At 31.2% G+C, this 60,948-nt stretch overlaps 2 protein-coding genes and 3 long non-coding RNA genes across 6 annotated transcripts; 2 read left to right on the forward strand and 3 right to left on the reverse strand.

Annotated features, from left to right (window-relative positions):
- Positions 1-14,609: 14,609 nt before the first annotated feature.
- Positions 14,610-18,162, reverse strand: LOC136274609 (uncharacterized). The gene is made up of 2 exons (XR_010713060.1): positions 18,081-18,162; positions 14,610-14,891 (listed from the first exon to the last, which is right to left on the reverse strand). It is a non-coding gene; the product is annotated as an uncharacterized lncRNA (long non-coding RNA).
- A 5,694-nt stretch (positions 18,163-23,856) lies between these two features.
- On the reverse strand, positions 23,857-30,527 carry LOC117682177 (uncharacterized). The gene is made up of 6 exons (XM_066081887.1): positions 30,377-30,527; positions 30,077-30,146; positions 29,838-29,975; positions 28,802-28,930; positions 28,081-28,198; positions 23,857-24,138 (listed from the first exon to the last, which is right to left on the reverse strand). The coding sequence occupies exons 2-6, from the start codon at positions 30,132-30,134 to the stop codon at positions 23,910-23,912; spliced, it is 672 nt and encodes a 223-aa protein (XP_065937959.1). The 5' UTR covers positions 30,135-30,146; positions 30,377-30,527; the 3' UTR covers positions 23,857-23,909.
- A 592-nt stretch (positions 30,528-31,119) lies between these two features.
- Positions 31,120-44,269, forward strand: LOC117682176 (uncharacterized). Of its 2 annotated transcripts, XR_010713062.1 has the most exons (6): positions 31,120-31,311; positions 31,517-31,575; positions 40,663-40,735; positions 42,103-42,271; positions 43,202-43,264; positions 43,919-44,269. It is a non-coding gene; the product is annotated as an uncharacterized lncRNA (long non-coding RNA). The 2 variants fall into 2 exon arrangements; XR_010713061.1 differs by lacking the exon at positions 31,120-31,311 and having other exon boundaries at positions 31,464-31,575.
- Positions 39,977-43,264, reverse strand: LOC105349193 (uncharacterized). The gene is made up of 6 exons (XM_034449228.2): positions 43,182-43,264; positions 42,821-42,882; positions 42,096-42,233; positions 41,406-41,528; positions 40,627-40,744; positions 39,977-40,228 (listed from the first exon to the last, which is right to left on the reverse strand). Exons 1-6 carry the CDS (start codon positions 43,202-43,204, stop codon positions 39,997-39,999), a joined length of 696 nt encoding a protein of 231 aa, XP_034305119.2. The 5' UTR covers positions 43,205-43,264; the 3' UTR covers positions 39,977-39,996.
- Positions 44,270-49,410: 5,141 nt separating the features above from the next.
- LOC117682175 (uncharacterized) lies at positions 49,411-60,379 on the forward strand. The gene is made up of 3 exons (XR_010713063.1): positions 49,411-49,528; positions 50,741-50,839; positions 60,198-60,379. It is a non-coding gene; the product is annotated as an uncharacterized lncRNA (long non-coding RNA).
- The last annotated feature ends 569 nt before the right edge of the window (positions 60,380-60,948 follow it).

Raw genomic sequence — 60,948 nt, forward strand, 5'->3', positions numbered from 1 at the left:
AATGATATACCCTAAACAAACCACAAAAAAAATCATTCAATACTATCTCGGCGATTTTTATTAATGGGAGGCGACTCCATTTTGTAAAAATTTCCTAATCATGGTAATGAGGTGTTTTCCCGAGATTTGACGGAATGACTCATACAACTACGATATATCTTTTCCATTAAAATAATTGATCTTTGCTATGGTAGAAAACATCTATTTTGAATTATCTGCTACACATATGACGTCATTAGTTCATTTTGTTGAAATAGATTCCACTTGATCTCCCTGAAGGACTTGAAACGGGTTCAAACATCTTCATTTATAAATAGAAAAAATAGGCACCTTCAGAGCTTGCGGATTACGAAAAAAGTAGCAAAATCGATCGTTTTTCATAACTTTCCTAGACATTCTATTAAAACTAAAAAAATTAAATCAATAACATAGAAATTCGTTCGACAGATTATTGAATCAAGCACCTGTACTGATTAGCCCAGAACAACTGATAGACAGCTTTATCTTTTCTCTTACATAATATTTACTGTGATTTCAAAAGCAGTGCTTATAATCCAAGTCACATTTGATATTGCTTTATTAAATCATTTGTCATATGAATAATCTGGACATGCCAATCAGATTATCGACCCTGAATTAGTGTGTTTGATTTATGGTTTAGTTTGATAACATCAACAGTTTTAAAAGGAACTAAAACTGGAAAAGTTGACATGACAAAATCCATACTGCTTCACACTTTTTATCAACCAGACCTTCGATTGATTGAATTGCAAGACTCTTTTTAATATAAAAATCCGTTCACTGTGCTAGTTTACGTTGAACTTATAAACCTTCTTTCCCAACATAAACTCTAGAATTCTTTTATACATGTATCATTTAGACATGTTTAACCTATTTATAATTCATGAAACCAAAGTATCCTTGTCCTAATGTTTATTTGACGTCAGAAAGATTAATCTATTTTAAAATCGATGTTTAAAGCGTCCGGATATTTCCGTAATTATCCTAAGATTTTGTTAAGGTACCATTTGTAGCTATGATGTTATAATAAGAGCAAAACTCTTGTAAAAATGGAACCGTACTTGAACAGTTTTGAAGGCCAAATATGAATTCAAAGAGGGGAGGAATAACTTTGTCATTAGTATATAAAATTGCTTTACATTTGTAATTTGTCCTGCTGTATATATACATGTGATGTTTTATAAATCACTGCATATATTTTACTCATAAAATATGGTGTTTTGATTTTGTATGCGTTGTTAAGAAAACCACTAATTAGTCCTTCCAATGCAATTCAATGTATAATGTTAACTGAACTCCAACTTAAATTCCGTATGCGGTGCATGCTCTAATCGGAAAACGTACATTCAATCCTTTAGGCCATTCCTAGTTATAAAAATCAACATTTTATAGCATTTTAAGTTGATTTTAGACGGAGTCATGTGACCCCATCTATTAGTTTACTGTCAGCCGAAGTTTCAAACCGGAAGGCACGCGTAGAACACATCAATTGAGTCTACGCGTAAGAAAATAGTGCAGAGAGTTTTCATGCATTTCAGTAAATATATATTATAAAAACACGCATTAAATCTTTTTGAGTCCTAACGAAATTCTATTTAGAAAATAAACAAATAGTTTTATTGATCAAATTCTTCAAATGTTCAAATGTGGAATGAGTTACGTGACTGAATGCACAACGCCGTTGGCGATTCAGTTGGTGTCCAAGCTCATTAATCAATAGAAGAGGTTGAAGTTTGAATCGAAATTAAGTTCCCAAACGCAATGTGCCATTTTATAAAAGTCATGAATTTTATTTAGACAATCTTTCACCTGAATACTCCGAACTTCATGCGCAAGCCGATTAAGTTAAAATCAGGACGGATTATACACAGATGTCTGACATATTACACAGGTGTTTCGTTGGCTTGCAGTATACTTGCGGTATGACTGATGTTCGTCTCTAAAGGAATTTTGTACATAGAAAATAAAAACAAGTCTGAATATACCTTCTCGTTCGTTGGCTCTAGTTAATTAAACTGAATTTAATTTTGAACAATGCATTGTAAGCAAAATCTATATTGATTACTAGTACAGTGTATACATTTTGGGTGACCAATAGATCAAATAATATATACAATCTTATCGATTGAAGAACAAAGTTGAATGTAATGTTCATGTGTTCCGGCTTAGTTGGAATCAGGCTTGGGGTGAATTACATGGTAAAGTATTGCATTACATTACCATTACTTCATGAATTAGGGCATTAAATTATCGTTACTATTACTTAATTTTCTTAATGTAATGCATTACATTACCATTACATGAGTAAAGTAATGCATTACCATTACCATTACTTTGTGAAAAGTCAAAAAGTAATTTAAAAGCTAAATATAGAATTTGTGTAAATGTTTCATAAATAAAACATGCTTAAACATATTTACAGGTTTATGTTCACTATCAGGTTCAAATTTAATGACTTATACAAGATTGCTATTGCACTTGTAGTTCTCAAAGTAAGTTTGGCCCCGTAACATTTACACCTAATGGCGGAGTTGCCAATCTCTGTTATTTATGTCTCTGATTTTCGGAGTATGATTTTTAATGAAAGGAACGGTTGTATCGTAATTCGTATAGGTGATGCTTGAGTTTACACAAAAAGTAGTAGGTGGCGAACGGATTTATTTTTACCTATTAATTTTGCATGAATCGCTGCAAGAAAATCGTGTCAGATAAGTCGGTATAAAAAATCAAAATGGCGACCGTGACAAACCTTTTTTTATTGTTTGAGTACTTGGAATCTTATTGTAAAAAGAAATATTTCTAGTGTCAGATGCCTGTGTTTGTCATCGGTATACAAATGTTCACTTTGTTAATTGAGCAGTTTGAGAGTTTACGGGGTTTTCATAAACCTTGTATAACGGATACTGTTCGACTTGTGGATCTTCCTTTGGATCACAAAATTGAACAAATCTAATGATTTAAATTATCTACCTTGATATAGTTGTTTTGATTTTCCCGGTAAGTAGTAATTTTTAAAAATTTTCCTTGGGGTCTTATTTTACATAAAATACCGTTGGGTCAGTTTTCTACAAATATGGAGGCCGGAACTGAGTAAAATTTAGGCAAAGAATTAGACAATAGCAAAAAAGCCGAATTAAAATGGATTGAAACAACTAATTCAAACTCATAATTTGGGAAGCATATTCGAGGAAATCAAGGACAATTACAAGTTCAAAATTTCAGGACCCCGTCTTTCAGTACTCTCAGTACTTTGATTTTCTTTCGCTTTCTGTTAAACATGCTGTTTAGTAGATATATTTAAGAGCTACTGCAAAACTCATTTCTTATAATTAAAAGTTCAATTGTAGGACCCAGTCTTTCAGTACTCTCAGTACTTTGATTTTCTTCCGCTTTCTGCCAAACATGCGGTTTAGTAGATATATTTAAGAGCTACTGCAAAACTCATTTCTTATAATTAAAATTTCAATTGTATCTACAGTACATTGTAGGTTTTTAAAAACTGATACATGGAACTTTCAGTATCAGTACCCTTGAAAAATAGAGCATCTAAATGATAGATTCTTAAGTGATTCTAAATGTCAAATCAAATATCCTTTATATTTCTCTCCATTGCCACAATTTGGTGTCTTTGCTATATTTAAAGTTTGACATTCTTAACACTATCTCATTTATACTCACACACAGTCAAAATGTAATGATTGTTTATGCATACAATTATGTACACCGAAGGAATCCTAAAGATTAAAGATGCCAATGTAGCTTAAAAAAACGCATTCCATTCTGATTCAGAACGTGAATACAATATTTGTAAAAGTCTGCTGTCAGGATACGATTCGGACCGTCTGATGTGATAAAACGTAGTTTAAATGATTGGTTATTTGTAACCGAGTGATATCCGTCGTATCTCCATCTGAGTTTTCCTTCCTGATTAACTACCGGTAACTACACCAGCCTCCTAGTCAGTAACACTTTTCATGGTGTTTGTTTCTAGGAATGTATTAAGTATTATGCTCTAGAATTTATCATACAAAAGATGGTAGTTCAATATATGATAAGTGAAATAAACTTCATATATCAAAAGTATATAAACATCTGCTTAAAAGTTCAATATACGTCAAACATAAACCCTTTGATTGTCAAAGTTTCTTCGTGTCTATCTTAAGTATATGATTTCTTTAATATCGCCTTTTTTATACTCGCACACAAACAAGTTGTCATTGTTGTCCACGCATAAACCGTAAGGATCCTCCAGATCACAGTTATCAATGTAACGGAGAAACTGTACATTCTGATCAAGAATGTGGATACAATGATTTGCACAATCTGCTGTCAGGATATGACTTTGACTGTCTGTTGAAATACCATAGGGTTCAAATGGGTAAAGTTTGAATAAAGTGATATGACTGGTGTATCGATTTCGAAATTTTCCATTCTGATAAACCACCACTACTGCACCACCCTGACAATCTGCTACACAAATGTCTTGATTTCTATTCTCAGTGATGTACTTAATCATTTTACTCCCCGAAAACAGACTTTTTCCTTTATCATCAAACTGAATGGTTTGTTTCTCCGTAGATCCAGAGTAACGAACAACTTTCGATTGAGTGGTATCTTCACTGTACATGGTACATGTAACCAAGAGGTCACCAGATTCAGTGACACAAAGATTACTAGGAACCCATCCCAGTATTATGATCCACTCTTCTGCCCGTCCGTTTACAACTTTATTTACTGATCTTGTAACCGCGCTAGAATACAATAGATCTCCGTTATTGTCAACAGCAATATCATTATGCCATTCTTTCAATTTTGTTTTGATTGTTTGTTGAAGGCGTGAAGACTTAATGTGGAAGCATTTTATCTCATCGTTGTGTCCACTCGTCCATATTTGTTCCTCTTTTGATATGGCAATATTGCGAAGTTCTTTATATCCAGCATTCAAAATAGTAACATGTTCGGGATTATCTAGTAGTTTTCTGGCTGTGGTGAGTGGTTGATGTAGTGACATAACTGTCAAAGATTCTATGATATCTGCAATATCCCTTTCAAACTCTCCACTATCTATTTGATGCAGTTTGACTTTTGAGAGTAATGCTTCCACTTTTGGTATAATATGTCTGAGCAAGTCCCTATTTTCAGAGATATAATAAACAGTTGGAGATACCAGCGTTGATTCCTCAATTTGTTTTTAAGTCAATAATTTATCCTTATTATGAGACTGCGTTTGTTTAATTTCATCTAAGTGTTTCTGTAAAATACATCTTTGAGAATCTTTATCTTGTTTTGAAAACTTTGTTGTAATATTCTCATATCCTTTATCCAGGATGTTCAGTTGCTTTTCTAAGAGTTCAATATATCTTTGTAAAAGAGAGATGAGGTTTTCTAACTCTTTTCTATCATTTTTAATAACGCCTTTTTTGACTTGTATTCTTGTAGAATTTCAACAAACATATGCCCGTTGTGATAGTTTGGGACACAAGATACACAAACATAATCGTTATCACAGTCTTTGCATTGAAGCTCACAGTTTTTGTTAGGGTGTGATCCACAATTCGGATAAATCAATGTGGATCTCCGTTCATTGAAAGGAACTATTTTATGTTTGTCATATCCATTCGAGATGTGTTCTCCTATACAGGGCGTGCAAAGGTTGAAATGACAAAAGTCACAGTAGCTCTCTACTATAGTGGTCTTACAAAGATCACATCGGTGAACATCCTGGGCGGTAGAGCGTTGTTCCATAGCCGTTCTTCTAAAAATGAAATTCCATCAGAGGTATTGCTTAGAAGCCATGCAGGAATATTAGAGAAAAATTAATGTTATCAATTTCACTATCTAAACTGTGTTCGTTTGTCTCAATTTTAGGGATTTTATTGTTTGTGCCGTTATTTTATTTTTTGTTTACTTCATTTTTCATTATAAGATAAATTTATAACGTCAGGTGCCTGGGGGTTTGGTATCGTAAGTTTGAATCGTGAATCTTTCAAATCAAACAAAAAAAAAAGACATTAATTGTTCTTGCATGTTTAGTACTTCTTGAAACACTGCTGTAATAACATACCTTTGCTTCTGTAAACAGAGCTCATGTCATTTTTTTTTTACATTTTTAATGCTTACACAAATGTTAGGCCTAAAATGAATGTGACAGACGCTTGACATTGTTTTAATTATCTGTAACACGAATAAGCATAAAGAAAAATCAGCTCGATAACTTTTATTTCTATATTATTCCAATGTTAACAAAAGTATGACAAGAACCTTGTTTACACAACAACTGGTTGTTAGCTATGTTGCTGTTTAAAGCTGTACAATTGATACATATTTTAATTGATCTTTGGAAATTCATTAATTAAAAATGTACATGACATTTAAAAAAACCAAAAAACTAACATTGACCAAAATTGAACTTATGTCCGTTTAAGCTTTGTGTGTAAAATAGGTAAGTTAGTGATTAAATGGAAATGTCAAAAGTGCCAATTTTTTTTCTGTTTCAAAATCGGGATTCCTCTTTTCATTATAAGATTTAATCGGGCGTACGGTTAAATCTATAATCTCATTCAATCTGTCAAATTTTTGTCATAGATGAAAAAACCAGTGGATACATGTATATAAAACAGTTGTTAGAAAGATTATATTTTATGCATTACAAATTACAACCATATGACCATGAATTGTTTTTCATGCGCGCTTTAACACATTAACCCCCCCCCCCCCCAAAGTTACACGTAAGTTTAACTACGCAGTACAGTTAAGGCGGTCAATAAAAATATGGGCAAATTTTTGTGATGAAAACACGTATACTTTAGTTAAACTGGCATGTCCGTTTTAAAATCAATAACAGTCACTCAAATGCAATATATTTCTAATGTATATATATATATAACAGTACAATATTTTATGTTCATAGTGGTCACGTGATATGGCAGTCGCATGGTACAAGCAGATGTATTTGTGGTTTTGAGGTCATTTAAAAAATTCAATATTGCAAGGGCATAATCATGTCAAAATTCACAACTGAATTATGAAATAACTTGATGTTATATCGTAGATTTTGAAAAACGGTGCGAACGTTTTAAGATAAGAATATTTGTTAGTAGAAACCGTAATTTATAATGCATATGTTGAATAATTTTGAAGGTCACAGGGTTAATTTCATTAAAAAATAATTAATTTGTAAGATTTTACAAGGATCGTAGAAGTTTTTAAGTTACATAGCATATTTCAAATTCACATGTAAAAGTTTGTCGGGATCAGGTAAGTGTATGCCCAATTAAGTGATTTATTTAGGTACTCAGATTTTAGATATACGATATTTTATACAAAACCGAGATGGCATCTTTATACGATGCATACTTTTAACAAAATGAAAATAAGACTATATAGGTAGCATTCTACTAATAATAATTTTAAACAAAATATTCATTTATACTTTTCCGTTAATGTATGACATTTATTTTTCTTCGCTATAAAACTGCACGATAGCCTTCAATGATTTAACTTAATGCGTCATTTTGAAGCATATGACGTCATATTTTGTAGTACAACGAGAACGACATCTCGCTTATTTTTCAGTGTGTAAGATATAACGGACATCAAAATTGTAAGTAATAGCATTTGTTGCTTTTAATTAAAAGATTAGTTTAAGTTAATTTTACTAATAAATAGATTAATAAGTACTTTCGAGGTTTGTAATATACTGTGATGTCATAATGCACATTTCCCGTACTTTTTGTCTGAACGGAGTTTATTGACAGCCTTAACTGTGCTGCGTAATAATAAAAGACTGACAGAAATTTTGTTGTTGAAATGTATAAAAGTATCATTGATATTAGAATGATAGTATTGTACATGTCTATTTTACTAACATTCTTTAGTTAATGTAATGAATTGGTTAGCTGTAAAAATATGTACTGTAGCAAATGTATTCTATGTATTCTAAATTAAAACAAAAATAATATCCACAAAATGAGAGGAAAATAATTTCATCCCCCCTCCAAAAAAATCTTTTCTTAGAAAACGAATTTTATCAAATTCATGTTTGACAGCTTTTTTGCCTTAGTCTCGTCCGAAAAAGGCAAAAGACGTTCTGTATGATTAATGCTACGAGCAATTTTCTAAAGGGTTATAGTATAGAACATTAGAGGTAAAACACACATTTTGAAATGACTGATAATTAAAAAATAAAACAATTTGGCGGTTCAAAGCTTTGATTTGCAAAAATAGGAAGTCTAAATAAAAATACATACCGTGCTCAGAAGAAATAGAATGATGTTCTACCAAATCTGTCTTGTTAACGTAAATTCTACATGAAATGAGGTAATGTGAGAGCAAATCGATAACACATTGATAAGGATCTCAAATGAAATAATTTTTCTCGTTCCCTTTACATTATGTCAAATCGCGTAAAACGTCTTAAGCTTTAATGTATTGAACAGATTTAAGTTTAAATATCTGTTAGAATACATTTTTACAGAAACTAACTTTTTGCTCTTCTTGTAATATCGTCAAAAATGCAGTACAAACAATTTCGTTTAATAAAAGACAGAAAAACTTGAACTTATGATTATGTATCTGTTCTCATCTACATACAAGTATGCTTAAATTGAAGAATATGATAAAATCATACTCTAAACACCTCATTTCTATAGATAAATAGGGGTTTTTAATGTATATTTCAGAAGAATGGGAAAATTGATAAATAAGCTTATAATTAATGTCAGCAATAAATATCATTTATATAAACATTTAGAAAAGAGGATATTCAATACAATGTTTTTACTTTATAAAAAACCTGAGCTGAAAGCTCAAGTGAGCTATTCTGATCACATTTTGTCTGTCGTCCGTCCGTCCGTCTGTCTGTCCGTCTGAAAACTTTTTACATTTTGAACTTCTTCTCTAAAACCGCTTATTTCAACCAAATTTGGCACAACGCATCCTTATGGGAGGCCGAATATAAATTGCAGAAAGAAAAGTCCGATCTGTATTCAAAGCGGAGAAAACCTTGAAACTGTAGAAAAAAGGGGGATGCATTTTTAAAAATCTTCTTCTCAAGAACTACTGAATCCAATTCAACGTAGTTTAGCATAAATTATCCTTATGGGAAGGAAAATATAAATTGCAAAAATTAAGGGCTAATTCTGTTTCAAATCTGAGTGATTACGAAAAAAATAATAAAGGAAAGGCGTGTTACAATCAGTTTAATAGCTTCGGGTTCGGCATCTGGTAAAATGGGTTGGCAAGACTTAGCCTCGGCAAAACAAAAGATTGGCAGTTATTAATCTGCCAATCTCATTAAAATTTCAGGATATTTGATGGACCAGTATTTTTCTATTCGCTGTAAATATTGCTGCAAAATATTGCGTATTTGGAATTGACGATTGTCGATCTGCCACGGCTTTTATTTTGCCACGGCCCGGGTTTGCATACCCATTTTACCAAGACTCGTATTCCATACTTCTAAAACGAGGTTCTTTGTTTAAAGCAGCCATGACATTATACGAAAAAGGGTCGATCTGACTACGATGAATTTGCTTGTTGTGCAACAGTTCACGTATGAAGGGAAATTTTTGAAACATGCAAAATATATTGGTGCCGATTTTGTGAAGTAAATTGAGGCTAAATTTTTCAATGCGTTGACAGTTTTCACACATGACGTTGATTTAAGCTTGTTCTGATTTTCGTTTCGTTTTCATTATTTATGCTTTGTAACCTGGGAACTATCGTCTGTATTTCGTGATTTTTATGTATCAAACAAACAGAGACTTCGGTAAATCAAATAGTTAACTGTTTACCTGCGCAAATTAAGCAAAATCTGATGTATCAAAAAAGTACCGAAATACAATTCATTCTATCGGTAATTCGGCATTATATTTTGCGTAATGGTAGATTAATGCAATTGGTTTTGTTGAGATGCTCGGCATTGTCTCGAGTTTATTCAGTTTAAATAGAGTTTGATATCGCTGACGGAAATATGTAGGTATATACATGTATATATATGATTCATTTCGAAAAAATGTGCTCACAATTCTGTTTGTACACAGATCTTAAAAATTAAAGATTAAAAATTAAAGTAAAAACTTGAAAATATTTATTAAGAAAAGGAGTTTTTCCAGAAACCAACTTTAACAACTTATTGTATTGTAAACTTAACCTTTTTTCGTCATTATTAATCCTACTGTACATGTGATCCTTGACTGTGTTTGTGTACATTTGTATTAACTGACTTCGAACCTCAAATACCAGTGAACTGGTCTTGAGTGAATAAAAGAATTGAAAATCTTAGGCGATTCTTTTTTTCCATTTTAAATGCTGAATAGGAAATACCAAGTTAAAAATCTTAAAGCTGAATGTAATAAACTCATGTAAACAAAATATGACTCAAACCTAGGCGAACTGTGAGCTCTGAGTGTATCTTGCTTATAATTCTACGATTGACGCTGAAATTTTTGGTTGAACATTAGAAATTCTATATGAATTAGAGTATGTTAAATACTTGTACAAACAAAATAAAAGAATGCTATTCTGTATATACCTACTCTCTGGGGCCCCCTCTTTATACAATAGATAATGTGAAATCTACATCAATTTTGATAGTTTTTCAGACACGAGTAAATAAAAACGACATCTTTAAAACAGTTTCCATAGTTCTGACACATCTCTGTTGCGGGGATAAAGTAATCATCGCTATTCCTAAGAAAATATCACAGCGGAAAATTATCCTGGTTTGTACGCGAGGTAAATAACAGTCATTTAATTATAATGGAGAAGACAAATTAAATTTGTGAATGTTTTTAATTTGAGGAATTGAGCACATTGAGGTACAATTTTCTTCTTCACATCTATACATGTAGGATTTTTTAAATAAAATAAAATAACTATTTTATTTTTTTTTAAATGCGATAACTAGTAAGTGGTTGATGAAAAAAATGTACCTATATGCTCTCATATATTTTGATCGCTTTACAAAGTGTGGGGGGGGGGGGGGGGGCAGAACGAAAATATAGGGAATTGGAAGTTAACAACTTAACAGTGTACCCCTACCAAATGTTTAGTTTTATATCTTGCGTAGGATTTTCTTATTCTAGTAAAAAATAGTATTTCATGAAGGTACAATGTCAAGGATTACGTGTATGCAAAAATAAGTGTAAAATTCGAATACTTTACAATATTTATTTTTTGTTATTCTACCGAGGGACCATATGGCACAATATCTTTTGAACGCCCATTGTTGCTAAGGTGAGCGATGTGGCCCCATGGGCCTCTTGTTAGATATACAAATGTCATTAAGAATAATGTAGTTTGGCGACGAATTACGTGAATATAAATATTATACATGAATGTGTAATTTACGTGTATTTTCACTTAAGGAGGCTCGGTAGTAAACAAACAATCATCGAGCTATTTCAAATATAACGATATTCTACGTTAATATTGACAAAATGCGCTTAGGGGTGTATTCAACCACAACCATCACGTTTACAATATCTGCAGCTACTTCAACCGCCGTCACAACATCTCCACATCGACACCATTTGATACCAGATACCATAATGATTACAGTTTCCAGAAAAAGATGAGCTTGATAGATAGTGAAGTCAAATAACAAAATAAGTAATTTTTTCTTAAAGTTTGATTGCTGTTCTGACCTTTTTTTTTCTTAAAACTCATTTAATATATTTCAGGGAAAAATATTTTTGTGTTGTTTATACATTTTTGAATGTGGATTGTGTCAGTTTGTAAAGCAAACTCTATTTATAGTTTTTCACATGCTTTACTTTACAAACAACCAGAAAGAACACTTTTTAATTTTCTTAGCTTGTAGATATTCATACACTTCGAAACACGAAAAGTTATTTTGATAATTCATAGCCAGAAACCTGAAACTCTACATGTATCTCAGCTGAATATTCATGTACATTTTCGTGGTAGCTGGTGAAGAAGGTTTTGGGTAAGAGGCCTGCTCTGCACCCCATTTTGTTGTTGTTTTGTTTTGATTCTTATTTGCATATAGAAAGTGAAATTTCTAGAAGGCGAATAGCAAGCCCCTAAGCTTCTTTGACGCTGTGAAATAAATGACATTGTGTACCTAACAACATCTACCAATCAAATATATATATATATATATTAGGTAATCAATGGTTTATGTAATTCCTTAGATAATTATATAATATGATAATCCACGATGCAGGAACTGTTTACACACTACAGAAGAGTTAAACTACCATTTAAAAAATCCAGAATGCACAGTTGACGCAGATCGTTCTGTATGCCGAGTAACAGCAAACATGGTTTGCTCAAGAAACTTTGAAGTCCATCTAGTACTTTATAAATAAAGCAAACAATCAAATAATCCGATTCGTATGCGTATGGGTATGCGTTGCATTTCGTAGCATATCAACTCATGATATCGACAATCCCATAAAGTAAACTTTGTATATCTCTTAAAATGATTTTAAAAAATACATTTCCAAATATTTAGATGTCAGTGTTGTCCAAAAAGAATAGCAACAACTCAATACTTTGGATTGTTACGTTCAATTCTAAATCAATATTAACAATCTTGCACAAGATTTGATACAGAATTTTAGGTTTGTAAAAATGTACGCTGTGCACGGTAGGTTAATAGGCAAATCACAAAAACTAAATAAAGCACACTTTGTAAAATTTACAAAATTTAAAAATTTTACAGAATGCGTAGCACCATTTAATATATCTGTATGATGATAAAATTTTGTGCACTCTTTGAGAAAATCAAAGCATTCTAAACGGTAAATGTATAACCTGCAAACATCAATGATATAAAGTATCGCCAGATAAAATGTCAAACGGCACCGCATAATGGAGAACAATTACAGTGTAAGAACGATGTAGTCAACAAGTAAGAAATCGGCTATGTTTTGAATTTTTTAATATGAATTTTTAATCTGTAAACATTATTTTTTACAAATAGAAAAATCAAAATGTTTTAGCTTTAACATTCGTATATTTTCTTATATCTTCATACAGAACTCTTCTATTTTAAGAGATCAATACAGTCTAAGAATGGCCACGACTATTCAGCCTCTTAATCAAATAAAAAAAAATTATGTATGTGTCTTATGAGAAAAATACATAGTCGATATTGACTACAAGAATAGACGCAGAAATATATCAAAATAAACGGTGTTATTAATAAGAGTACAAGTATATACATTACAGATGATTGCGCAAAATTAATGTCGAAGTAAAATTATGCAATTAAAAATTAGCCATGGATGTTCATTTAGTGTAATCAGCTTTATCTAGAATCGAAAAACAAGTAGGTCCTCCGTTCAATTTTTACTTCAAGCGACACAACTGAATATTGATAACAGTTCAGTATCCACATAGTCTCCACCCCCCACCCCCCCCCCCCCCCCCCCATTTTCAATTTGCTTCCGATGCCACTGATCCAAACTCCTTTTTAGATAAAAATATAGGATTACCAATATATTTTACAATGCTCAACAACGTGTTTTTCTTTGTAGCATATGGTACATTAAAAAGCTTTCAGTCCCCTAACATTCCTACTTCCGTCATTAATGGTAATGTAAACGATTGTTTTCAAAGAGATATTGTTATGATTACATGACACAACTTCAGTTTGCTTCTACAATGCGTTACTAATCTTGATTTAAGAGGGTAATTGTAATTCGGTTCACGAGTGTTTAACCCCCTAATTAAAGGTACCTTTCCCGGAAGGTTTCAAAAATTCCAAATCATTTGTTACTACAACTATCTAAAATCGTTGTTCCATTTCTAGGTATAAGTGATTGAATGTTTTATGGGCTAGCCCTGTAGATTCTGAATAGGGACGGACATTGGTGGATTAATGAAATCAATTAAAATCTTCAACACCAACTTTTTTCTTCGATGTCTAGCCAAACATGTCTCTCTCTAAATATTTTCCGTCCAAGTTTGAGGACTTCGGCCCTTAAAATCCCTTATTATGTAATAAATGGGTTTTGCAATGATCTTTAAAAAAATATTGTTACGATCAACAACCTTCAATTTACAATGCGTTATAAAATTTTAATCGTTGTTTTAATTGAAATGGGTATTACGTGTCTAATGAATAATCCTCCTGAAAATATATATATATATATATATATATATATATATATATATATATATATATATATATATATATATATATATATATATAGCTGCGCTTTACAAAAGAACTTACGATTTGCGATCAAATTTCTAAATGCTAATCCCAAATTAACAATATTTCATTAATCTGTCTCTAAAATATAATACTGGTAAACAAAGGAGTAGTAAATTAATGGTTACTGTGAGACTAAATTTATTTACGACTTTGTCATACGTTCTTTTGTAAAACTCAGTCTAGTTCCGCACAAAATCCGTCGTAAAAATTACAAAATCAGCAATGAATTGGTACCAGTAGTGACGTTATATCTTTTTTTCACAAATAAAGTTCATAGCATGTCCAATTATTCGTGAAAAGAAAATGATTAAGATCGGTCAACAAGTATCTAAGATATCGTGTGCACAACATTTGAAAAAAAAAATGATAATGGGAAAAAAGAACAATAACAAGTAGGTTTTCCGTTTGAAATGGATCATGTTTAATAGAAACATTGTTTATTGGATTTACAATCATCGCCAGTAGTAACAGTACAGCAGAAGACGATCCTCCCTGTTTGCTCCCAATGGATAGGATCCTGAGACATAATTGCGATTTCCAATGTCTTCGTCATCAAAACGAACTATCTCCTCCCTCACATGCATTCCCTTGACCCGCTGACAGTGGGAATCGTATCTCAATAGGTAAAATGGATCAGCTGTTGGAAGTTCCTATTGCATTGTAATAATACCCATCATTTCTATCAAGTAAGAAAAACATCTTATTGTAAATTTTTCGGTAAAGGTTGAATCTGCTTTGTGAAGTTACAGAAAAATAAATATAAGAATAGCCCTTTATATAATCTGCTATTTTGAGAAAATAAAATTCATTTCAGTAATTAAATATATATGAAAATATGATATGATTGTATACAAACATGTTCGTAATATTATTTGATAATTTTTCGTAATTATTTCTAATAGAAGTGTAACACTTAAAAAAAAAATGTTTTCATGTCAAGCAAAAAATATACATCAATGTTTATATAAGTTACAAATGCCTAATTAATCAAAGTACTGAAGTACTGACGGAAGTTGATTTTATCGATTATTATTTATCTTAAAATCAACGATATGTTATTTTGCTTGGCAAGAAGTTTAATCTGTATTTGAATTACGCATATTTTTATAATATTGATTCTCGGACTTTTCCTACAAGAGTCTCGAAAAAACCTCTTATGAATCATGTTGTGTTATATTAAAAAATTGAATTGATTTCATCAAACTATGTATCGGTATTCGAAATATTTCAAAAAGTGTATGGATCCAACCAATTATGAACTCTAGTCTCCTTCAACCAGATGCTCGGCTGTCTCTGTTAATTTTCGACAAGTAAGAGATACCAGGTCACATGATAGCTTGATGAAAAGACCTCTAACTATAGACTGACTCTCTGCTTGTCGGAGATGGACGGAGACAGCCGATGGTTGAACGAGATCATATTGAACTCTGGTGTAGGAATACATACGACTGCAAAAAACTTCTAAATTGTTCGTACTATTTAAAATCTGACAATTTATTAGGTATTTATAAATAAGTTTCCTTTTTAAAAAATGCTTCAACGTAAATTACATCGAATTTATCGATTATTTTCAACTAACTCTTGTCAGCGGTGATGATTTGTGCTTAAGTTCAAACACTGTTTCAGTTTCAGTTTGCCAGAGTAACTGCATAGGAGAGTTGATTAAAATCAAATAAAAATCAAATCCAATAAAAAACACAGGGAAATTTTTGTACCATCCTTTTTCAGACCTGACATGGACATAAAATGCTGTGATTTACTTAATTTCAAATGATTTAAAAAAGTATTGCTTAAGTTAATATTTCATTTTCTCAAACTATGCATAATCTCTCATTAATTTGCGATGAACAATCGTATGTAAGAACAAAATTTTTGAATATTATATTTTTGTAATTTACCGTCACTGTACATTTCGTTCACAACATGAACCTTGGTAAAACGCAATGGATTGTTAGATATGATAAATAGAGAAACATTAATTTGAAATAAATTGTTTTCATTTTCAAAGTCTAGCGGATGAAATAAGTAAGATTATCTTCATAAAGTGGGAAAGTTTAAAGTATGCTGAAAAAAGCCATACATTTATGATAACACATTGGTAATTCTATATTTTTTTTGTTGACTTCATTTTTCATTTTAAGATAAATTTATAACGTCGGGTGCGTGGGGGTTTGGTATCTTAAGTTTGAATCATGAATCTTTCAAATCAAACAAAAACAGACATCGATTGTTCTAGTATTTTAGTACTTCTTCAAACACCCTGTAATAACATACCTTTGTTACTGTAAACAGAGTTCATGTCATTTTTTAAATGTTTAATGCTTACACAAATATTAGGCCTAAAATGAATTTGACAGACGCTAGACATTGTTTTAATTATCTGTAACACGAATAAGCATAAAGAAAAATCAGCTCGAAAACTTTTATTTGTATATTATTCCAATGTTAACAAAAGTATGACAAGAACCTTGTTTACATAACAACTGGTTGTTAGCTATGTTGCTGTTTAAAGCTCTACAATTGATACATATTAAAATTGATCTTTGGAAATTCATTAATTAAAAGTGTACATGACATTTAAAAAAACCAAAAAAAAACTAACATTGACCAAAATTGAACTTATGTCCGTTTAAGCTTTGTGTGTAAAATAGGTAAGTTAGTGATTAAATGGAAATGTCAAAAGTGTTAGTTTTTTTTTCTGTTTCAAAATCGGGATTCCTCTTTTCACTATAAGATTTAATCGGGCGTACGGTTAAATCTATAATCTCATTCAATCTGTCAAATTTTTGTCATAGATGAAAAAACCAGTGGATACTATAGCATTGAATCATGATTTTTTGAAGTATACACTCTCATAACTGCAGCGGTGTGTGCATACAAATTGAGTAACGCGCGTTAGCGCGTTATGAAAATTTGTATGCACACACCGCTGCAGTTATGAGAGTGTATACTTCAAAAAATCATGATTTAATGTTTATATTTACATTTTTTTTAACTTCTTGCCTTGTCTGCAAATGTGATTCATACCTTAAAATTCCTATCTTATCCTAAGGGTAAGTTAATATTAATGGAAGAGCCACAGTAACAGCCATAAGCGTGAACTTTGATTTTCGCTTGTGACGTTGCAGTTTACAGCGTTCAACGTTTGTGACGTCATAATAAAACTCGTCAATTTGACCTTTGACTACTTGTTGCATTTAGAGGCATTTAAACATCACGGAATTTAATGGAAAAACACAGTAGAATGTAAATATATGTATATAAAACAGTTGTTAGAAAGATTATATTTTATGCATTACAAATTAAAACTATATGACCATGAATTGTTTATCATGCGCACTTTAACACAATTACCACCCCCCCCCCCCCCAAAGTTACACGTAAGTTTAACTAATAATAAAAGACTGACTGAAATTTTGTTGTTGAAATGTATCATTGGTATTAGAATGATAGTAGTGTACATGTCTATTTTACTAACATTCTTTAGTTAATGTAATGAATGGGTTAGCTGTAAAAATATGTACTGTAGCAAATGTATTCTATGTATTCTAAATTAAAAAAAATAATATCCACAAATTGAGAGGAAAATAATTTCACCCCCCCCCCCAAAAAAAGTCTTTTCTTAGAAAACGAATTTAATTAAATTCATGTTTGACAGCTTTTTTGCCTTAGTCGTCCATTTCTCGTCCGAAAAAGGCAAAAGACGTTCTGTATGATTAATGCTAAGAGCAATTTTCTAAAGGGTTATGGTATAGAACATTAAAGGTAAAACACACTTTTTGAAATGACTGATAATTAAAAAATAATACAATTTGGCGGTTCAAAGCTTTGATTTGCAAAAATAGGAAGTCTAAATAAAAATACATACCGTGCTGAGAGGAAAAAGAATGATGTTCTACCAAATCTGTCTTGTTAACGTAAATTCTACATGAAATGAGGTAATGTGAGAGCAAATCGATAACACATTGATAAGGATCTCAAATGAAATAATTTTTTTAGTTCCCTTTACATTCTGTCAAATCGCGTAAAACGTCTTAAGCTTTAATGTATTGAACAGATTTAAGTTTAAATATTTGTTAGAATACATTTTACAGAAACTAACTTTTTGCTCTGCTTGTAATATCGTCAAAAATGCAGTCCAAACAATTTTGTTTAATAAAAGACAGAAAAACTTGAACTTATGATTATGTGTCTGTTCTCATCTACATAACAGTATACTTAAATTGAAGGCATACTCTAAACACCTCATTTCTATAGATAAATAGGGGTTTTAATGCATATTTCAGAAGAATGGGAAAATTGATAAATAAGCTTATAATTAATGTCAGCAATAAATATCATTTATATAAACATTTAGAAAAGAGGATATTCAATACAATGTTTTTACTTTATAAAAAGTATAAGGTTTATTAAAAAATAACCGGTGAATTTTTTGCAGTAAAATGGGGATATGTTTCCTATGAGCTATCTTATATCAAGGTTCTTTTGACTTTATTTACACTAGTCGTTTATGATTTTAAGGCCAAAAATAATATTTTTGGAAAATTCTTCTGGATTACTACATGAAAAGTGTAGCATGTCGTAGAGGTATTTTGTTCTCTGACTCATAAATAATTCTTTACATGTATATTATCTGACTCATAAATAATTCTTTACATGTATATTATCTAAAATGAGAAATACCTCATAGCATAAAATATGCTCGGGAGATTTTCTGCGTACTTTAATTTTTAATTTTTAGCTCACCTGAGCTGTAAGCTCAAGTGAGCTATTCTGATCACATTTTGTTTGTCGTCCGTCTGTCTGTCCGTCTGTAAACTTTTTACATTTTGAACTTCTTCTCTAAAACCGCTTATCCAATTTCAACCAAATTTGGCACAACGCATCCTTATGCATATGGGAGGCCGAATATAAATTGCAGAAATAAAAGTCCAATCTGTATTCAAAGCGGAGAAAACCTTGAAACTGTAGAAAAAGGGGGATGCATTTTTAAAAATCTTCTTCTCAAGAACTACTGAATCCAATTCAACGTAGTTTAGCATAAATTATCCTTATGGGAAGGAAAATATAAATTGCAAAAATTAAGGGCTAATTCTGTTTCAAATCTGAGTTATTACGAAAATAATAATAAAGGAAAGGCGTGATTCAATCAGTTTAATAGCTTCGGGTTCGGCATCCGGTAAAATGGGTAGGCAAGACTTAGCCTCGACAAAACAAAAGATTGGCAGTTATTAATCTGCCAATCTCATTAAAATTTCAGGATATTTGATGGACCAGTATTTTTCTATTCGCTGTAAATATTGCTGCAAAATATTGCGTATTTGGAATTCCCGATTGTCGATTTGCCCCGGCTTTTATTTTGCCACGGCCCTGGTTTGCATATCCATTTTACAAAGACTCGTATTCCATACTTCTAAAACGAGGTTCTTTGTTTAAAGCAGCCATGGCCTTATACGAAAAAGGGTCGATTTGACTATGATGAATTTGCTTGTTGTGCAATAGTTCGCGTATGAAGGGAAATTTTTGAAACATGCAAAATATATTGGTGCCGATTTTGTGAAGTAAATTGAGGCTAAATATTTCAATGCGTTGACAGTTTTCACACATGACGTTGGTGTAAGCTTGTTCTGATTTTCGTTTCGTTTTCATTATCTATGCTTTGTAACCTGGGGACTATCGTTTGTATTTCGTGATTTTTATGTATCAAATCAAACAGAGACTTCGGTAAATCAAATAATTAACTGTTTACCTGCGCAAATTAAGCAAAATCTGATGTATCAAAAAAGTACAGAAATACAATTCATTCTATCGGTAATTCGGCATTATATTTTGCGTAATGGTAGATTAATGCAATAGGTTTTGTTGAGATGCTCGGCATTTTCTCGAGTTTATTCAGTTTAAATAGAGTTTGATATCGCTGACGGAAATATGTAGGTATATACATGTATATATATATGATTCATTTCGAAAATATAAATTGTGTTCTTTATTTGTTATAGTGCATGTTTCTTGTGTTTAATTGTTTACAATTTCTATTTACTAACCATATTTGAGTGTTAAGCTTCGAATTATAAGCAAGATACAGAGATTTGCTTTCAATTCTGTTTGTACACAGATCTTAAAAACTAAAGATTTAAAATTAAAGTAGAAAACTTGTACATATTTATTTTAAAATTTTTCAAAGTCTGTTCTTCCAGAAACCAACTTAAACAACTTATTGTATTGTAAACTTAATCTTTTTTCGTCATTATTACTCCTACTGTACATGTGATCCTTGACTGTGTTTGTGTACATTTGTATAAACTGATTGTGAACCTCAAATACCAATGAACTGGTCTTGAGTGAATAAAAGAATTGAAAATCTTAGGCGATTCTTTTTTCCATTTTAAATGCTGAATAAGAAATACCAAGTTAAAAATCTTAAAGCTGAATGTAATAAACTCATGTGAACAAAATATGACTCAAACCTAGGCGAACTGTGAGCTCTGAGTGTATCTTGCTTATAATTCTACGATTGACGCTGAAATTTTGGTTGAACATAAGAAATTATATATAAATTAGAGTATGTTAAATACTTGTACAAACAAAATAAAAGAATGATATTCTGTATATACCTACTCTCTGGGGCCCCCTCTTTATACAATAAATAAAGTGAAATCTACATCAATTTTGATAGCTTTTCAGACACGAGTAAATAAAAACGACATCTTTAAAACAGTTTCCATAGTTCTGATACATCTCTGTTGCGGGGAAAAAGTAATCATCGCTATTCCTAAGAAAATATCACAGCGGAAAATTATCCTGGTTTGTACGCGAGGTAAATGACAGTCATTTAATTATAATGTAGAAGACAAATTAAATTTTTGAATGTTTTTAATTTGAGGAATTGAGCACATTGAGGTACAATTTTCTTCTTCACATCTATAGATGTAGGATTTTTTAAATAAAATAAAATAACTATTATATCTTTTTTTAAAAATGCAATAACTAGTAAGTGGTTGATGAAAAAAATGTACCTATATGCTCTCATATATTTTGATCGCTTTATAACTTAATAAAGTGGGAGGGGGGGGGGGCAGAACGAAAATATAGGGAATTGGAAGTTAACAACTTAACAGTGTACCCCTACCAAATGTTTAGTTTTATATCTTGCGTAGGATTTTTTTATTCTAGTAAAAAATAGTATTTCATGAAGGTACAATGTCAAAGATTACGTGTATGCAAAAATAAGTGTAAAATTCGAATACTTTACAATATTTATTTTTTGTTATTCTACCGAGGGACCATATGGCACAATATCTTTTGAACGCCCATTGTTGCTCAGGTGAGCGATTTGGCCCCATGTGCCTCTTGTTAGATATACAAATGTCATTAAGAATAATGTAGTTTGGCGACGAATTACGTGAATATAAATCTTATACATGAATGTGTAATTTACGTGTATTTTCACTTAAGGAGACTCGGTAGTCAACAAACAATCATCGAGCTATTTTAAAAATAACGATATCAACGTAAATATGGACAAAATGCGCTTATGGGTGTATTCCGCCACAACCACCACGTTTACAATATCTGCAGCTACTCCAACCGCCGTCACAACATCTCCACATCGACACCATTTGATACCAGATACCATAATGATTACAATTTCCAGTAAAAGATGCGCTTGATAGATAGTGAAATCAAACAACAAAATAAAGTAATTTTTTTTCTTAAAGTTTGATTGCTGTTCTGACCTTTTTCTTTTCTTTAAACTCATTAAATATTTTTCCAGAACGTAAAATTGTTGGGCTACAAAATGACATTTTTAAACTATAATGTGTCATCTCTCCACATTTTTGTTGATTAAAATCGGTTAAAATTCCATTAAACTGCATTTAGACTATGACAAAAATATGGACCTCAGACCTACTCTATGAAAGAAAAGTCATTGAAGTTATAAAAACGACACTATTTTGAGGTTTTGACACAGTACGCCAGTTTAAATCAACCTATTGCAAGTATTTAAAATATTTAAGGGTTACAAACCGACGTTACGTTAAATATACATTGTTTTTAATTATTTTTTGTAACAAGTATAAGATATAATGATATTTTAATTTTGTAGTATCTAATCATTCCTCATATGGGCATTGTACACGCCTTATACACCCATCTTCTTTTTTATGTATGTGTCTCATAAGAAAAGAAAACCAGTGTCGGTATTGATTACAAGAATAAACGCAGAAATATATAAAAATAAACGGGGTTATTAATCAGAGTATAATATCATGCATTACATACGACTGCACAAAAGTCGAAATACATTATGCAATAAAAAATTAGCCAGGGACATACATTTAGTCAAATCAACTTTATCTAGAATCAAAAAACGAGTAGGTCCTCTGTCAAACGACACAACTGGATATTGATAACTATTTAATATCCACAAAGCCGCCCCCCCCCCCCCCCCCGATTTCCAATTTGCTTCCGAGGCCGCTGATCCAAACTCCTTATCAGATAAAGATATATGATTGCCAATATAGTTTATAATTTACAATGCTCAAAAACGTGTTGTTTTGTAACATACCGTACATTAAATATTAAAGCTTACAGTCCCCTAAAATTCCCAGTTACGTCATTAATGGTAGTGTAAACGATTTTTTTCAAAGATATATTGTTATGATTACATGAAACAACTTTGCTTCTTCGATGCGGTGCTAAGCATGATTTTAGGGGTTAATTGTAATTGGGTTTACGAGTGTTTGACCCCTAATTAAAGGTACCGTTCCCGTTTTCTTAATATCGTACGGTAGGTTTAAAAAATACCAATATCATTTGTTACTACAACTATCTAAAATTGTTGTTCCGGTTTTAGGTATAAGTGATCAACTATTTTAGGGGCCATCCCTGTAGATCCTTAATAGGGGCGGACATCGGAGGATTAATGAAATCAATTAAAATCATCAACACCAACTTTTTTTCTACGATGGCTAGCCATATATGTGCCTTTCTAAATATTTCCCATCCAAGATTGAGGACTTTGGCCCCTAAAATCCCTAATTATGTAATAAATGAGTGTTGCAATGATCTTTTAAAAATATTGCTACGATCAACAATATTCAATTTCCAATGCATTACAAAATGTTGATCGATGTTTGAATTGTAATAGGGTTTACGTGTCTAATGACTAATCATGACAATGTCATATTCATATCTCTGATATTTTGCTGCGCTATACAAAAGAACTTACGATTTGCGATCAAATTTCTAAATGCTAATTTATCCCAAATTAACCAATATTTCATTAATCTGGTTGTAAAATATAATACAAGTAAACAAAGGGGTAGTAAAAAATGGTTTTATAAACATTTTTTCGTCAACAATCATACCATGAGACTAAATTTACTTGTATTTGCGACTTTGTTGTAAGTTCATTTGTAAAACCCGATCAAGTTCTGCACAAAATCGGTCGTTAAAATTACAAAATCAGCAATGAATTGGTACCAGTAGTGACGTTATATCATTTTTTTCACAAATAAAGTTCATAGCACGTCCAATTATTCGTAAAAAAAAATGATTAAGATCGGTCAACAAGTATCTAAGATATCTTGTGCACAACATTTGGAAAAAAATGATAATGGAAAAAAGAGAACAAAAACAAGTAAGTTTTCCGTTTGAAACGGAATATGTTTAATAGAAACATTGTTTATTGGATTTACAATCGCCAATAGTAACAGTACATCAGGTGACGTTCCTCCAAGTCTGCTCCCAATGGATAGAATCCTGAGACAGAATTGGTATTGCCATAGTCTTCGTCATCAAAATGAACTATCTCCTCCCTCACATGCATTCCATTGACCCGCTGACAGTAGGAAGTATATCTCAATAGGTAAAATGGGTGAGAAGTCGGAAGTTGTATTACATTGGAATAATAGCCATCATCTCTATTAAGTAAAAATAAATCTTAATGAAAATGTTTTGGTATAGGTTGAACCTGTTCTCTGACGAAGTTACAGAAAAATAAATATAGTGATAGCCTTTTAAGGAGGATTGCGGCCATCTTGTACATTTGAGAATAAGAATGTTAACATTTCTTGAACTACCTTGTTTCTGCCCCAAACTGATGTCATATGATGAAAAACATTAAATATAAGGTTTTGCATGTACTTTTTTATTCAAATTACAAAAACTGCATACAAAAACAGAAAAATGCCTTTTTTATCACTTACAACACATGTAGAACTGCGCAGCTGCAGATTTAATTTGAAGATTTAAAAAAAAGAAAAGGGGATCACTAATGTCCTCTCTACAACCATTTGTAGAGAAAACATTATTGTAGTAACTTGGCCTCAAACAGGGTACCCTATTTTTATCAGTCGGTTTGGGATCCATTTTAAGAACAAGAAAAATCCAGTTCATACTTAGAACTGCTGTGTCTATAGAGGCACATTGACATTATATTTTCACAGAATAAATATAAATGTCAATTCAAAGCAATGTCTCGAATGTGGCAGACATCTCATTACCAGTTTCACGGTTTTTACTTCAGTTCTATATGTATAAATTAAGTTTATGTCTTTTTAGAAGTGGGGTAGGAGGTCCAAAGAATTAATTGTCTTATATAAAAATATACACATATTGTTCAATAAAAAATAACTTCAATGACATGTGGTAATAACGAACAGTGTTCCAATTTAAAAGTCCAAAGGAAAATCATAAAACAGGAGCAAAGCGAACACGGACCTTTTAAAAAATTAGAGATAAGATGAGGTGCCATGGGAAAATGAGGACCCTCTGCTGATCGGTTACATCCACCGTCCGTGTGCTTTTTGTCGCAATCGGGAAAAATGGAAAAGTCAGTACGCAATAAGGTGATTCATTATGGTCTAACAATTAGTATGAAAAACGTCAGTCAGCATGCGACCTGTGGAAGATGGTATTTGCTGTCAAGGTCGTTGTATCGACATTAGAACATACGTAAACATGACTTTAAACGAGACTGTTGATGGTCCTGTTTTATCAACAATATGCTGGTGATGAAGGTATATTGCTGCATAAGTAAGGTAAGTTTACAATGGAAAAATTTAAGCCATCACGTTTATCATAAAGTTTTGTTGTTAGGTTACCATCGATGTCCATTTCTAGTAAAATATTCAAATATGAAAAAGATGACTCAGACTTTTTGGTATTTTTATTTCGAGTTCACTGGGATATTTCGAGTCGACGTAGGTATGGAAGAAACGATTGTTAATTGATAATTTGTCTTCGATATACCTGCATGTTTATTTATAGACCACGGCGAGTGATTTATGTCTTTAACGTACATGTTTTAAATTCTGCTTCATATGAATAAAAAAGGTCTGCTAAAGATGGGACACAATTCGTTCCCATGGAAATTCCAAGAGGTTGTTGCAAGACCTGATTACCAAAAACTACATAGATCTTGACTGTCAGAAACTCAAGCATCTTTTAAATGTAAACTTCAGAGTACATGTGTGCAAAATCCGAATGACTTTTAACTTAATAGTTTACTGACAATGAAAGTAAATTTACGTGATCCATTTAGTCAAAATGACGGGACTTTAATGCATCGTAGGGGATGGCTGTATAAAGTGCAGAAAAGTCGTAAGTTTTGATAATTTTGGTAAAATTTGGGGATTTTTTTTTGTATTCCAATCGACACAGATAAAAGTATACCGTGCGAATTGATGGTTTATGAAACCTTCTTTAAGAATAGGGTACCCTCTTGTAAGAAAAACTTACAACTTAAATAAGAAAGTTTAGTCTTTTTACCAACAAATGGTTGGTAAAAAGACACTTATGACCACCTCTCATATTTTTCAGATTTTTGAATCTTGAATGTAGGGCTATAGCTGCACAGTTTTAGGTGATGAAAAAGGCATTGCTCTGCTTTTGCATCCGTAATTGCATACAAAACAACACGTAGAACCTCATATTTATTGCTTTTTTATCTTTATTTTAACAGTTTTGGTCTGTTTTGAACAGAAACAAGTCAGTTTAAGAAATTTTAAAATTTGATCTTCATAGCCGTTGTCCCAAACTGAAACTGATTTCAGCAATTAGATATATATAAAATGTGATAGAATGGTATACAAACATGTTCTTAGTAGCTAATGAATGCCCGTTATTATTTCAATAAAAAATGGAAGGGTTGAAAAATAATTTATAATTAAATGTTACTTTAACACATTTTAAAATAGCATTAAGCTTATACGTCTATATAAGTTATGAAAGCCTAAAATAAAAAAAAACCAACTTGAAGAACTTTTTTTCTTTTACCATTACATTTCAGACCTGACACGTATATGCTGTTTTTTTCCTTACTTTTATATCCAATGATTTTAATAAGTATTGCTAAATTAAAATTCATTTTAATTTTCTTAAACCATGGATAATTTAATAATTTACAATGATCAATCGTATGTAAGTACAAAATATTTGACGATAAAATTTTTGAAATTTACCGTAGTTGTACTTTTCGTTCACAACATTAACATTTGAGGATGTTGGATCCTGTGACCAAAAGTCTTTTTTTTTCTAAATGTTTTTAAAATCTACACACATAGCATAACCAAAATTCAAAACAAAATGTTGGGGTCTATTATGCCTCATTTAGCTATACGGTGTATTTAATATGACCTTTCTGCACTGAAAGTGCAGATTACACATAAATCGCTTTTCCCTCTACATTTAATTATCGGAATGAACCATGGCATCAAATACAAATCTATATTATTTGAAATAAATAAATTAAAATTATCATAAAGAAAACTGTTACAATGTTTTCACCTACTTGATATTTTGACCTTTTAGCGCTGATAAAACGCTATTTTTATCAATTACCAATTCAACATGTAATGAAATAATTTAAAAGTCTCAAACTTTTTCTCAAATTTTATTAAACTTGTCAGAAAAATCTTAAAATTTCAGAAAAAAACCCAAAAAGTATGGGTCTATAATGTAAAATTTGAGATATGGCATAAAATAAGCTGATTTTAGGCAAAAATTGGGATTCATTCTTCGTTGACTTTTCCGAAATATTATAAGTTAAATTTGCCAGTTTGGTCGATAGATATATTGAAAAATTGTAAAATTATGTTTTTCGTAACAAAATTAAGATATTCTAATGCACAAAATATATGGAAATTTTGTTTGCACTGAAAATAAGGAAGCTAAAGTAACGGTACTCTAAAACAACTGAGTTATGAAAAATGTTCATTTTTTTCTTTATGTAATTTTTCCTTCACTAATTTATTTAAGATAGTTTAATTGGCATTATACAATTTGAATTTATGAGTAGAATCAATATATGATGCAAAATTTCTAGAATAGATGTGGACCAAAATGGCTCCCCAAAAACAGAGGAATGAACCTCTTTTAGGTAAAGATTGATTTGTTTTAAATATGATTAAAAAAGATACATATCAATTGGAAATAAAATACTTTCACTTTCAAAGTCTATCAAATGAAATAAGTTAAATAATTTTCATAAAGCGGGAAAGGTCAAAGTATACTGAAAAATTCACAGTTTTATGGTAACACATTAAGTGTTTCTATTAGGTCCTCTTAAAGGTGAAATACTGCAATTTGCTGATCATTGAAATGCATCATTTCTGATCATTTACATTCATGTCATTTCCTATTTCCAAAAAAGCTTCTGTTCTTCATCATTGGAAACCTAATTAGTTGCATGTAAAACACTGTAAAATCATAACTGAATGCATGCTAGTAACATCAAATAATCACGTCAACATTAAATAACAATAGTAAAAAAAAAATAAAAGCTGGGTGAAGCATTCCACCTAGACTAGATTTAATGTGTTTGACTAAGCAAATTATTATGATTTAAACTAAGTGTACTATACCTGCAACAGTAATTAATTCTCGTATCGTCATTAAATGAACCAAAAGGTAGAGTGCCTCCACGTGAATTTGCATTTCCTGCATCTTCGTCATCCCAGTACACACTGCCTTCGTTAAACCCTATTTCAAATTCAAAGAACAATAATGTACGAGGGTTGTTAGAAAAGTTCGCGGACAAAGTAAATTGCGGCAAAATTACTGTGTACTTTGTAGGACAGTGTGTTTGTTGTAATTAATGTTTTTATACATGTATGACTTTAAGGTTTCCCGATCACAAACCTCAAAGTATTTTTTCATCCTAAAACTGTTATCTATCCTTCAAACTTGATATAGAAATAAAATAAAAAGATTTTTTTATGACATCCATGCATTCTACGAAGTTATTGCAATTTTGACCACGATGCCTATAATGGAACGAAAAGTGTTGAGATCAAATTAGAAAAACAGGTTGTACTGGTGCAACTGTGGCTGGAACACCTTTACCTCTACATGAAGGTCATATGTCTCCTTCGACCCACTAAGCCACGCATGTCGTTGAATGGCTTAGGAAAATATTAACACTTCAAAACTAATTAATTTTGTTTATACAAAAGGCAAATTTATAGTACAGACAGAGAGATTCCAGAAAAATTAAAGTCATCGAACATTACTGAGGATCGGAGATCGTTAAGATACTACATGTAACAATTGACCAAAAAAACAAGCTTTATTTAATATTCTTACCCGAGGGACATTGAGGACCCGAAGCTTTCAAAATACAATAGTTTCCACGCGGCCAAGACTCCCCACTATCAGAAAGCCCTGTTGGTTTGGTGCAGTAGTAAAACGTTAAGTCTGAATCATCAAATGTACCTGTTAATGATTGATAAGATAAAAACCAAGATGAATTCATAATAAAAACTTTTAATTTTGCAATACGAAAAAGAAATTCTTGAATATAGTTGCACGCAAACATGGTGTAGCATAACTGTTTATTTAAGGTAGTACAAAACAGATAGCGTAAATTTTTCCCATAATTCATTTTTTTTAAAAATTGCACCAAATGTTAATCATATTGAACTGTATACGTATACAAAGTTTTAAAAAAATTCCACCATTAGTTTTCTCGTAATCTAGGTCTTAACTATGGCTTCCGACACCCTGTTAAAAAAGGGCTAACGTGGGCTCATCAGAATACATGATTTTAAAAAAAATTGTCAAAATATTTTTTTTGGCAAATATCTTTTAACAAAGAAATTAAGACATGTTAAACGTTAAAACAATAATAATTATTGACTTTGATAAATTTTTGTACCAATAAAATCAGTCCAATTAAAGTATATGCAAGAAGGCCCTATTATGGAGTTATTCGCCAAACTAAATACCGTTTTTATTTAAATTTCTATCATTCAAATTCCACGAAAAACTATCATATAAATTGTTGGAATATGTAAATAATATTATGTAAATACCATAACAATTCCACCACTAGATATTTTTAAAAAGAAGTTTATATCCCCCTCCCCCACTTTGTGATAAAGTATTTGTTTAACAGTTCTTGCACGGCGTGACGTCATAATAAGACACATAGAACGTGATGTACGTCATTTATTTGTATCTCGTAAACAATCGACTTGCGCAAGGATTTCCGAAGGGCTTGTTTTTCGGATACTGTTTTGTACTACCTTAATTTTTTTGTTTAATTATTTTTCAATGGCCATACAAATAATCAGTTTGAGTGGTAATTAACCATATTAAAAAAAAAGCATTTATGTCCAACCAGCAAAATGGTGTCCATAAGATACATAGTTATTATTGTAGAGGTCCTCGGTGTCCTGGGTAGTCCACCCCTCGTACCAGCCAGGAGGACAACCAGTCCTGGGCTTGACTAATGTGTATGACCCAGCTGGCCACTTCACTGAAAGTATTACATTTGAGAAGTAACTTTTTATTTACTTACACTTTTAAAAGTCATCTTTCTCAAAACATACGTTACATATGGCGGCTAATGGCAAGTACCTGATGAGGAAGTGCAGCAGACGAAACAAAAAGCGAGAAAAATGGCAAATTTTACCATCTTGAAATGACACTGGAAGAGAACATCAATAATGTAATTCAATATAATGAAATGCTGAACTTCAATGCCGTTAAAATACCTTACAGTCCATTATGGTGACATTAATTTGTACGTTAATAAAATGATCACGAAAAAAAGAAGTATATTGCATTAAACTTGAAATATGGTAAAATTCTGTAAAATCTAGAATTTAAGAAACTAAACATTGCAATGATTTAACAAGTGAAAAAGAAATACTGTACCTTAAAAGTGGAGTATTAACGTGAGAAAGAGTATCCGTCGGAATAAGAATAACTACTGTCTAGCTAGTTACGAATTATTATAACTGTCTGATTTATCATCTCATATATTTTATAAATATATTATCAGAACGGATTTGGTGTGCTTTTTTCGATAGCGTCACGATCAAGTTTGTCAAACGTCAAACGTATTAAAACTTTATAATTGGTCAATTCGTTTTCTTAGGCGGAGTTATCTATGCACACTTACGCAATTCCAGAGCTTATGGATTTCACAGAACAGTTCATTTTTTCCCAACATCGACTCCCCCCTTTTATTTAAATTATATGGAAAACTCACGTACATGTTGACCGTGGTTTGCGACAGTGGCGTTAAACAAAAATTAAGTTGTATGTACTCCACGTTTATTCCATGTACATTGTAATAAATGTATAATGTACATGTATTACCTACTTACTTATCAATCGAAATAATAAACCCGAATTTCTCGATTTTTATACCTTTCCATCGGCAATCTACATTCAATAAACGAAGTGAACGATGATATGAAAAAACCTGATACGGTTGTGAAAAGTGCAAGGGGGTATACCGGTACATACATATGTGTACGTAGAACTGAACCATCTTCGCTAGGCAAGTGTCCGATTCGTTTTTTCTCCTTTTACCCTACCACATTCTGTGTATACAATCAATACTAAAATATCCTCAAACATTTTACCGCAAATGTCATTTCTTCACTTGTCTCTGAAATTCTTTTAAACGCCATCATCAGTCCCAGATAAAGTGGCGTGATTTGTTTACATATAAAATGACAACTCTTGATCCGCTTTCCGAGGTAGATTAGCCAAAAATTGTTTATAAAGAGAAAGTTTGGGGCAAGTAAAGCGACAAGTATGAACAGAAAGAAGTTCTAAATGGATTGTATGCACTGATTGTGGTATGATATATAATGTTAATTTGTTCAAAACTAGCGTATTTTTTGTGTACCGTAAATTGTAAGTTTTTCTAAAGTATCGTATGCACTGTAGCTACATGTCAATATTAGTCTAACCCAGATTTTCTTCGTAGAGCTATTTATACTGTATAATTGTTTGCCACAAGTATACACTGGATTTCAAGTATGTCAGACTTTAACCTTTTAGAATAAGAAAACAAGGGTAAATTGACCGAGTTGTGCGGTGCAGTTACGGAACGGAAATCAGTAAGTAATGGAAACCTTTCTGCAATAATTACACGTATTTAAACTTGTCAAATTTCTTTAATTCAGAATGCATATACTCTTTTTCAAAATTTTGCAATTTTGTCAGCAGCACATATAAACCTTTCCAATACTGCAACATAATTTGAATAAGAAAATAAAAATAAAGAAACATATCAATAGATTTATTAAAAAAGGTTTCTAGCGCGCAGAGGTAAAAATCATGCAATGCTTTTAAGCTTTAAACGCTCATTTATTTCATGTGTATTATTTTATCCAAGCACACATTGATCTAGATATTTTTGGAACATATTCTGAAATCCAGTTAAAAAAATCGATAGAAGCATTGCATCTTAAATGAAATTAAATGCGACTGTTTGAATATTTCTTTCAATTTTATTTGCGACATAAATTTATAACGCTTATTATAATGTAAATACTGTTTTCCTTTAGAACTTGAGAATGGTGAATGCCTTTTTTAAAAAATCTTATTATCACGTAAACTTGTATAAAGTGGCAATTTCCTCAGATACATTGTAAGAGTAGAATTAATTTCTTTTTTAGCTCAAACATACTCACAAGCACAAGGGTTTCAAGTAGATCATATTAGTCTATAAGAGCAGAGAAACAATTAAGAAGAGACCTTGACCTAATTCGAAGTTGATGTAACAATTGGTTTATATTTTGTAACTACCAATGAAATTATCGAAAGACCTCTTTATATCAATGTGTAAATTCCCCTAAAAAAAACCTACTTATTAAGTCCACTTTGGTGTTAATACTGGGAAACGTACATGTACATTAGTCACGTATTGAAAAATGACAAAACAACACTGTTGCGATTGCATCGCAATTAAAAAAAAACACAATTTATTTTCATTATTTTTCTCAGTGAGCGTTATAATTTAAGTATCCAGGTAGTTTGTTAAAGAACAAGTAAATTGCTGTTGAAATGAACTTCATTTAACATAAATGGCAATCGAAACATTTTTTCTGAATTCTCTTGAACATTAAATGATATGAAGATTTTTTTTTCTTTGCCTTAAATAAGACACATGCTTGATAGCATAAATAACTAGATAACATCCCGCGCAAGCTGAATTTTTTTCATTTCAAACCAGTGAGTTGGTATATATAATGTGTCCCATTTCTTAATTTTATTCTTTGGGTCACTGTTTTAAAGGAGAAAAATGCGGGTGGTGGGTGGGGGTCAGCCCCCATTCCACTTCTCCGTTTCATGTATGTATACATTAATAAATCATTTATATCAATACATTATTTAATCATATAGACGCAGGGCACAATATATCCATTGTTACAAATTAATGCATAAAATTTGCTATCAATCTGTCGTTGTATAAAAATTTATAAAATCAAATAAAAAACCGCTAGTTTATGCATATTTATTGGCATATTTCAAAGCTGCTTGGTCCGTTTTTTCATTTTACAGTATCAAAATTTTTTCCATACAAACAAATTATCTTAGAAAATTGTGCACTTTCTCTTATGTACACCAGCAGAATTGGTCCCTTTCAAAGTTAGAAATATTCAATTGAAAGTAAATAAAAACAATTTCTTTTGGGGCAAACGAAAAAAACAACAACCAATATGCATCATTGGAATGTTTAAAAAAGGAAACCGTTCGGTTTCGTCCACCAAATGATTGGTTTTATTAACCAGCATGTTATGAATCGATTGTAAACAAAGCAAACTTCAGAAATATAAGAGAACAAAATGTACATGTACACATGTTTATTTTTAATTTGCCTGAACATTATGACCTTTATTTATAGCGATGTCAAAGTCGTAAGACAACCATACCGGTCTCGACGTCAGGAGCGAATTTAAACATGAGGTGGCACGGGACAGTTTTTTTTATACAATTCATTGTAGCCAAGGGATGCATGTCTTCGGCACTCAGTAACTAAAATTTCCTCAGTTCCCATTCCGCACAAATATCTTTTATTCACTCTTTATAAGGTCTATCACCAATTTCTGAAGAAAATTACTAGTCAAAACCTGTAAAATTCTCTACATACTGTTTTTTATGATAATTTGACCCTTGATTTTTCATGATTTTTCAGCTTTTTAGACCTCCCCCAGCTTATTTCCTGCAGAGGGTTGACCTTCTGTACCGCGTGTATGTTGCACTATCACATGTCAGAAACTTAAAGGTGTATAGTTTACAAGGTCCCATCCACCTACTTTTCGTGTTATTTTACCTCCCGTCTGTAACTTGCAATTTCACTGTGTAAAGTCAACACAACAGTCATAGACGCAGGTTTAGCATATTTTACTTCTGATTCTCATGTACCTAACATATGGGACCTACATATTGCATATCAATATCAACAAGAGACACCTCTCTAACTAATGATAATCATTAAAAATCATTTCATGAATTTTAGCAACACTCATACGTCTTCAAGTACAGCAACTCTCAATTTTACTTTATCCGAAACTGTCCCTTGCTACCTGAGGCGAAACAACGCGATGCTCTTTTATGTCGTTTGTTTTGCTAACAACTTTTGTACACACTTTTTCCATTAAAATTTGGCTTAATTGACCGGGAAAACTACTGCAATGTCTATTATTATACACATACTTGGCATAACCATCGTTTATAATCTCACATAAAATTTGATATAAAATAAAATCAAGCAGTTTAAACAAAAGCTGTCAGAGCCAAAGTATCTGGTTAACTCGCCCTGCACTTTCCGCCATGACGTTAATTAGTTAAACCGCGTTCCTGGGCATCCAGTTCTGGAGAGTTATTCCCATCAAAACTAAAATTGCATCAAATTGTTCTATTTTATTAATTCCCCTTTTTGTATTAACCAAAGAATTCCGATCCAAAGTGTTTGCCCGCGATACATGATGAACGCGTCCTTCGATTTTCGAGACGCAAACTCGCGTTCTTGGTTTCCCCGTTCTGGAAAGTTTTAGTGCTTTCTCTCACCAGAGGTCGCGCTTCGCAAGCGTTCTATACATCAAGACTAAAATCACGCATTAAGGAAACGAATTGACTTATTTTTATTATTCAACGTTTGTCAAATTTTAACGTCTATGTGCATTATTAGTAAGTTTCCAGTAAGTATATTCACTCTTTTCGTAATCATTCAATCTTATTTCATTGCAAGCATATATTTTGATGCAAACTCCCAGTGACGTGGATCCGCCAAAGCATGTCCACCGCCTGACTTTCATTTTTACTATGTCGGGCTAGTTTATAAAGAAGGGGTTTGATTAATTTCACAATAAATACTTATCTGATTCGAATCTAAGGATTTAAAATATTTTCCACTGTTACCTTATACATAAAATTACAGCAGAAATCGGGGCAGTTTACCTTTTATTATCCGCGGAAGTTTTAAAAAATGATTCGCCTATTTAACATAGGAAATGAAAACATCTCGATCAATTACATGTACAACGCCTTAAGAGTAAATAATAAAATTAAATGCTTTTTTTTAAGTCTTGGTTAGTAGTTCAAGCAATGAAAAAAACTATATACATACAGCTAGTTTGTCATGGTGTATTCTTGACTTAATACATGTTCCTTACTTAATACATGTATCTTACCAGAGGATAATAAATATGATTGAATTTCAGTATAAACATGCTTTTACGAAATTCCAATAAATGTTTAGTTTTGAAATAGTTTTATAATTAAGAGTGTGGGTACTATAAATAATAAGATGCTGCTATAAATTCGCAAGCTAAATGTCCCTGTACTCTACCCGTATTGAAACAAAAGGGTCACTATCTCTCAATCTAATATGAAACACAAAAATAATTGCAATAGGAACAACAAAGACACATTCACTAATTTATTTCTGGTATTAATTAACATTGTGTTATAATTATACACTCAATATCATTGTTTAAAAAACATTTTAAAAAATGAAAATTTCGCTCATTCAATGCGTTTGTAAAAAATAGTTTTGTCGCTAGGTTCCAATTCTATCTAATGACTGCAAATGTCCATGTAACGTTAACCCTTTGTGGTATATCAGTAATGCCAGCATGGGTCCTTTGAAGTGTTAATTGATTAATCAATGAACAATCACTCAGGTCAGCTATAAGATAGCTTTAAGATATGACCAGGGTATACATTTGAATTGAACTGAACATATCTTATTGATTAAATCAAATGGATTAGACACAAGTTCTAAATAACTAGGGTAGTCTTTTTCTAATAATGAACTTTATTAATATTGCCAATAATATATATATATATATATATATATATATATATATATATATATATATATATATATATATATATATATATATATATATATATATATATACATGAATAAACAGTTTGCTACAAATTTTATATTACATTATAACTTGATACATTTTTTGAGAAGCGACCACATTCAATCAAGAACATTTTTAATGTCTTGAAAATTTCAGTGTTTTGTGTATTTGTCAAATAATCATCCCCCATAACGGTAAATGTGCATTTATTATGTGTACATTACGTATGTCAATTGGTTAATTCATTAAAGAATTCCTTGCTATTGTATACTATTTACAGACAAACACAAATGATATGCATCTTCTAGAAAGTCACATAAACAGACTGGCTATTAAATTAAAGCGTAATAAGTCAGAATTTAATTGTTAAAGGACTATATTCGGTATGTTCAAATATCTGCCCCGAATTTTAACAACATTTTAAATACTGTCGTATAAAAATCAAAGAAGGTGGGTGAATAAGGCGTGTAAACTGCCCATATGGGGATAGATAAGATAATATAAAATTAAAATATGAACAAATCTCATAATTTCTTTTTAAATTATTGAAAACAATGTATATTTACCATAATATCGATTTAAAACCTTTAAATATGTTAAATATTAAGAATAGGTTGATTTAATCTGGCGTATGCGTGTCAAAGCATCCAAATAGTGTCAAGTTTAGAACTTCAATGCCTTTTTTATAAAGTGGGTCTGGGCTCTATATTTTTGTCATAGTCTATACAAAGTTTAAAGGAAATCAAACCGATTTCAATCAATAAAAACGTGGAGAGATGACCCACTATACTTTAAAATGTCATTTTGTATCCCAACAATTTAACGTTTTAGAGAAATACAAGTCCGTAAATTTGTGGTTGAAGTTGCATTTAGCATTTCACAAAGAAGAATGTTGTGAATTAAATGGCTCAGTGGTTAGGGCACCAGACATTAGGCAACATTATAGAGCAAGGGTTTTAGGTTGTGTGTTCGATACCACCAAAACTTTAAAGTTTATTTTTTTTCTTATCGTTTGTTAAAATATTCAAAACTGAATATAGTTAGAAATTTTGCTTTTGTAAACTAAGTCTTGTAATATAACATCATCTAGTACATTTGGTTGGAAAAAATTACTTTAATAAGATATCAAAGAGGGTTTATTTCTTTTCGAATTAATGACTGTTTGAAATCTATTTAAGTGCAACGTTTTCGACAAGTAATCGTCCGAGTAGATTCTCTCTGTTTTCGTATGATTTATTTGTCAGTCTATATTTCATACATTCTTATCTATATAAAAAAAACACACGCTACTACATTTACCAGTATCTTGTTTAATGACTTTCTTTGTCGTATTACATCACGAATGAGCAAAATAAAAAGTTTGTAAAATCAATTTAAAACTTTTTTTATTTGGGAAATTGAGTTCTATAATAACTTGATTAATTTCTTCACAACGTCAACTGTTATATGGTGTTGGATTGTGTTCAAATAGACACAGAGCAGATCTAGAAGTTTCCCTACAGTACCAAATCCATCGCACGGCGATAACATACGAAATATATAAATTTTTCTATTCTTTACTTTTTTCAAAGTTTATGTATAACAGTTGTTATATAACTTGTTCTTCTTTATGGTTTTTTTTTTACACCGTAAAAGGTAAGAACAATGTATGCATTTTTAACCCATTCAAATTTATGCTGGCATGTAAACTTTAGTGTCATGTTATAAGTGAATTTCTGGTTTGTATTTTCCTTATGGACCTTATGGACCTTTTTTTGTTAGTTCCCGAGGTGGTAGATGTCACAATTTTATTCTTCTTTTTCATATTTTTTAAGGGGGAATCACGATGGTTCAATGTATGATTGTAACTCAAAATCTTCAATTTCTTTTACGATATATCATTAGAATCTGTTAAATGATATGTTTTATTTTATGGTTTATTTCTTGTTTTGCAATTCTATAAGGGACACGTTTTTATATCATTTACTCACTCTCCCCTTCTGAAAATATGTCTTTGATTGACAATTCCATTTTGTTCGATGAAAAATTGGTTCAGTAAAATTTACTTTACCATCAAATAATTGTAAGAATAAGAGTCATTCCAAAAATTAGTTATAGCAATAGCATATCTACTTAATATCACAATTTTATCAAACGATTGGTAGATTATACACTTCAGTGAGATAACGATCATTATTTATACAAAACCGAAATGAAATGATCTAAAGAATGTTATCAACGTAAATATGGAATTTAAATTATATACATGTAGAAGTATTACGGTCCCTTTCTTGACACGAAACAGAAAATAACCCCTTCTTTTTTCTAAAATTATTTGTTTTGTGACTTTTTCTGCTTTTAAACATCAATAAAAGAATCAGTCCTTTGGATTTATTAGTTAACGCGAAAAGAATAATTATGAGAGTTCATTAATGATAATTTGAGTCATCACCAATGATATTGTACACCAGCATAACATACATCATAAACGATCAAACACCTGATGTTCTCTAAAAAAGGGATTTTTTAAAAATAGTTTTAATTTCAAGAGACGCATATGGAATTTTTTTTTGAAATATCTCATGAATACATACACAATTAAAACAACTTGATTGGACCTCTAAAAGGTTGAATTGTTATAGTTGTACATACAACAATATCACATATGATCATTAAAGACAAATGATTAGTGTCTTCTCTCCCCTTAAATAAAATACTTTTTCAACACATTACATGTATTTGACTGAATTTTTTTTTACAAATATTTATCTGCAAAATCTTTTTGCAGAAAGCAAAAACCCCAATCAGCAGATTTCGCGAGCTGCACGTAATCCTCAGGCTTCTCTACAAAACTAAGGCAAATAATTGTTGGACTACAATTTACACTTTTTGAAAACAAAGGGGGGAAAGGCAAATCCAGATGATGTTGTATTTATAACCGTCTTTGATTTCGCTGAATCGTGTTAGGTTTTTTAAAACGTTTGAGACAATGTTTTGCGCTAAATGACATGTTTATGATTGCCTACATTTGATTGCCTCTTTTTACGAACGATTTTTGTAATTCTATAAAGACTGGTTTAAAGTTCTGTTTAACATAGCGCAGCATTTTATAAGCTAAATGGATTTTTGTATTTTTTCATTTATCTCATTATTTTTATTCATTTTTTCCCCATAAATTATTCCTTCAACGTGTTGGTCGCCTTTCTGTAATATTTACCCAAATTTATGTGTTTTTGAGAAGATTTTCGTCCGTTATCTGTCTATGTACTGATGTCTACTAAAATGTTGTATGTAATAGCATTTATATCTGAATTTTAAAAAGAAGTCAAAATCGCTTTTCATTATCAGAATAAGACTTTTGAAGAGCGATGCTTTAAATAAAATAGTGAATTAAAATTTAAGCACAACAAGCAGTTAAAAATAAAGATATTGAAATTGAGAAATGTTATCAAATTTAACCCATATTTGTTTTTCAGTAAGGTCACGACCCTTTATAATTTGATGATCTGAAGAACTGCTCTTCCCTAATTTAAAAAATGTCCACATTATTTGTAATTCATCAAGGAAAAATATGGAGAAGCATTTTGTAAAAAAGAGAAACGATATCATATTTTTTTTCTTGACTTCCATTCACATGTTAAAATATATTGATGTATGTTTGAAATTTGGAACTTAGCCTATACTTTGACTATTTACCAAAAATAAGGTTGTTTACGCAATTCTGAAATTCATTGTCTTGCAATACCTTTTGGTAAATATCCACTTTTGGTTAACATATTCTATCTTATTTTTAAAAACTAGAATGCACAATCTAGAAAAGTTAAGTGATCCTAAGCCTAACAATCTAAAAAAGTAAAGAGGATTGATTTAAAATTCTTTAAAGTATGTCACTGTGACTTTGTTTTATTAAAGTTTGTCTTTAGGCCGTGATTTGTGAATACTGGTTTAAGCATATCCTATGATATTTGATACACCTAATACCAGCCGATGTGTTTCTTTATTACAGGATATCTTTTTGCTTAAAGATTGATACATATTGTTAGCAAAATAAAATATGTTCTGTCTTTTGATATGTGCATAGCAGTTTTTTTTTTCAACAGAATATTTGGGGGATGTAAAGAAAATGTTAAAAACAGGAAACAAACAAGTTTGTATATCTTTTTATTATAATTGATAACTTTACAATGGCGAGTAGTAGCAATTCATAAAATTTTGATCCGGTACCTTGCCGGTCCCCATGGGGTGTTTCCCAGAGGCGGAGTTTTTGTTATTGCTGTCTTCGTCATCAAAGTGCACAGTTTCTTCTGTCACGTACATCCCTTTTACTAATTGACAAGGGGAAGAAAATTTTAGCAGATAAAACGGCTGAGAAGTTGGCAGCAGAATCGCTTTGGTGTATGAACCATCATCTCTAACAAGAAAGAGAACATTTTTTGTTGGCAGAAATTTGAGAAACTATGAAGAAACTGTCAACTACTTACTTACTTGTTTGCAGCTTTTTTTATACACGGTATGATAAAGATTCAGTTTAACTATGGCTACACAAACAAAACAACGTTCACTCGATATAAGAGTTTATTAATAAGTTTAGCTGCTGTCCCATAAAACATGTTAATGGAATTATAACAACAAATATTTTGATAACCGTCCAATAATAGTTACAGCTAAAATGATTCTGAGAAAGTTAATATTTGATTCTAAAATAAAATATTTAAACATATTTTGAAATGATTTGATTTTGTCAGAAACAACATTTAGTGTAAAACGTCATTTAAATGTAAATAAGGTAACAATTCAATAATGTCATACCGACAGCAGTAATTTATGTCAGTGTTTCTTCCATAGGAACCCGTTGGTAATACCCCACCATACGAGTTCTTGTTGTGCGAATCCTCGTCATCCCAATGTACAGTGCCAGGTAGAAATTCTTTTTATCAATACAAATGATTATAATTTTGTTAGATAAAAAGATGATAGAAAAGATATAGAGAAAAAACAAACTGACAGACTGAGAGACAGACAGAGAGACATACCGACCAACAGGCAGGCAAACATATTATAGATAGATAGATAGATAGATAGATAGATAGATAGATAGATAGATAGATAGATAGATAGATAGATAGATAGATAGATAGATAGATAGATAGATAGATAGATTTGATATACTGGCATATTGACAGTTTAGTAGACTGAAGGACGATTAAACAACAGACCGATAAACGTACATACATACATGTAGGTGAAATTATACAGGTGGATATCAGAAGAAAAATCTCTGCTTTATGCAAGCGATCTCAAATTTGTTGGCTTATATAAAACATACATATGGGTATTGAAATGAGTCATAAATATCTGTAGGCATTATTTGGTTTTTCATGGTATCTCTTTATAATAAAACTTCAATGAATATGCTTGTTAACGGGACCACGATCTGGTATTTGATTAAAATTGAAGAAAAACCCCACAACTTAAATATTACATTGATAAAAAAAAAACCAAGCTATCACATATGATTTTGAGATGAAATCATGTCAAAGTGCATTATTTAAACTATAATCTAAAGTAAACACAATGTGTAACTTTACCTTCTGGACAGGACAGTCCATGTTGGAATATGCAGTAGTTTCCTGCTGGCCATAAGTCCTCGTTCATCCCAGTGCTTGGGTCTTTCGTACAGAAATAGACCTTCATAGTTCTCCCAAAAGTTCCTATCATGCAAAAAAATTAAATTTTTATGTGGTGTAATTGATATATATATATATATATTTAATGATTTCAATTAAAATCATCCTTCTTGAAATAGTTTCTTTTATAAATGTGATGGCTTTCATACTGGCAAGTTTAAATGACCTTTAAATGTTAAAATACATAAAATAAAGGATCGCGATTAATTTCTGTAAAAATTGCTTTATTATATCGAAATCAGTAATAATAAAATGTGATGTTTGATGGAGAGCAGTTGTCACTATAATTGTCTTGATGATGTACCTATGTTAGCTCCTACAGCATGAACAAACTATTTGCAACACACCAATATTTAAGTTCAATTTAAATCTTCAAATTTGAACAAATATTTCACGGATCACAATAAGCATATTTGATACATACCATAAACACTAATTTGAAATTCTTATATTGCAAATCAAAATTTCAAAATGTTGTTTTTTAATGAATAATTATGTCTTTAGTCAACACTTTTTAAAACTAAGACTTATTGCAACTGGAAGAGGAAATGCTTTCCAATAAGAATGCTACTTTTAAAGAATTGTTCTTACCTTCAAGGTGGTAGCCCGGGGTAATGCTATTGGCGGTCCTAGAATCCTCAGTGTCCTGAAGGCGCCAACTCTCGCGCCAATCTCGAGGACAGCCAGATTTTGGTTTCAGTAATGTGTATGTTCCAAATGGCCATTCCACTGAGAATGAAAGAAAAGTTGTGGATTTTACATTTGTGGTAATATTTCTTCTATATATACTCACAATGTGTAGTTCGAACGTGAAATGATATATCGTTGTCTTTTAAAGAAATAAATCAAAGCCCCAAACAAAACATGTTTCAATACATATTTTAAAATATTTTTGTTTAACCAGAAAATTTCATTCGTTTATTCTGCAGCGCAATTTATTGATTTTTTTTTAAATAAAAACCTGCAACATTTAAGGTGGGTGTGTGGCCATTTGGTACATTTGAGGATAAGAATTTCTTGAACTGGTGTGTTTCAGCCCGAAACTGGCCAAAAATGTTGCCATAAGATATAAAGCAATTAATATGAAGTCCGACATGCCATTTTGTTTGAAAAGTATGCATACAAGAACAGGGCAAAAGAACAGTTTCGGGCTGAAATAAGTCAGTTCAAGAAATGTTTACATTGTTATCCTCAAATTTACAAGATGGCCGCACATCTCCCTTAAAAGAAATATTATCAATCTTTTGGTTATATCGACTCTGCACATGCACATTCAGCAAAAAAAGAATTGTTCTAATACTTAAACTGATAAGTACCTGCAGTTGTAACGCTTGTGAGAGAGAACAGAACACACATCCCAATTGTTTTCATGTCGAAACTGTAAATAATTATATCCATATTAAATTTGATTAAGTTGACAGTATATTGCGCATACCTCCTATCGAAATAAACAAAATGTTAAGTGAACTTTGTAATTATTTTCTTTCTAAAACTCACTGAAAAATCATCAGTTTAGTTAACCCATGGACTTTTATAATTTTACCTATTAAAATTTAAAGAATCCGGGCGCTTAGTAATTAATCCATTAATATATTATAAATAGGCAAATGGTATTATAATACAAGATAAACAGATCTGTAATTGAATGGGCTAAATGTAACGTTATCATGCACTTACCTTGTCATATCATTTATCAGCATATGAGATCTGCTACGATACTGGAAATCATTGCCACGCTAACAGCCTTTAATATTCATGAGGTATGTTTTTTTGTCAAACAGAATAAATGATGATACTTTCGTAAATATGTTACACGTTTGATGTTGCAACAACATATCAATGTTGTTACACGCATGGCGTTAAATGACAGCTTGAGAAAATATTTACAATTTCAAGGGTAGCTACTTTTGCATTTCTATTTCTTATTTCTTTTACAGATACATGTATGATACTTGCGATCTCTGTGTATGACCGAGTCAGTAGTCTTCACTAATCAAAGTTAAAAATGAAATAAAACAAATTACACTTTCCTACATTTTGTCGTTTATACATTCATATGATACTATCTGATGACGTAATGCTTGATAGCACATTAGCAATCGAGAAAAGTGGTATTTGTAAGACGTTTAGCAAGAATGTCCAATAAATAGTTTCCTGACTAAATAATGAACAAGAAGAAATTTCTCTGATTATAGCTAAAAGTATTTCGTCACGTAAATAAAAAGTGGAAAATTTAACAACAAAATAAAATTTGCAATAAATCCAGACTGCTATGTAGAATAAAATAAATACATCTCAAAAATCCTGATATTTAACTATATTTAGGCGATGATGTCAATTCATTTACATACATATATGTATTTTTTTAATGTAATTCTCTTGATTATAACGAAATGTTATCTTTTGTACATAAGGTGGAAAAACACATCATCACAAAATGGCTGACCGCTGATCGAAACAACATGTCGTTTTATTAAAAGGATTTTATGGACAGAAACATTTATCTTACTCCATAGCCAAGTGGATAAAGTGTCGGACTTGTGATCCATACATCTCAAATTTTTCGCTTATTTGACATTTGTACAGTTTATTTATCATTATATCTTTCATTTTCAAAAAATAATCCTGTTAATTTGAGTGACTTTTTCCAGGTGTGTTATTCCCCATAATTGTCCAGACAATTTGATTTTAATACTGTAATGGTGGTTAGATCAGAGTTATGGATATTAATTGTTGCTCAGTTAAGCGATATGGCCCCTGGGTCAGGGGGTTTTTTTGTGGGGGGGGGGGGCTGGAGGAGAAGGAGGGTGGGAAATAAAAAACAAGCCCAAAACGAACAAACAATAGAGGATTTAAATTTTTCATAGCGAATAGTGTTTTTGTCAATACACTTATGTTTTGCAGTCTATTACATTAATGTGTGAATTCACATGATGTTTATTTTAAAGAATAATTGAATGTTGAAGTTGAATTAAAACGATTCTATTAAATGTTCCTAAAAAGGTAGATTTTTAAGAAGTGTTACAGAGTCCACTCAATAAGGGGATTTTAATTGATGGGGATATGCAGTATAAATGGTTTATTTTAATTATTGAATATTATCTTGAAATTTAAATTACTTCAATTATTTTATTCTGTTATAGTCTCACAATTAGTAAAGAAATGAAAATTTTTGGTTGTTTCTTGACTTGTTTTTACACTACTTTTATAAGTTGTGTGAAAATGTTGTTCATTTTTTAGACTCTTAATGTTGAACTTTGAACATCAAAAACATGACTTCTTTATTCACTTCTCTATTCACGGTATCACGAGAAACAAATGGAAACAAATGAAGCTTTATTAAAATTGGTTCTTTAGTAGTTAGCTTATTATTATGAACTCCGAGATTTTTTTTTACATCAGGGACATTTGACAAAAATCTTCTCAACTAACAAACAAGGTTTGCTTTTCAGGTTTTTTTTTCTGCAGACAGTCCATCACTAAGTCATACTCTCACATCAGCAGAGCTTTCCTTTAATCTGTGTCCTGGAGAATCGCACAACTCCTCATGAGCTTTATCATCCTCATTGTCGTCATCCAGGATCTTTGACTACAACTCCTACATTAGTATCACTATTAATGTCTCTGTAAATGTACAACTTTAACATGTTTGCGTAAAAAGTTTAAACTTTACCGTCCATATTAATTCCAAAATCTACTTTTCCTATTTTATGAGTATCTCATACGGACCTCTCAATCGCAATAACAGTTTATTACTAGATGTTGGCAACAGCATTCATACTTCACGTCACCCACTTTCATTTTCCTAGCGCCTTTGGTGTAATTAACGCAGTATTTCTGCACTGACTTCTTCAGCTTTTCTTTTGCAATCTGACATGTCGACTCGAGCGTTGTCATGAGATCTACAATATATTGATAAGAAGTGGAAACGTCAGGATCATATACTTCTTTAGTCCACAATTCTTGTAAACTTCATATTAGACCCCTCACCGTGCGCCCAAACACCAGCTTTAATTGCGAGAGCCCTATATTTCCTGAGTAGCTTTACTGTTTGCAAATAAAACTGCTGATAGAAACTTGTTCCAAAGCCAGTCGGTCTTTCAGAACATAAACGGCATACATTTAGTATCTGTTTAAGTGTTCAATTGAATCGTTCGACGAGATCGTCACACATCGGAGTCGTCAACAGCTAAAGTTTACGTCGACTTGTTTCTGCCATCAGTTTTGATCTAGATTGAGTACCTTGAACCGACAGCATTTGTTTTGGAACCCCAATTCAACAAAAAAAATGTAATTAGTGCTTCTGACACTCTCTCTGTAATGAGTGCGAGAGCTTCTGGATACTGAGTAGGAAGTCTTCCGTGTTTCTGCCATCAGTTTTGACCTAGATTGAGTACCTTGATCCGTGCTTCTGACACTCTCTCTGTATTGAGAACGAGAGCTTCTTGATACCGAGTAGGAAGTCTTCCAGTGTCAATATATAACAGTTGTCACGGTTTGTAGCTGGCTGTATTGGCCCCTTAAAGTCTACTGCAACCAGATGAAATGAAATATCATTAAGCGGCATTTATTCGAGTGTAACCTTCGTTGTTCTACCTTTTGGTGATTTCCTTTGACAAATGCCACGTGATATGTCATAAGGACGTACATTTGCCTTCACATCAGGCCGATAGATTTCCGACAGGTTGTTTCACTGTAGTGAAAATTGTGATGACTTCAATTTTTCTATAGTTAACTTTTATTACTAATGCAACAATTTACCTTCATCACCTGTTTTTGTCCCTCAGTTAATTCGATGCGCAAGGGCATACTCTACTTATTAACACTTTCTATGGCGAGTCAAGCTACTGACAAACAAGTCGATAAAAAAAGACTATCAACAGTCTTGATTGTAGACATCTTTTTGCAACCAATTCATGATATATATTTTAGCATGTAACCTAGCTTAAACTTTTCTGTTGTGCAATATATTTTGCTGTCTTTCTTTTCGATATGGGAGATGCAACTATATATTAATTATTTCGTATTTCTTACGACGATAACATTTGAAGATTACCAATTTGTTTTTATTTTTTTCTCAATCAAGCTTCTTTAATCAATAATTAATAATCAAAGAAAATTCCTTTAAAAAATCCGGAAATCATCTGAATTTTTTGGATTTTACAATCTTGCGCATGCGCATTACATTCACGCTAAATCACGGGAGGGTCTTTAGTTTATGTTTCCAAAATATGACATTTGTATGGATAAAATCAGAAACAATATTACAAATACGTGTAAATTTTCATTGAAAATTTGTCATATATTCATTAAAGGAAATACGGGCGATAACTCTAACTCACAATTGCAACTTCTCGGGTCTTTCCGGGAGGCTCGGAAAAACACCTCGAATGTATTACCAAGACGTCCATGACAACTCCCCTTTTTGTAAAACTTGATATAAATACAACAAATTTTACGATCTGTTGAGATGTGAGCTATACTTCATTAAAGGGGCATGGTCACGATTTTGGTCAAAAATTATTTTACCGATTTTAATGTTTAAAATGCTTCAGTAAGGCATTTTTGATAGGCAACCGAAATTTAAGTGTGATTGGTTGAGTTATAATGAGTTACAGAGCTTGCAATTCTTTGCTATGTACACAAAGCTTTTGTTTACATTTTGAACATTGAAGTGAAAACTCCATTTTTAGACCAAAAATGAATGTGGTAAACGTTAAGATATGTTTATCTATGCTTAGATTGAATCAGAAGATGGAAAAATCAGCTTGAAAAAGAACTTTTACCGGTATAGTGAACTAATGTAAACAAAAACATGGCACGAGCCTTGTTTACATGACAAAGAATTGTGAGCTCTGTATCTTGCTTATAACTTCACTACTGACTCTCCTATTTCATTTGGTCATTCGAAATGCATTTCTAAAGCATTGTAAATAATTAAAACAGAAAAATAGAATTTGACTAAAATCGTGACCATGCCCCTTTAACGTTAACGATATACACTAAACATAACACAGAAGCGACAAACAAGACTGTCTAGCCGATGCTTATTTCAATGGGAAGCGACTCCATTTTGTATAAAATTGTAACATCCGGTGATGTTAATACATTCGAGGTTTTTTCCTAGCTTGCTGGAAAGGCTCGAGAAGTTGCGATAGCTCTAACTCAGTGCATTTAATATGAAAAATCCCGGGAGTTCCGAATGTCAACATGTGTGTAAATTCAAAGTGAGGGAAAAAGTTGGTGAAAAAAGTTGAACTCTTCATAAGTATGAATTAAATTTTTAGATGAAAGATATTTACAGCCTCAAAATGGTTTTCTGTGAATAATTTGACGGTTATTTACAATGCAGCTTCATTAATTTTCTCCAAAATCGTTCCGGAGCGATTCTGCAATTTTTTGCTACATTAATACGGGTGTACATTTCGGAGGCGTTTTAACTGTGGTGAAGGCCCGTCCCGAGATTTTTCAGTCAGGTTTTTCTAACTCAGCAGTATGTAGTGAAATTGATAGCATTATTGTAGGCTTAAAGCTTGGTTAAGTAAATGTCAACAATACGGCGTGTCGATGTATCTATTTTGTAAATGTCCCATATCATATGTAATATGCCAACCCGTGCACGCATGGGTCAAAGGCTAGTACCTATTTAATTACATTAATTGACAACAAATCACAATAACAGAAAGCGAAAGTAAATTTTACTCAAGCGCTGGTCAGTATTTACTTTAAAATGCAATAAAGATGAGATCCAAGCAAATGTGAATACTATTTATATAGATATTTTGAAACTTGAAACAACGTACTAGGATCTTAGAGCAAATCATTTAAACTTTCGGCCATTTCAGAAAATGATACCAATCAGTCACATCTTTAAAAGATGCGTGGACTATGATCATTTCAGTGGTAAAGATAAATTCATGCTTAGCCCGACTTAATTAGTTAAACCATGATCATTCATTTTTAATTTTACAAACTTTGCTACATGGCTATGCTTAAAAGTTTTCAGTTAAAAGGTTTAAGTTTAACGATACTTAATTTGTTTATGCTTGACTAATAACTACTTAAAAAAAGCAGGATGCAATTTACACAAAGATTACTTGCAAACTGTTGCTTGTAGCTAGCAAGATTATTACTTCATATCGCATTACATTCATAAATGTTTTGTAAAAATGATATATAAAATTTCATTCGATCAGAAAATAGGTGCGCTGTGTGTGGATAAAAATTTGATGTTTATGATCAGATAACGTTAAAAAATGGAAGAACATGCATCCAGTTAAGCTTATTTTCAATGTTCAATAATTCGATATCAACAATGATATAATGATTCTAAATATGCACCCACGAAAAGCATAGGTAGACATTACTTTTTGATTTACCTCTGCCATCTGCGGTATCGCCTCAAAAAAGACGTTCATCTGATACATGCATTGTTTTGTTTATATTACCTCCACATCATATTAGGATGTTCTTTGTTATTAAGTGAATATTTACATTTTATTGAAATAAACTTACTAAAAACTAATTCATTGGTCATTTTGACGTCATGAATATTACCCGTAAACTCTTTAAAAAGTTCACACAAAATTTGTCGTCAATGAGTTAATGTGAACAGATATCAATGCAATTCCAAAATAATATGTGTTAAGTCAGAAGATATCCCTTTATGATATATGTTAAAGCATGAGTCTATGATATATTTATTAACAGTTTCTTGGTAAAAAAAAAGTATTCACTTTAACTTGCAAAATTTATATTAATACCTGTATTTCGCAAGACGATACTTAAATGAAAATAAAATCACGAAAATTCCTGCAATTTAAAACTAAAATATCGTATTAACTATTACATAACTTTATGCGTCTGCATTTAGAAATGGTTGATTATAGATGAAACTAAGACGGCATTCTCATATGACTCTGTGACTTAAAAATTCTTCTGTTCATGTGTATAAAAGTAGCTGCTTACGTTTAGATTTGCCAATTATAACTTTTGTGTGATATAGATCAGAACATCATTTTAAGGTAAGAGCAATTTACTTAAATAAAATATTTAAGAAGGCCCACTACTTTCCAAATTAGCGTTAAGATTTCATTATATTGTTTGTTTTATTATCAAATATGTTTCTGCATTCTACGATTCTACTCAGTTTACGACTAAGAATAGACAAAGTTGTTACTTTTCAGTTTTCGTGTGGTTATGTCAGTCTATAACACTTAGATAAATGAAAACACAAAGATCGAAACCACTGAGGTTTTTCTTGGATATATATATATATATATATATATATATATATATATATATATATATATATATATATATATATATATATATATATATATATAGGTTTTTCTTGGATATATATATATATATATATATATATATATATATATATATATATATATATATATATATATATATATATATATATATATATATATATATATATATATATATATATATATATATTACACAGAATAAAAAATATGATGTTATCATATAACAACCTAAGTGGGTCTTGTTGGTTGGTAAAAAAAAAACCACCAATAAATACATAGTTTTCGTTGTGGCTTTATGAGAGTATGGGGCCGTATATTATTATTTCACATTGAGTTGACTTACTTAACACGAAACTTAACATTAATTTTTTATGTATAATGAAATGATTTTAAACAAAATGAGTTTTAGTATACGGGATAATGTACTCTTTTTGACCAACAAGTTCGAAGCAACTTATCAAGACTTTCTTTCATAATCACATTATGAATGTGGTATACAGTACCGATCAGACCCAACCTAACAGAAAGTAAACCCCAACTAAACCTTGGGTTTACTTTCTGGGTTTACTTCGGGTTTACTAGAGTAAACCCAAAGTAAACCCAGAGTGGACACAGAGAGTAAAACCCGACTAGAAGAATACTCCTGAAAGCAGACGGTACATGTGTATTCGAAATATACAAGAATTACAGGCAGTAAGATGCTAAGATAAAAGACGGGTCTGCTTCACACTTCAGTGCGTAAAGGTGACCCCAAAAGCAATTCCAGAGTAAACCCAAAGTAAACCCTGAGTAAACCTTAAGTAAATCCCGAGTGGACCCAAATTTTCAAAAAGTAAACCCCAAGTAAACCCCACAAGTAAACCCAGGGTTTAGTTTGGGTTTACTCTGGTGTTAGGTTGGGTCTGATCGGTACTGTATGCTGATAAGAGGAATCTGAAACAAACAAAAATATTACAGATGAAGTATTTGACATTTCTTTTGGTGTGTATGTTATACATTCAAATGTATGCCTGCAGGAGAGATATAGATTCCAGTTTGCCAAAAACAGATATGAAGGTAAGAACTATGAAAAGAACTAGGTACGGTATATGCCAAAAATGGCCCTATCTCTAAATCGACCGATATTTTACTAAAAGGTAGACATCAATATGTAACTTCATGAAATAGAACAGTTTTGATAATTTCTTCATAATTTTTGTGTGTGCCAATGCTCAAATAGTGTGTCATTTTAGTCACGGTATAATGACGTCGCATTTAGCATCGTAACGTTATACACGTAAGCCATGGAATTCATATGAATCACCCCTCATAAAAGTAACTTTGAATAAGACGTTAATCTGTATAATGATCATTATTATATACATATAATTATCAACATATCTATTCACAGTAAATAAAAAGTCCAATATCTCGTGTTCTTCTGGAAAGCTCAAATTATAGTGCTCCATATATAAATCAATGTTATCACATCTGCCTTTACAATTACGTTACAGCATTCTCTTTTGAAAGGGTTGATATCTTTTTTAAAATTAAGATATAAATATTGTAAATTATTATAGTCTTTAACAATTAAGCACAATCTGATTAATTTCCTTATTTCAATTTGCATCCAAACTAGTTTCGTTAGGATTTAGGCTCGCAGTGTAGTTTCAAAATACGAAATCGGGATTTTCTTGAAAAGGTAACAACTTGTTTTTGTTATTGGGTGCTTTCGTCTTCGCATTAGCCAGCATCAACGATGAGTTTTGTTTGAGATATGCATGCCTGAAATCGTTGAGTATAAATGCATTTATGCCATAATATTTACATTAACCAGCATGTCTTTGTCTATGATAACACTACGTATCGATTTTGTACTATATAACCCATAATACAAATGACGCCAAATTGAGGCGCCGGCGGGGTTTGCTTATTTATATTTAAAGATTTAATCGTACGATGGCCTAAAATTATATAAATATAAGTAAAAAGGAATCATTCTTTGAATATTATGAGGTGATAATTTCGGTCGGGGCGTGATCAAATCTTTCATAAAGCCCTTCGTACTTTATTGGATTTGATCACGCCCCGACCAAAATTATCACCTCATAATACTCAAAGAATGATTCCTTATTCCTTATAACAATCCGCTTGTTTTTTTTCATCTTGCACTTTCCGATCTTACTCAGAATTTTTGTGTCCCCTGAAAATATAAAGCGTCGCCGAAATCGATTTACTTACACGGTTTTTTTGTTGTTTTTTTGTTATTTCCGAAAGGCAAACAAAGTTGCGATCAGTAGTTACCGTTGATATTTTTATATAATTTAAATTAACACTTAAAAAAACCCACTTAAAAACAAAGGGTTTTGGTAAAAAATTGAAAAATACATTTGCATGCAGATTTACATGTACCTAATATTTCGGGATTATTATTAAATAACAAAATCTCAAAAGTCATGTAGCTGAATACTGTTATTTGTACCTTCATATTAAATACTTAAATCTGTATGGTTTATACGCAGTTGACAATCCGTTCTATTACACTCTGCGTTAGCAACACACTTGGCAACGGGTAACACAACGAATTTTTACATGCGCGTAAATTATGTGCGTACAGTTCGCTGTAGAATTTACGTCATTTTTATATAAAAGTAGAAAAATTTTCTCTAAAATTAAGACATTCAGTATAATAAAAACAAAGTGCCTGTTTGGGAGGGTAACAATTGAAATTGACACCCCTCGAACAACATTGTCAACCTCCGCTTTGTGTTGACAATGGTTTTCTCGGGTGCCAATTTCAACTGTTACCTTCCCAAACAGGCACTTTTTATGTAATGTTCCTAATGAAACTCGAGGAACTAACTTCCGCGTAAAATCACAAGAAGCACATATCGCGGGTAAAAACCTCGCTTTTATTTTTCGGACAGATGTCAACTAATTGAAACTATGATAAAAGTTTGGCGTTTGTGATTTTATATTCTCGCGATTTGATTAAAAACAGTTGAGTCGCGGAATGAAGTACTCACGTAAAATAAAGAATATACAGTATGTGACACGAAATGTAAGGGAAAATGGTACAGCACATACTCTTGATTTATAAAAGTAGAATATTTAGTTTATTTATTCAATGGATTAACTGTATGGAACTTTAATAGCATTACCTTTTTGATAACATTTACCGTTATCAAAACTAAAGACATGATCACAGACAGTTGTTCTTTCTTCAAGAGAATGATATAAAGTTTCGTATATTTAGAATGAGTTTAAATATTTTTTTCTTTATTACTTACATGTGATGTACAATTTTTACCACGCGCCGTATAATATTTTAGGTTTCATTTGTTCCAAGAAACAAACAACGTTTTCATTAGTTTTTGATAAATGATAGTCATTTTACTCTTAAATGTGCAATACATTGTTATGAAATATTTTAAAATCTTTATAATTAACCACAAATAATGCACACGTTTAATCCAACAGTTTCGATCCACGTGTTTCACCTGTCAATCAAATCAGTCTGCGAGCTGCACCATGTGCTCTTCCATTTTCGTTCAATTGTTTTATATTTCAAGAAAAAAATGCGTCTAACAATAACGTATTTTGCAGTATTTGTGATGTTTGATATCATGATTTAAGTGCCTCTGTGAAGATTAATTCTTAGGCTACATACACTACGTTGTTTAAATTCTCTCTCTCTCTCTCTCTCTCTCTCTCTCTCTCTCTCTCTCTCTCTCTCTCTCATGTTTGTGCAAACAATACAGAAGTAATAAAGTCTTGTTTGCATGGATTTTATTCATTTTAAATATTAATGATAACTATAGCGCTTTCAACGCATGAATATACGTTTGTAGACTATCATCGGCTTTATCGGTACATATATTATTTGTACATATTAAAACATAAAGTAAATGAACCTCTGCTTGCAAAAAAATATATTCACTTATGCAGAAAAATAGTAAAACTAACAAAATGAAAAACGTATACATGTACATTTGACTAAACGCACGACATGATCGCGGCAAGGTGTGAATGTCAGACCGTAGGCCTATAGAGTCTCTATATCGTTATCATCAATTACTTGTCAGCTGAATTGATTTAAGCATTGAAGATGTGTCATGTAAACTTATTTTAAAGATTTTATTGTATATCCCAGTCTACATCAGCAACCTTTAGTTTGATGATTTCGGGAGTCCTCTAACAATGTCGAGTTAAAAAAATCGCTAAGCCTAACGTTAATTTCTTTCACTTACGACCCGCCTTACTCAAAGAATGTGACGTCATGTAAACAAACTTGTTCTGTACATACGTTTGAAATGCTTCAAATGAAATTTACTGATATTTTCTGAGTGAATGGATCACTCACCGAACATTTCTATAAAAATATAGGACTTATTGTAGAAGTAATGATGTTTTCTTGTGTTGTGTAAACAAATATGAATAGTATGCGGTGGAAAAAAGTGCTACTTTGTTACCGAAGGCGTTTTAATTGAGAGTGAAGTATGGCGAATATATATCTTGTTTTTAATCATTTGCCAAGTCGAAGAATCGTTTCAAGAAGCTCAAAGTATGTAGTGTGAATGAGGAAAAAACTATACAAAACCTACAAGTACGTGGAAAACAAAAGGAAACATGACTCAACAGTATACGGTAGGCCTAACTACAGTTGACGGTAGACCTAAAGTGAAAACAAAAATGATCACGTCCTATATTCATTATCATGATAACAATTTATCAGAACTTATTATAGATATCATTTTTTTGTAATAAAAGTTACAGAAGATAAATTCATCTTATCTTGTCTGATTTTCGTCATCGATTATTGATTATACGGCGAATATAACCGCAACTGCTTGACTGAATCCACCACTAAAACTCGTCACAGAACGGGAACTTTAACTATCAGCGCAGGCCTCGAGCAAAATGTAATCATGTTTAAATCTTTTCTCTTTTTAATTATATTTTAATAAATCATGTTTCGTTTTGCTCGAGGACTGCGCTATATATACATTTTCAAATTTTATGGTAAAAATTGCCTTGAATATGTTAATTTCCGGTAAACATCGTACATTTAGCGGATGCTAGTGTTGCTTAGCAACGCTTTGCACGATTATTTTTACGGATTTATCGCTTACACTTGACATCTTATTCGTAATTATGCATTTATTTACTTTTCATAAACAACTTGAAAAATGTTGGAATTTTAGGCTTTTATACCATTACAACCGTACCTAGTTCTTTATAAATCAAAATGTGGGTGTACATATGAACAACTTTTAATTCAAATTTGAAGAAATAAAAAAAAATAGGCTATACAATAAAATCTGTCCGCAATGCATCTATGCATCAATAATATTCATTCCGTCAAGTTGCTAACGTTTATTGCTGCTATATGGAAATATACATTTGTTACAATGAGGTTTGAAAAAATTCCAGTCTTTTGCAAAATGGCATGTTACGCAAGCTCTGAATGCACCTCTGTTGCCGCCCAAAAGACTAGTTCTTGTACATAAAAATTGCTTTAATATATCTTTCCCTATTACAAACTAACATAGACATAGTTTGAATTGAATTATATATTTAATAGATTATAATATGTCAATGTTTTTCTTGTTTTACTACTTCTGTTGTAAATCGAAACAAGCGCAGTGGGTTGATGAAGTTGGTTTGTTTTTCAGTTTTGGGGAAAAGTTTGATATAATCAACAACATTGATTACAGACATGACCATGGGATATTGCATTGCTGATCCTACATACAACAATGCATCCCTTGCTTTGATAAAAGTGTAGCAGGAACGAAAACTCTTGTTAAAAAGCAAGGAAAAGCTTCATGCTTTGTAAACGTTTCCAAATCAAACTTTGATACATGTAAATTAAGACGTCCGATTTGGGGTTTTTTTGCGCAAAAACTACATCAGCAAAACTCTTTATTGTTAAACCATGAGCATCTTACACCAGCTTAAGTTTATTTACGAAGTTTCTAGAAAATCGACCATTTGGTTCTTTTTTACGGTCATTCCAAAATACAAGTAAATTAACGATAGCAATATATAGAAAATTTTCATTTTGCGCATTCGAAGCATATCTAAGAAATACTGCTATAGGGATTTTCCTCAAATTGTAATATGTGAATTAATAATATATTTTTCCTGCATTATTTGTTATACACTAAATTCAACGACTGGACTTTAATTGGTTTCATCTCAAAACATTCAAATACACCAAATTTTGCTTTATATTTGGAGTAATGTAAATGTAGATTGGTATAAAGGATTCATTTTACTTTTTCTTTTGAATCATCTCTTATAACGTATCCCTAAAACGCTTTATTTTATCAAAACGTTATAGAAGCACAGGAGCAACGCTCACATACTGTACAACAAAACAAACAAACAAAGGCAATGACAACTAAAGTCGGCCTACTTAAGTGGATTCCGAAAACATATTTTTAAGAATATCTTTGTAAAGCTATAAGGACTTTCTGTTTTGTATGATTTACTATATCATACAGAATGATTCTGCATTTTTCGTCAATAAAATAAACATTTTTGAACAGTTTCGTTTTAAATATAAATTGTAACATACTTTCTTTTTTAACAAAATTTATGATTTTGATACTATTTTTGATTATTTTATTAAAGACGTCACTTTACAGATGTTTTTGTTTTGTTGAAATAGACAAAAAGAAGATCCGGAAATGTTCCTTGGGAACCCTATCGATTGCAACGTGATAACGTAAGAAATATGTTTTGAATCATAGGTAAGAATGAAATAGTTAGAATTAAATCGTATATCCAATAGATAATAATATGTCAATGTTTTACTTGTTTTCCTACTTCTGTTGCAAATCGAAACAAGTACAGTGGGTTGATGGTGTTGGTCTTGGGGAAATTTTTGATAAAATCAAAAACATTGATTACAGACATGACCATGGGATATTGCATTGCTGATCCTACATACAAAAACGCACCCCTTGCTTTGATAAAAATGTAGCAGGAACGATAATTCTTGTTAAAAAGCAAGGAAAAGCTTCACGCTTTGTAAACGTTTCCGAATCAAACTTTGATAAATTAAGAGGTCCAATTTAGGTTCTTTTGCAGTAAAACTACATTAGTAAAACTCTTTATTGTTAAACCGTGAGCAACTTACGTAAGCTCTAGTTTATTTACGAAGTTTCTAGAAAATCGACCATCTGGTTCTTTTTAGGGGCCATCCCAAAATACAGGTACATTTACGATAGGAATATATAGAAAATATATAGAATATATGGAAAATTTTCATTTTGTGCAATTTGAAGAATATTTAAGAAATAATGCAATAGGGATTTTTCTCAAATTGTAATATGTGATATGTAATATCTTTTTCCTTCATTATTTGTTATATACTTTATATGCTAAATTGTACCGGTTAATATTGGGTTAATCTCAATATATTGAAATGCACCAAATTTCGCTAAAAATTTGGAGTATTATAAATGAAGACTGGTAAAAAGGATTCATTTTACTTTTTCTTTTAAGTCATCTCAACGCTTCATTTTATTATAACGTCATAAAAGCACAGTAGCAACGCTCCCATACAACGGAAAAGGAAACATGTGCAATGAAAACTAAAGTTGGCCTCTTTAAGGTAAAATGAAAGATGCCTTCAGGTTTACAGAATTTAAGATATAAATTCTTTTAATACTTATTCATAACAATAGCTTTGTTTCATAGAGTGTACCGGGGCTTAAATGTTTGGTAAACGCAACATAAAATCGCGTTTTAAATTGTCACCTTCTATGAAAATGAAGGAAATAAATAACAACTTTCGGAGTTTTATCCATTTTTGACTAATGAAATATATTTAGAATGCCTACAGTCTCTCCAATAACATTCTACAACTTTTTTATGATTTATGATTCATTTGGAAAGGACAATATGAGGTAAGAAATGTGTCACTTTTTAAGCTGTTCTCATTTATGTTTGCATGAGAAAAATAGCTCAATGTTAATAGTAGCTTAGTGGTATGTTGGTGGTATTTTGTACCTCTTTTGTAATTCTTAAAATTTCCGAAATGGTTGATGTCTCTGTTCTATCTTTCTTTTTCATATTTTATTTAATTCTAAAGGATGACCACAATGCAATGTTTGATTATAACTAAAAATCTTTAATTCTTTTTATAATGCATAATTGGGATTTCTTCAATAATATTTAAATCTATGGTTTCCTTCTTATCTAGAAAGAGAAACTTTGAAATATATGAATTACTTTTTTCTCTTGTTTAGTATTTTGACCTTTTTGTGTAAATTCAATTTACTGGTATGAAAATTGATCGTATATAATTTACTTGCACACATATTTATATCAATATTTCTATAATAGTAATATTTTTATAAATCAGTCAAAGTACTGGCATATCTGCTTGTTCATATCACAATTTTAATGAACGATTAATAGATTAACCATTTCAATACTTTGAGGTTTTGATCACAGATTTATTGAAATATGATAGGATATGAATACAAAATTCAAATAAATGCTTTAAAATTGTCGTTTACGCAGAAAGAAATAAATTGGTGATAATGAAAATCCATTTATTGTATGTTATTGACTTTTGATTGAGGTTTTATATTTCACTTTCGAAAAGTATGTCAATGACCTGGCTATTGAAAAAAAAATCCCCTTAAATTTTACATTATGATGTGGATTTTCTTCTTAAAACATAAAATTTTGATTTAAACAAAGGATATGCTTAAACTGACTGTACACAACCTGTGTACGAGTTGTCTACCATAGTATAGATGTAAAATATTACAAATAAACAACTAATAATTTTTTTTTAAAAATCCGAATTACAATGGAATTTCATAGATACAACATACAGTTCTAGTGACATCTTTTCAATCTATTACAGACCGACTATCCTCCACTAAGTTACAAATCCCTACCTTTTTTCGGATTCACTTAATCAACAAATTGAATGAGGATAATACTAAATGAAGATAATAAGATATAAAATGTATACATTTACAATATTAAACTACTTTCATGTACATTGACCTTGATATTCGGCTCGCATAAAATATATATGAAGGCAATGATAAGGAAAATTTAAGGTATAATATCTTTTATCATCATTAATCATTCTTTTCAATATTTTTGGATTGCCTGTCATACAATAATCTTAATGAATAGTTGAAAAACGAACAGAAAACTGTGCAATATATTACTTACAAATAAAATCTTAACATTTAATAAATACAGTAATGCTGCCAAAACGTTTTAGCAGAACACAAATTTTGAAAAATTTTGTCCGAATTTACTCTGTTTTGCTGTAAGTCAACTTTGGTTCGAACTTAATTTCATAATCAAGTAACAATTAATAATGTTATAATATCAATAAAAATTTATTCCATAAATACTTTTTGTTTTTAGAACAAATTTTACTCATCACATTGATCTTCATAACAATCTGAACTTGATAACAAACCATGACAAAACAAAATAATTAGAAATGATTTGACGTTAATATATGAGCTACATCATTATAAGGGGCATATTTCATTTTTTGAAATGAAACGGTGACACTACATAAGGAATACTCTACTTTTTTTAGAATTAGATTTTTTTTTTCTGACAGTTTCTGTTTTCACACATCAGTATTAGATTTATTTCTTAAATTCGTTCGTGCGGTGGAATGGGACATCTCCATATTGTGACGTACTTCCTATCGAAGAAAACAATAAAACTGAGTTCATTTTTAGAACATTCCTCCAAAGTGTTATCTAAAAGCGTAGCGCAATGGGTTAAAGCGTTCAATGCGAAACCGTAAGTCATAAGTTGGAATCGCGATCGAGTTTTTTTGTTTTTATTTTTATTTTTTTAACTTTCCAAAGTTTTAACTAGTTTTGTTTTGTAAAATATTATAATAAATTGGAAAATTCTAAACATGTGAAGGTCTTTTGATTACAATGTACTTTTATACACATCACTATAGATAGTTATCTCGTACTTTTTAACGCTAATGGATCTAGAATGACTATGAAAAGAAATCAGTAATTATTTGATTCACTAATGATAGTAAGCACCAACATGACATACAACAGAGAAGATAAAGTTTGCAACTTCTGTTCTCTAAATTTCGGAATTATTTTTCATACAAATGATCAGTATCTGTTGGCTTTCTTAAGAAAAGCTTGATATTTTTACTTTTAGAAGTTACAAAAACCAGCCTTTTTATATTCTCCATGGAATATATACCAAATTCAAACAACTAAATTGACCTCTGAAAGTTGTTTTTTTTGTGTTTCAATAACGGTCATATGATCGACAGAAGTCATATGTTTATGTCTTTTCTTTCCCTTATACCAATTTTTGTTTCAACACAACTTATTTGATCATAATTCGTTTATAAATATGTTTCTTCTGCAAAATATTTAAAATCTTTCTCCTTGCACAGGGCAATTCCACAAAGGACTAGGAATATAGCACGAGCGGCTCCTTCTGCCTTTTTGGTGAACCGAATCAAGTAAAGGGTGGACTACACAACACTCCATCTTTCATATCAACAGGTGGAAAAAATCCCGAAAATCTTATTTTTTATTCGATTGAAGAAATAATAAACTGATATGAAATGAAAAATTCATTTAAAAACCATCGAGAGAGAGAGAGAGAGAGAGAGAGAGAGAGAGAGAGAGATTCTACATTTTATTCATCATACAGTTTTCTTTCCTAAACTTACCCATGATGCATTTTGATTGCTTTGTACATTTAATATTTTGCTGGAGAATAACTATCTGATGAAAAAAATTAAACATCTACAGTATAAACAACCTCTTGAATGTTCTTTGTGGACATGTAAATGTATCGGCTAAATACTAGTACAATTAGCACAAATATAAACTCATCTCATTGTACCTGCAGTTGTTACACCTGTCAGAAAGAACAGAACACAATTTTGTTTTAAATTCAAAACTGTAAACAAATGTATCGATTAATCTGATTAAGGATCAAGTTCAAAGAAGTAGGTCCAGAGTGTCTTTTTGACGTCATAATTGATTTGATGAATATTTTCTGGTACTTACCGGCTTTCAAATAATAATGTAGAAAATACAACAGTTTTTGACATTCAATATAAAATCATAGGAAAAAAAATTTCTAATAAAGTAACTTTTTATGTTTATAATAATTGTGAGCTCTGTATTTCGCTG

This window comes from Magallana gigas, chromosome 4 (genome assembly GCF_963853765.1).
Source record: "Magallana gigas chromosome 4, xbMagGiga1.1, whole genome shotgun sequence".
NCBI classification, from domain to species: domain Eukaryota; kingdom Metazoa; phylum Mollusca; class Bivalvia; order Ostreida; family Ostreidae; genus Magallana; species Magallana gigas.

Bases quoted from the DNA above. Each gene is read 5' to 3' on its own strand.
- LOC105349193 (XM_034449228.2), bottom strand. From the start codon at position 43,204: ATGCTGATAAATGATATGACAAG. The intron at 40,745-41,405 runs GTAAAGTTACAC...ATTGATAAAAAG, and splicing joins TGGACTGTCCTGTCCAGAAG to AATTTCTACCTGGCACTGTA. The intron at 40,229-40,626 runs GTATGACATTAT...CTTTCTTGTTAG, and splicing joins GACATAAATTACTGCTGTCG to AGATGATGGTTCATACACCA.
- LOC117682177 (XM_066081887.1), bottom strand. From the start codon at position 30,134: ATGGTAAAATTTGCCATTTTTCTCGCTTTTTGTTTCGTCTGCTGCACT. The intron at 28,199-28,801 runs GTAAGAATATTA...AATTTGAAATAG, and splicing joins GGGTCCTCAATGTCCCTCGG to GGTTTAACGAAGGCAGTGTG. The intron at 24,139-28,080 runs GTATAGTACACT...TTTACTTAATAG, and splicing joins AGAATTAATTACTGTTGCAG to AGATGATGGCTATTATTCCA.